At 55.8% G+C, this 68,360-nt stretch overlaps 1 long non-coding RNA gene across 1 annotated transcript; it reads right to left on the reverse strand.

Annotated features, from left to right (window-relative positions):
• Positions 1-35,407: 35,407 nt before the first annotated feature.
• LOC116792570 lies at positions 35,408-54,037 on the reverse strand. The gene is made up of 3 exons (XR_004359189.1): positions 53,933-54,037; positions 41,566-41,648; positions 35,408-35,603 (listed from the first exon to the last, which is right to left on the reverse strand). It is a non-coding gene; the product is annotated as an uncharacterized LOC116792570 (long non-coding RNA).
• Positions 54,038-68,360: the final 14,323 nt, after the last annotated feature.

Genomic DNA, 68,360 nt, shown 5'->3' on the forward strand with positions numbered 1-68,360 from the left:
ATGGATTCCGCAGACGTGCCTGCTGCCTTCTGTGCTTCCCTCTTAGGGAAATTAGGGAGCGTTTAGAGGAGGCAGAGGATGCACTCCCGGGTTAAGGCAGAGGATGAAGGCTCAGAGGGAGTGATGGGCAGGGCTTTGGCCTCTGCTCCCGGGTGATTCTGCCGGGGAGGGACCCGTGGGGTCCTGGGGAGCCCGTTTCATCTGCCCGTGACATTTGAAGTCCCCCGGAGGCAGCTGGTGGATGAAAGCAGGAGATGAAGGAGCCGGCTTTTCTTGGCACCATTAATCATTTATTAGCTAATCAAGAACGCTCGCAGGAGATGAGGAGAGAGAGAGAGGAGCTCGTTTCTAATAGGAATTAGTTAGCTTACGGTTATTTTTTTCCCCTTGCTCTGATTTCCCAAGGAAATGAGGCTTGCAGAGGACTGCAGTAACCCCTCCCTGCTTCCCAGGACCCCTTTGCAGCCTGGTCAGGCTGACCCAGAAAACCTTCCAGTGCCTGAAATCCGCAGCAAGGAGCCACACCGAGGGCTGCTGGCCTGCTCCAGGGGAAATTCCTGCCTTGGCTAACCCGGAATCCTGCCCTGGGCAGCACCAGGGACCTGCAGGAAGCCCCGGGGACCTCTGTGTCACCCCACAGATGAGCAGAGTGTATGGACAGCGACCTCAAAGGCTGCTGGCCGTGGCAAAGCTGTGGTGCCACCGCTGCCGGCAGCCGGGCTGTGCCAGGTGGGATTGACTCCTGCGTGGTTCTGATCCCGCTGTGCCCAGCAGGGATCCCGGGAGTGGCAGCTGGAGAGGCAGGAGCTGCGGCTCGGGGGGAGTGATGGCACTGCCAGGGCTGCCAGGGAGAGCACAGCTATGAGCCAAGGCAGAACTGCAGCTGCTGGTGCTGCCGACACGGCTGTGCCCGGGATCTGTGCTGGCACAGCCTGGAGCTGCTCCCAGGGCAGGGATCCTCCCCGTGCCTCACCTCGGGGTTCTCTCAGGGCCCCGTGGGGCTCTCTGGGTGATGTACACAACAAAAAGAGTCTGGGAGTGCGTCAGAGAATCAACCACGGAATCGTTCAGGTTGGAAAAGCCCTCGGAGATCGTGGAGTCCAACCATTCCCTCAGCACTGCTCCTGCCACTCCCTGGCAGCAGGGTGGAGCCAGCTGGGGATCGGCCTCTTCTCCCAGGCAACGAGTGACAGGACAAGAGGACACAGATTTAAGCTGCACCAGGGGAGGTTTAGGTTGGACATCAGGAAGAATTTCTTCACAGAAGGGGTGATTAGATATAAGAACCGGAGGTGATGGGCTCCCTGTCCCTGGAGGTGTCCAAGGAATGACTGGATGTGGCACTCGGTGCTCTGGGCTGGGTGACAAGACTGGGGTCAGGCACAGGGTGGACTCGATGGTCTGGGAGGGCTTTTCCAACCTCAGTGATCCTGTGATCCTGTCAGTCATGTCCCCAAGTGCCACACCTATAATGTGGATGTGGAGATTGTCCTGGTCATCCACCTTTGTAATCTCTGGGAATCCACATCTCATCTTGGAGTGGTGCTGACACAGGAAGACTCAGCATTCTGCACCTCCCTCAAGGTCAAAGCCAGGGCTCCAGCAGCCAAATCCATGGGCACAACTCCCACTGGGGGCTCTTTGCCACTGTGTCAGCACCATTCCTTTGTGCCCTACAGACAAACATGTCACGGCTGGGAAGAGACAGGGAGAAATGGGAGAGGTTTGTGGACAGAAGCCGAGGAGCCAGACAGGGGCAGGAGAACTGATTGTCTGCAGGAGCTGGAGAACCAGGAAGAGTCAGTGTGGGGGCCACAGCTGGTCCTGGCTCTGGTTACATCCCAGCCTGCACCCTGGAAGGGGAACAGATCTGAATCCGCTTGACACACTCCACACTCCCACGTGCATCCCTCCAGCATCTCTGTCCTGGGGAGGGAAGGACAGGAGGGAGAGGGGAGTTCAGGGCTGGACCACAGCCCACAGAAAGGCTTCCTGGGATGAGATGCTGCTGGCAGGCAGGGGCAGGATCTGTGCCTGCTCCAGAGTGTGGGGCTGCCCTGAGCCTGCACCAGCCCCTGGTGCTGGGACAGACTTCCCGAGTTGTGGTTCTCTGTAAACACCCCTGGAAGCACCTGGAAAAGCAATGTGGGCATCCAGCTGGGAGCCACACACAAGGCTCTGCAGTGTGGCAGGGCATCAGCCTCCACTGGGCTTTCCTGTGAGTTCAGGGGTTGCCTCCAGCCCCCACAGCCCGGCCCCTCACACGGGAGCAGCCAAATCTTCAGTGGATTTTGTTGAACTTTCAGCTCCTGGAGTCATGTTGGAGGAAAATCAACACTTCCTTAGGAGAGAGTCAGATTTCAACACCCCCCCAGCTTAAAAATGTGAACTCTACTCTCTCAAACTAAATAAAAATAAAACCAAATATATGACATTTTAAAACCTTGTGACATTTTCGTGCGTGACTCGTGATTTTTGAAGGTTTGGAGCCGGTAACACCACAATCAGTTTGGCTGCTTCCTTGGGTGATTGCTTCCAGGGAGGTTTTAATTCTCCTATAAATACTTCAGCTTTACAACAGCAGTCCCGGTCAGATATGCAATAATACCCAGTTCTGCATTTCAGGTAAGGCTTTAAACTAAATTAAATCTCCTCAGTATGGCTAATCAGAGATTAGCTTTGATCACAGTTTGTTAGCCCAGGCCAATCCCATTGAAATCCTCTGGCAGACCCAATATCAGGAGTGCTTTGTCCTGCTCTTAGAACACGGAGCTCCCCCCCCAGGGCAAGGCACAGGAGGTTTTTTCTCTCCTATTTTTAGGTATTTCTTCACATGCAGTGAAAGGTGCAGTTGTTGTCTCCTGGAAGGTCTCTCTGGTGCGGCTGATGTCTCCTGCTGCCCTGGGATGGTGGGTGGTGGGTGTCCTGTGCATGTGGCTGGTGGGCATTAGATCCACCCTCTGCTAGCTCCCAGCCTTTCCTCTGAGCCTTCATCCCTTTTTGTGTGTCCAATGACAGCTTGAAAATCCATACTGGAAATGGGAAGAGGTAATTGAGACTGATAGTGGGGTGTTGGCCAGAGCTTGGCTATAAAGCACCAAGAATAATGGCATCAGGGTGCTTGAGTTCAGCTTTAGTAGCTGTTATTTTACAGAATTACAGAATGGTCTGGGTTCAAAGGGACCTTAAAGACCATCTCGTTCCACCCCCTGCCATGGGCAGGGACACCTTCCACTGGACCAGGCTGCTCCAAGGCCCATCCAACCCGGCCTGGAACATTCCAGGAATGGGGCATCACAGCGTGGCACTTGTAAGGAGCTGAACCAACCCCTTCTCCTGGTCAGGAATGTCCTCCATCGTTGCTCCTCCGGATTATTTATAGCCCAGCGCGTGTGTGAGAGCACGAGTGCTGACACGGAGCTGCCTCAGCACCCAGCTGGATTCTTGCTGGAAACATCAATTTGCCTGTTGCTATTGATTTTGGGGGCTGAGCGGTGGGGAAGAGCCCTCTGAGCCGAGCAGGAGGATTAAGCAATCATTCCTCCAGCAGGTGACATAACTCCCCCGGCATCAGTTTGCCCTAATGGGCCTGCTATTACTCAAGTGCTAATTGATTGGGCATGGAGAGGAGAGCAGAGAAATGCACTTGCGAGGTGATTTTTATGGCCAGGCTCATAACAGAGGTAATTTGCTGAAAAACGTTCGGTCCCTCTCCGGTTACGAAGCATCATCTGTGCTCCTGCACTCCCTCCCTGCCCTGCACTCCCTCCCTGCCCTGCACTCCCTCCCTGCCCTGCACTCCCTCCCTGCCGCTCTCCAATCAGCCAACCCCGCCCTGCTGGGCCGGCTGAGGTGACATCCCCGAGGAGCCACTGGGATGGGGCAATTCTTCCTTCCCTGTGTTGTGCTAAGGAATGCACAGGGGTCGGGAATGGCACGGAGGGACCCGCTGCTGGGTCTGCCCGGGGAGCCCCAAAGATGCAGGACCTTGTGCTCTGCTTCCCACTCCGGGGAAGGCTTGGGAATACCTCTGGTTGCCATAAAATCACAGAACCACAGCATGGGTTGGGTGGGAAGGGACCCCAAGGACCATCTTGTTCCACCCCCTGCCATGGGCAGGGACACCTCCCACTAGCCCAGGTTGCTCCAAGCCCCGTCCAACCTGGCCTTGGACACTTCCAGGGATCCAGGGGCAGCCACAGCTTCTCTGGGTAACCTGTGCCAGGGCCTCCCCACCCTCCCAGGGAACAATTCCCTCCCAGTATCCCATCTAACCCTGCCCTCTGACAGTTTTTGGGCAGAATGTTAATTTCTGCAGCAGTCAGAGGGAGTTTCATCCCTGAATCATTTGAGCCTGTATCTGCTGTGCACAAATCCACAGGGATGGGGAAATCAAAGCAAACCCCCCTCCACTTCTTTTAAGCCACCTGGAAGTTTAACAGCTCTGGGAAGGTGGTTAAAGCTCTGACTTGCCCTCTCATCCCAAATGCAGCCTCTGGAAAACCCCAGATCTCTCCCTTGTCCCTGCCCAGATGATCCTGAGCTCTGCTGGGCCGGGGCAGTGGGTGCCACCCCTCACGAGGCAGATGCTCCCGGGCAGTCGGGGAGCTTTTCTAACAGATGAGAACTGGTGCCTTTGAAGTCGTCAGCTGCCTGCCTGAAAAATCAAAACCGGAGCTTAGAGCAGCTTGGAATATCACCAGATCTTGGGAGAGATGGCAGAGCCTGCTCCTCGTTATCTCTCCGGAGCCTGATGGGTTTCTGAAGCCGCCAAGGTGAGCCCGTGTGTGCAACAGCACAGAACATCCAGCTGCCCTGGAACTGCGGATGTTTTCCCAGGGCTGGAAGAAAGCCAGACAGTCCTGCAGGAAAAAAAAAATACCCAAAGGCCTGTTCTGGGCTCTGCTGAGCCACATCAGACACACTGTAAAATGTTGGGCAGCTCTTTCGTGGAGACTGGGGGGGAAATGCTGAGGTGTCTCCATCCATCCATTGGCAGGACAGGAGGAAACGGCCTCGAGTTGTGCCAGGGGAGGTTTAGGTTGGATATTAGGGGAAAATTCATCACAAAAAGGGTTGTCCAGCCCTGGCATAGACTGCCTGGGGCAGGGGTGGAGTCTCCATCCCTGCAGGGATTTAAAAGCCATGTGGATGTGGCACTTGGGGACCTGAGTTAGTGGTGGCCTTGGAGTGCTGGGGGACAGTTGGACTCAGCTGGACTTTTCCAACACCACAAGTGGTCCTGTCCCATGGAGCAGGCGGGTTTGGAACAGGCAGTATGGAGACACTGAGAGAAGGAGCTGCTGGTTCAGGATGTGGCTGGAACCTGTAGGGTGTCCCGTGGGAACACTTCCCACCCACCTCAGCCCCGTGGGAGCCGGGCTGGGGCGTTGTGCCGTGGGATGGACGAGGATTTCTGGGGGAGAACAGCCCCGTGTCCCCCAGGGCTCCGACCCTCGGGTGCAGGGGGTGGGGGGTGCGTGTCCCCTGCGGCCCCCCGGCCGATCCCGGGGGCAGGAGGGTGCACGGCCGGGCACAGCCACACGGTGGTAGGAGAGTCCCTCGGCGGAGGGACAGCGGAGGGACCGGGGTGACCGAGCCAGGACCCCTCCGAGCCCCTCGGCCCCACAGGGCAGTCCCCCGGCAGCATCCCCCACTCCAGCCGTTCTCCTGCATCCCCTGATCTGGGGAATAACTCCGGCCATCCCTCCTCCTCCTCCTCCAGGGGCTGGGTGAGAATGCAGGGCAGAGAAACAGCTGGAGAGGTCAGACTCCAGGATCCTGAAGGTCTTTTCCAGCCTAAATCATAGAAACCTAGGATGGTTTGTGTGACAAGGGACCTTAAAGACCATCTAGTTCCAAATTCCCTGCCATGGGCAGGGACACCTTCCACTAGCCCAGGTTGCTCCAAGCCCCGTCCAACCTGGCCTTGGACACTTCCAGGGATCCAGAGGCAGCCACAGCTTCTCTGGGCAACCTGTGCCAGGGCCTGCCCACCCTCCCAGCCAACAATTCCTTCCCAATATCCCATCTAACCCTGCCCTCTGGCAGTGGGAAGCCATTCCCTGTGTCCTGTCCCTCCATCCCTTGTCCCCAGTCCCTCTCCAGCTCTCCTGGAGCCCCTTTAGGCCCTGCAAGGGGCTCTCAGCTCTCTCTGGATCCTTCTCTTCTCCAGGGGAACCCCCCCAGCTCTCCCAGCCTGGCTCCAGAGCAGAGGGGCTCCAGCCCTCAGAAATCTCCATGGCCTCCCCTGGACTCCCTCCAGCAGCTCCATGTCCTTGTGCTGTTGTTCCCCATATCTGGAGGCAGCTCTGCAGGAGGGTCTCACCCGAGAGGGGCAGAATCCCCTCCCTGCCCTGCTGGTGTTGATTCCAGGATTCTCTGCTGTCCCAGAGGGAGCTGAGTCACCAGGTGTTTATTTGTCCAGTCGGGATATTTGCATCCCGTTCTAGCTGCTCTGGGAGTATCTCCAGTCCTCGGGGAGCTGTTTGCTGTGCTGTGACCTTTGTATCTGTGGAAGAGGCTCGGGCCAAGGTCAGCGTTAACAGCAGCGCTGCCTTCCCCGATCGATGCGGGCGCTGTCCCCGCCCGGCTCCCCTCGCCCCGCCGGCACATCGAGGTCCCTCTGTGGGGCCGTGTCACCTCCGGGGTGACGTCAGGGACACACACACTCCAAACGCTCAGCTCAGGGGGTGGAAGTTTCGTTGCTGCCAGCAGAGGAATTTTCCTCACCTGTTGGTTTGTTCCAAAGTAATCCTTTCCTCAAACTGGGCAAACAGTTTGGCTTGGCTGCCCTCCCGTGACTCATCAGTGAAACATTTCAGGGATCAATATCCCGGCGGGTGAAGCCTCCCCAGGGCTGTCAATGAGGCTGCTGCTGACGGGGCCCTCCAGATGGGCTGTGGAGGGTGGGGTGAGCTGGGTGATTCTGACACCCTCCTGCACAGCTCACAACAGGTCGATTGGAGACTTCAGAGTGTGTCAAATCTACTTTTCTCAAGGAAGATTTCCAACTGCAGGAGAAAAAAAATGGAAAGAACCTGGTCTAGTGGGAGGTGTCCCTGCCCGTGGCAGGGGTGTGGAACCAGATGGGCTTTAAGGTCCTTCCAACCCAAACCACAGTTGCAGCTCTACCAAAAATCCACTCAGCACCAGACCTATGTCCCGCTGGCACGGGGGGAACGCGGGTCTCTGCAGAGGTTCACCCCTCACCTGGCCAGAGGCACCCACTCTGTCCTGGCCGTGGGTCTTGCCCCTACCTTGGGCAGGATCCACCTTCCCAGGCTTCTGCAAACATCCCAGATCATTTTCCTGCGTCTGTTCCCCCTGGCCCTGAGCCTCCCCTTGGCCAGGCTGACGGTGTTGCTTCTGCTGTTGGATCCCAGAGGAGAAAAAAAGAAAAAAATCAAAATGTATAGATTTCTGAGCTTGTTTTAACTTGAAAACAAAAGCCATGAGCAGCGTGGTTCCAAAATATCAGTTTCCATTTCCAGGAGCAAGCGCTGGAGCTTTACAACAACCGCACGGACCCGAGAAGACAAGGAGGGAATGGCTTGTAAATAGCTTTTTAGCACAAACTGTGTTTCAGTTTTATGGGTGATGGCTGGAGATCTCTTTGGAGCCGTGTGCTAAGAGGTTATTCTGGATCCAGCTCAGAGGCTGCAGCAGTTTGGCCCATTGAAAAGTACATTTTTCATGTCGGGAAACAATCCCTTGCAGATGGAGGGCTCAGCTGCGGCAGAGGGGACGCGGCCGTTCGGGGAGGGGCTCGGGGAGGCCCTGGGGGGGGGGCTGGGTCCCTTCCCAACATCCCAGCCACGGATCAGCCGGCTGGGGCTGCCTCTGGCCGCCGTCCCTCCCTCCGGACCCGCTGGCAGCCGCCGCTCCCGGCCCACCACAAGTGCAAACCATTAGTGGTTTTCCAGCCTGGAGCACATCACGGGCTCGCTCTCCCACCAGCAGTTTGGCTGGATGGATCCCGCTGCTGCCTTCGGCACCAGATGTTTGTGGAAGGGCCCAGGGACAGATGTGACTCCAGCCTCGACTGAAACCAAAAAAAGTGCCGTTTCCCTCCATAAATCCCAGCTTTCCTTGGATTGATTGGATCTCAGGCAGCTCCTCGCCGGTGGCTTGTTGGCTTTGCTTGATTTTTCCTGCTGTTCAAACACAGATAACAGCACTGGGAGTGGGACGTGCAGCATCCCCACATCACCTGTATCACAGAGATAGAGCGGGAGCAGCAAACGCTGTTTGCTTTGAGTTCCCCTGAACTGAAATTACACATTTAAATAAAAAAAAGAAACCTGGAATTGGTTTTTACAGCCGTGGCTGCTGCAGGTTTGATTCCGGTTGACACCAGAGAAGAGTCGTGGCCGTTATAACCCAAAGCAAAACTCAACCCCCGAAACTGGGCCCTGAGAAAGTGCTGATGATTTTGTATTTTTAAAATTAAAATTACAGAGGGTTTTGGGTTTTTTTTTTTTTCCCAGAGGCAAAACTTTTCCTTTTGGAAAACTCCCATGAGAGAGCTGGAGAGGGACTTTGGGCAAGGGCCTGGAGTGACAGGGTTAGATGCATATTGGGAAGGAATTCTTGGCTGTGAGGGTGATGAGGCCCACCTGCAGAGGTGGGAGAGTGTTTTGGTGTCGATGTGTTGCTCACAGCACCCAGGATTGGGCAGGGAGCAGGCAGGGATTGGGCAGGAATCCAGGGATGCCCGTGGCCATGTCCCTCCCCTGCCCACAGCCACTGGAGCTGCATGAAAGTGCCTCATCTCACCCTTAATCTTCATCTTTTGTTTCAAGCTTTTAATTGTGAAATATTCTGTGTGCGTTTTGCACGCATAATTATGGGGCAGAAGATGGTGATAAAATAGTTTAAATTAATAAGATTATTAAGTAACCTCTGCTGCTGGTAATTCCTCACTCGAGCAGGCGCGCAGTTCACTGTAATTAGTTTTCTGCTTCGCTGGAGCATGTTTAAAGGAGCTGGGAGGGATTTTGGGGGGAGAGAAAGCTGTAAAGCCGAGCTCACAGCAGAGCAGAGGTTTGTCCATGGAAGGTGACAGTCGGGGAAATGTCCTTCCCAGCCCCAGGGCACAGCAGGGTTGGGGGTTCAGTCTGTATGGTGGCACAGGGAGAGGGGATGGCTCTGGGGCATTGACACAGGGCATTTTTTGGTGCCTATGTCCCCATGGGCTCTGCCCAGGGTAGGATCCTCTGGAGAGGCTGCTCATGGCCTCTGCTCACAGCTCCCATGGTCCATCAGCCCATCAGGAACTGCCCCATTTTGAGACAGGATTATTTTTTGGTGGGTGACTGATGGTAGGTGAAGGTGCTGCCACAGGGAGGGGAATGCTTAAAATTTGCTCCCTGAGTAAATAACAAATAACAAGCCAATACCACCAACCTGGGATGGTGGAGATAATCAATGGCTTTGCAGTCAAATCATCTGGTTTGGGCCATCAAACAACGTCCTCCGGCAAGGAAAGCGGGCGAATACGCATCTCTGTCCTCATTTCCATGGTCAGTGACGGGCAGGCAGGGCACTCCTTGGGTTTCCACACGAATTTTTATTAGTTCACGCTCGTGGAGTGCTGGATGGAGCACGGACCCGGTCCCAGGGCAGGCTGAGAGCGGTGCCAGGAGGGCACAGCCCCCTGGGTGGGCACAGCCCCCTGGGCGGGCACAGCCCCGCGCTGGCTGCGCAGAAACCCCGCTGGGAACCCTGCAGTGCCAGTCCCCGGTGCTGGGCTCGGGGAGCTGAAGGCAAACAGCTGTGGCTCTGCTGCAGAAAACCTCCCCATTACCTCTGTCAACAATTTTATTTTTAAAACTCCGCCAAATGAGAGGTGCATCCTTTATCTGCTGCACGGCGGCCGCATATGTAACACCAGCACATAATTAACAGTCAAGATCATTTACATTGTCGCTTAGCTAATTTTCATAATGTTTTCTTTATTATCAGAGGAAGAAATTAACCCAAGAATTTATTTACATACTAGTCTCAAACAGTAACAGCTTGCTAATTGCCTGTTAGGTGATTAATAAGCTTACAGCAGATGCTAATGAATCGAGAGCTCACTGTTTCAAAGGTGCTCTTGCAGCATGCTTGTGTTTTGGCAGCTTAATTAGTGCAATAATTATGTACTTGTTGCTCCTTCTTTCAAGCAAATACTGTCAAATGCTTAAAAGATTAAAGAGAATTATATCGTGGAGAACTCGCTGTGCTCGAGTGTTCTGCCTTCGCTGCTTCCCGGTTCCAAGGCAGGGAGGGATCAGTGCAGGGGTGGGGTGGGTTGGGGGGGTTGGCTGGAGGTGGAAGGAGGGAGCAGAGCCCTCACTGCTCCTCACCCAGCCCCTGCTCCCCCCGGGGAGGAGTTCCATGGGCAGTTTGATGGGGATGGGACTCGGACCCCGGCACTTGGGGACGTGTTTCCGTGGTGGCCTTGGCAGCAGTGGTGGAACAGTTGGACTCAGCTGTCTCAGAGGGCTTTTCCAACCTAAACACTCCTAAACACTCCTGTGATCCAGTGAAAACCTCCCAGGCCAAGGCTGTGGAGCCTCTGCAAGCCTTTCCCCAAGGCAGCTTTTCAAACCACCTTTTGCAGAGGAAGAACAGGAGGTTTCTTGTGCCACCAGGGAGGTCCTGGTGAAGGTCCTTGTCCCATGAAATGCAGGAGCTGGACAAGGGGGCCCTGTTCACTCTCCTGATGCTGAAGCCACTGCAGGACCTGTAAGAGTTGGTGTGTGGGTGATCTTGCTGGTCTTTCTCCAGGAAGTGGCCATCAGGGGAGGGGGGGATTGTGCCCCTGTGCCCTGCTCAGGTGAGACCCCCCTCTGCAGAGCTGCCTCCAGCTCTGGGGTCCAGCATCAGAAGGACATGAATCTGCTGGGGAGAGCCCAGAGGAGGCCATGAAAATGATCCAACTAGACAACTTTTGAGATCCCTTCCAACCCAAGCCATGGTGTGGTTCTATGGAGTCCAGGCTCTGTGGAGGAGAACAGTGACTGTGCTGCACCAGCCACAAGGAGTTTCCACCTTCAGGGAGAACTTGAGTTAAATCTTTCAGGATGGTGTGGAGAGATGTCCCCATTTGCTTTCATGGTTAATTGCCTCTGCCATCTCCACGCATCCAGACCTTTGGAGACCTCTTCACAACTTCCCTCTCATCTCTTCTCCAGGCTGGGAAGTCCTGCTCCATTCTGTTGACTCTTCCAACCATCCCCTTGGGTTTGCCATTGCTTCCTGCACCCAGTGGGAGCCGGGGAAGCTGCCACGCCCGGCTGTCACCTCCTCCTACACCTTTTCCAGTTCCCTGTGAGGTGGGAGGGACCGGAGCAGACACGGAGCTGGAGGTGTGGACAACCCCCCGCCTGCACCGCGGCACCGACGCCTCCCCCTGCCCCTCTCCAGCGTCGCTGGGCAGAAGTCCCTGCACAGAAGTCCCCACAATGGCCCTTGGAGCTCCTTCAGTGGTGAGAGCTCCTCCAAACCCACGGCTGTGTGCGCAAAGCCAGAGGTGAAGTGCCGGGGCTCCGCAGCAGCGGGCTCGGAGCGAGGAGGTGGGAAACGCTGCCACGGAGCCTCTCGCGAGTGTCCTCCCGTGGGCGCCGGGGATGGAGTGGTGTCCCTGTCTCAAGGAGCAGCAGCGGAGGCCGGTGGAGAGCCACTCGACTGCTAAAACACCCGTCCCTGGAGGGAAGAGGCAGCTGGGCTGGAGATCGCTGCAGCAATCTCCGGTTTCCTTGGTGACAGCCGGCATCTCTGCGCGCACAAGAGCTGAGGCTCGGCGGGTGGAGACGAGCCTGTTTGCCGGCTATTACCCCGTATTTCGCGGTGTAGGGTTTCAAAGGTCCTCATTGTCCGCAGTCTGAGGGGCCGGGTGACGGCAGAGCCCCCCCAGCCCCATCCACCCGGGGGTGACGGCATCGCTCGCCGCCTCGGGCTCCCGCCCGCAGCTCCTTCCCCGGTAGCTGTTGCCATCTTGTTTAATTCCCGCCTTATCTGATTGTCACAGTGTGTTTCTCTCTATTAGGCAGCGAGCCAATTTGTTACTTAACCTGTAATTGCACTTTAATATAAGCTATCTCAAAAATGTGTTTTCAGAGCGAGCTTTATAAACACACGATCGGCTCCCAGCATCCAGCGGCCGGATTCTTTGGGAGCAGGCTCCTGGGAGGATTTGGCACCGGGGCTGTTAGTTTTAGTGGCTGATGCTTTATCACGGGCTGACACGCTGTGTGTCGTTAGAGGGCACAGCCCTCAGGAGCTCACTGTATTTAAAACACCACTTCTTCCCAGGAATTCACTCTCAATGTGATTTGTTGCCGATTTGTTGACTTGAACCCTGCGAAAACCCACGAATCATCTGACTTCAGCTGAAATCACATTATTGTGGGAAATGTGGTGCTTTTTGGTTTGTGGAATGCAGGAATAATAGCAAGAATAATGCTCTGGCAGTGGCTGCTGGCAGATTCACTTTTTAATAACTCCAATTTCACAAATTAAATGCTGATAACACGTCTCACTCTCATCCCATGTTCGTTCCCTGCTGTAGTTGTAGGGGAGGGAAGGTATTCAATCTCCATCTCAACTCATTAATTTTAAAAAGTTGGCCAGTATTTGCAAAGTGTTAAACATATAAAAATTAATGTTGACAAATCTTTGAGGAATAGAATGAAACAAAAGAAATCAATTAAGGAAACAGCCTGCGGTTATATTTTATAATCTAAATTGTGCTCAGCCTTGCAATAGAAGTTACCTGCAAACCCTGGTGCCGGATGGAAAACTTAGGAGGGGAAGTCTGGGCTCAGGATGGAAGCAATATTTGCTGAAACCGCCTAAAATTGTGATGAGTGTCGGTGTGTGGCTCCTCCAGGTCTGGTCACCAGCTTGGGCAGTGTCCCGAGGGGGAGCGAGGCCATGGAGAGCAACAGGAAAAACCTTAATGGACTTTATGGGCTTTGCATGAAGTCTGCTACAGGAGGGAATGGCTTCCCACTGCCAGAGGGCAGGGTTAGAGGGGATACTGGGAAGGAATTCCTGGCTGGGAGGGTGCTGAGGCCCTGGCACAGGTTGCCCAGAGAAGCTGTGGCTGCCCCTGGATCCCTAAAAGTGTCCAAGGCCAGGTTGGATGGGGCTTGGAGCGACCTGGGCTGGTGGAAGGTGTCCCTGCCCATGGCAGGGGATGGGACTGGATGAGCTTTAAGGTCCCTTGTTCCCACCTGGGCTGGTTTTGCCCCAGCACAGCAGAGCCCACGCGGTGACTGAACCATCCAAGCCGTGAGGACAGGCTGGAGGGCTCGGGGTGAGGACCACGACCACCCTGACCTCCACCCTTGATTCCTCCTGAGCCCAGCACAGGCAGGGCAGGACCTTGGCACGTGCCTCCATCATTTCCTTTCACTGTTGCTGGCCCGAGACAGTGCCTGGGGCTCTGGGAGCAGGGGCCAGAGAGGGGACAGCACCAGCTCTTCCTCTGCCGTGACCCGTCGGCACGGGATCCCTCAGGAGGCCCACGAGCACCGCAGGGACCGTGTTCCCATGCTATCAATGAGTCACTTCTGCTTAGGACAGAAGTATAAATGAATTTGGATGTCTGTGTGATCCTATCAGTGTTATCTCAGGCTTTGTATTTTAAGGCTTCTGTGGCCTTCAGAGTAAATAAGTGTTTTCCGCGGCTGACGCGCGAACCCAGAGGAGAAGGGTGAGTTGTCTTGCCTGGCTCTGGCACAGTGGGAGAAACCCCGTGGGGTTTTCACCACCAGTTGTCTGAGTGGACTAATGTTTATTAGAGGCAGGAGAGCAATGAAGGGAGGCCCCCAAAGCATCACCCCACGGGGGGGATCCTGCTTGTCCTTTCCCCCCTGCAGCATTCCCAGCCAGTGGAACCGCCCGTGACCTTGTGAGAGCTCCAGCAAGGTGATGTGCTCACTCAGAGCCCCCTCTCCTCCTTGACATTTTCTCCCCCTTTTCCAAAGCAAAATTATTGTATTGACCATTTTTTAATACATATTTTGTTTTGCATGAACATTCAGACAGACCCAAAAAGAGTTTCAGAGGTCTGTGTAGGAAATAAAGCTGAGGAAGGAAGATCTCCAACCCGGGGAAGGGTAAAGGAAAGATCCATCAAAGGATTATCTCCAGCATTCACTTAATTTTATTACTTCAAGTGACTTTATTACCTTCATTTTGCTTTCTGTTGCATTCCAGCACTTATTTAATAAACCCCTCTCTGGTTTTAAATAGCAGTTAAGTTTTTATGGTAATGCTAAACTTAATCAGATGCTCAAATTAGCTTGAAATTAATTATATTGACAGCAATAACCCTTGGTTCCCTCTTCGCGTCCTGTGTACAGATCTCCTTCAAGACTGCATTAAATGCCATTTAGACATGGAAATTAGTGGCAGCCCAGTTCCCTGCTAGCAAGGGCAGGGCTGATGGGGCATGGAGAGGAGACAAACCAGAATTTGCCATAAGAACACCTTTTCCTTTTCCTGACAAAACCTGAGCTTCCCTGCTATCCCCTCTCGGGGTTTCTGGGCAGCCTGAAGGCACCACCTTGCTATGGAGGAAAGCAAAGCATGGAGGAGCAGATGGAGGTCATGGAATCCTGGAATGGTTTGGGTTGGAAGGGACCTTCAAGCTCATCCAGTCCCACCCCCTGCCATGGGCAGGGACACCTTCCACCAGCCCAGGTTGCTCCAAGCCCCGTCCAACCTGGCCTTGGACACTTTTAGGGATCCAGGGGCAGCCACAGCTTCTCTGGGCCACTTGTGCCAAGGCCTCCCCACCCTCCCATGGAGGAATTTCTTCCCAATATCCCATCTAACCCTGCCCTCTGTCAATGTAAAGCTATTGCCCCTTTTCCTGTCACTCCAGGCCCATGTAAAAGGCCAAAGCTGCCTCTCCTTTGCTCTCCAGGGTTTCTCTCGGAGCTACCAGTCCCTACTGCCTCGTGCTCTCCCATCAGAGTGAGACCCTGGCTGCATCCAGACCTTCCAGCAGGGCTGGGATTGATAATTGCTGTGTGTTGGTGGGAAGCCATTTGTTACTGATGCCAGTTTAGAGCTCTGATTAGCTTAGCAAGGCTCAGTGCCCTAAACTCAGCCCTTCCCCACGTTTACCCGTGCCAGGCCGGGGTCGGGCACATGGGCCCCCTGTCCCAGGGGCTGTGACCTTTCCCGAGGCTGTCCTGCATGTCCCAGAGCACACAAGGTGTTCACGTGCATTAATGAGACTGATGTGATAAATCCTGCCAGCAGAGCCAGCCCTCCCACGGCCAGGGGGGGAGTTTGCCTTTAAACAGCCAGGGCAGTTTGGAATATTAAGCCACGGTTCATTGCCAGCGGAATTCCGGCTAGGTGCAACTGCTGCAGTGGGGAGTGAGGACAGCCTGACTCGGAGAGGATCCCTGCTAAATCTGCCCTGGCTTCCCAGGGACCTGGAAAACGCATTACGGTGAAAATCAGCGTGACCTTCTGCGAGCACCGCGCGGAGCCTGGATCGGCCCCGCCAGCGCCGGAGCAGCTCTTGGAACGGCACAGCTCTGCCCCATTGTTTGCATCCTGGCTGGAGGAGGGAAAAGTGATCAAACCAGAGCTAAAAAACCCCCAAATGACCCAAATGGAGCAAGACCCGCAGTGTTTCCTGCCCCTGGCTGTGCTATCACGCGTGGCCCGTGCCATTGCCGTGGTAAAGCTGGGTTTGCTTTTGATTGGCTCCCAGGCCCGATAGGATGGGGGCTGCAGTGCGAGTTGTTTTCCCTTTTGGAATGAATAACTCTTGTGGTGAAGCTGACACGAAGCATAAATTTGTTAAATTACATAAACATTATTGCGACCCATAAAATTCAATGAATCCTCGTCGCCTGTTTACTCATGGCTGGCTTTACTGTTTGCACAATGTAATTTAACGTGTCAATTTGCTCTCAAATAAAAAACATCTGGCCTTTTGACATGCCAAAAACACTGCAGAGATGATCTGAGAACAGAGCTAAAAGCCCAGGCTTTACATAGCAGCTAGCAAGGGGCTCTTAAAAGGAAGCCAATATCATCCAGATCAATTGATGGCCTCTTGGCAAAACCTACTTCTGCAAACCCTGCAAGATTAGTAAATTTTATCCTAATTAAAATTAAGAAAAGCCACGGAAGGCTGGCACGTGCTTTGCAATTACATCTCCTGCCAATATTGACATCCAGTCTATTGGATTTTTAAACAATCTTATTATTTTGTAATCACGAATAACAAGAAGAAAATTATACTTTTATGAGAGATTTTTTTTATTCTGGACGAGCTTCGGAGCCCCAGTAAATTAATTCCCCTCCCTAAGCCCCTTAGCTCGAGATTCTCCTTAAAATCTCAGACTTTGGGAGTCGGGCTCGGACGAACATCCCCGTCCCCACAGCCCCACGCTAAGAAAGGCCGTTAAATCCCGGCTTAATCCCTAATAAGCGGTAATACCTATCGCTCCCCCAGACAGCACACGGGAGATGCTGACCTAAATAAGGGGAGTTTAGCAGCCACATGTGGCAGCAATCCCCCGGCGAGCTCCGCGTGCCACCGCCGGCTGCTCCCGCTGATTGATGGAGACGTTTATGATTTGCATGGGAGACGGTTCGTGTAATTACGGATTACGGAACGAAGCCAATCGGTTGCAAAGATTAGAGAGGCCACGTCCCGCAGGAGCCGCCGGGGAGCTGCACGGCCTCCCTTGCTCCTGCTCGCCTCTCCGGGGGCTGGGAAGTGCAGAGCCCCCAGCCCTCGCTCCCGGGACAGCGCTGGAAGAGGAGCAGCCCAGCGCCGGGCCAGACGTCGGCTTGTGGGGTAATTATAAAACCTCCGGAACAACCAGAGCAGATCCCCGCGATGAAATCAGGGGGTTACGGCGAGTTCAGGCGTTGTTTTAATTAAGGGAGAGACATCTCTTCCTTTGGGGAGCGCTGAACTCACGTTCCAGCCGATAGGAAAGATTTCCCATATTGTCAGCGAGGGTTTAGACACATTTGTGCGTAAATAAATTGGGATTTCTCCTCCCCCGCCAGGATAACACGCAGTGTTTTCTTTGAAAGTCTGTGGGACTGGCGGTGGTTTTACTCTAATCAAGTTCTTGGCATTTGGTACGGGCTTATAATGGGACTCAAGTAGTTGCACATTTTCTGTAATTGGACTCGAGTAATTGCACATTTCTCCAAATGATTAATGAACGGAATTAAAAAGTTTGAAAAAAGTCGCCTGCGACGCTGGGGAAACGGGAACGTCAGCGGGGCTGGGGGAGAGAGGCTGTTACACAAATATTTATGGGCTGGAGGGGGTGACGTGAGAGAGGAGAAATCCCAGGGGGATGGAGGGGCTGTTCCACAGGCGGGTCCCGCCGGGTGTGAAGCTCGGTGGGGATTATCAAATCCAGATATGGGAGAGATAGCACGTGGCAAAGGTGACTCCTGCCAAGTTCCATCTGATCCTTTCTTGCGGGAGATAAAACGAAATAAATAAGTTCCAGGACATGGGTTTCTGTGGGGTTTTCACAGAGTTGTTCCCACGTGATGATTCCTGGTTTTTTTTCCCACCCTGTGAGTGGTGACTCCTCTCCTCTGCACTTCCACTAAAGGATGGTGTTTGATAGGAGCGTTGGGAACACGTGGTGTGGATCACTTGCTTTGGAAGCCATCAGAGGAGGAAGGGAAAAAAGAGCTGTGGGTACCCATCTGTAAAACCTGACTGCAAACATGGCAAGGGAGGCTGAGCCTGCCTGCTCCAGCTTCCAGACTGGGAGCACCTCCACCTCCCATGGCATGGTCTGTGCTGCATGGAAAGATCCCGGGATCCCAGGCATCGCCAGATGTGGGTGGAGCAGGATGGGATGGGGCATGGAGGGATTCACAAGGGGATAAGTGCATCCATCTGCACCCAGAGCTTGGATCCTGCACTCCCTGCACTCATCTGAATCCAGCTCTTGGATCCTGCACCCACCTGTATCCAGCTCTTGGATCCTGCACCCATCTGCACCCACATTTTGTTCCTACACCCATCTGAGCTCCTGCACCCTCAGCCAGGCCTGGGGTGCCCCCATCCCGAGCTGTGGCTCTGTGACCAGCCATGGCTGTGATTTTGGGAAAAATCCTCACCCCAGCACAGACTCAGGTGTGGAAGAGCTGGTTTTGCCCAGCCCCAGGAGCATCCAGGCTGTCAGGGGACCAGCAGAGCACAGGGATGTGCTGCCTGAAGCAACCAAGAAAGCAAAGAAAATTATTTTTCATCCCTAATTTCAACATAATTTCAATTTGAATTCATTTTAGTGCTTCAGTTTGCAAATGAGGATGAAAAACAATTTCCCAACCGATATTCCATGCTTTTCCCTGTGGGTGCAAACCCTGCAGGGATGATGCACACCCTGCACTATGCCTGGAGCAGGACTCAGTCAAGAGACCTTTCTGTTCCTGGGATACAGGCACTGTTGAAAAAAAAATCCAAGATAAAAGGTGATGGCTTAAATTAGGGAAGAAGAGTTTTGAGGGAAAAAACTAGAGTGCTAAAGGCTTGGCTTGGCACCTGCCATGGCCAAGGGGCTCCAGGCCAGGCTGCCTGGCTGGAGACCAGTTTGATGTGCACAGGGAGGAGCAGGAGGTGGGACCTTGCATGCCTTGGACAAAGGGATGTGAGTCTGAGGTCTGAAGCCTCATCCTTGGCTCTCCTACCTGGGGCAGCCGGAGCTGGGACTGATCCTGCAGGAATGGGATCGTGAGAGATGCAGGGTGGGCTGGGGGAGCGAGGGCTGGGTGTCCTGGTTGGAAATGAAGCTGAGCTGTTTCAGGTTGAGTCCTTCCCTTCAGCAATAACCTGCAGCACAAGGAATGGTTTAAACAGCTGATAATGCTGGAGTGTCCCTGCCCTGCACGTGGAGAGCAGGAGCTGCCCATGGTCAGCCCTGGTTGCAGGCTCCTAATTAAATCCGGGGCCCCACAGTTCCCCTCTCACTCCAAACACTGCTCCTTGATGGATGGCCTCTTGCTCCAGCCCGGGGATGCCAAATCCAGGGAGATTAGAGGAGTTGCTCGGGGAGCGGGAGCTGAGCGCCAGGGCTGATGCTGAGCTGATAATGAGCCCTGAGCCCAGACTAAACATGGCAGGGGGCTGCCAGCCCCTTCCCCAGAGGGGCCCTGCGGGGTGTGCTGGCTGCTCTTCCGCAGGGGTTGGTGCTGTGCCCGACACTGCCGGCTCTGCCCGGGCATTCCGGAACGTTGGCACGTGCTGGAGGAGGAGATGGGGCACGGCCAGGCAGGGCTTGGTGGGGGATCTGCCTGGCCAGTACAGACCATCCCAAGCAGCATCCCAGGGCATCCCAGGCATCCCAAACTCCTCTCACAGGGTGATGGTCCCGCCTTGTCCCTGTCCAGTGCTGCCATCCTGTTGGGAATGACATCATTCCCACACTGGCTTTGGCACTGGCCGCTTGGCCGCGGCTGCTGGCCCAGGAACAGAGAGAGGATGGTCTGGGCATGCAGGGATGGCCAGATGGGATCACAGGGTGGGAGGAAAGGTGCAGCTTTCAAGCCCTTTTTGTTCCCCTTCTCTGATACAGCTCAGCATCCCGCCAGATCCTCCTGTGCTGGAGTGGCTCAGGGATGCCAAGGTCCACGTTGGCAGAGCCCAAAGTCTCCAAGCTTTGCATCAAGCCCTGGGAGGTCCCAGAATGGTTTGGGTTGGAAGGGGCCTTAAAGCCCATCCCATTCCACCCCCTGCCATGGGCAGGGACACTTTCCACCAGCCCAGGTTGCTCCAAGCCCCGTCCAACCTGACTGGGCTCCTTGGACCCTCTTCATCCTTCTGTGGGAAGGGTGGGAGAAGCCCTCAATCCCAAACCTGCCCCCCTGCACCCAGAAGATGGGTGTTCTCCAGCATTCCAGGCCAGGAGAAGACACTCTAAGGCCGACAAGAGCCGTGCCCTCTGCTCCCACCACATCCCACAGCCTCCCACCCTGGGCAGCAGGAGCCACTGGTGCAGAGAGGAGCATCGGGGAGGGAAAACTGGGCTGAAATATCTCTCCTGGTCTGAGCCAGCAAAACCAAATAACAGCGAAGCAGCAGCAAAATAGGATTTATAATACCCTCAGCTTTACTCTCCAATTTCAGCTTTGAAGATGAATGTTTGCTGCGCTGTTATTCATTTATACATTATTTTTCCTATCTCCTGAGGGACACTGTGCTTCCCAACACACACACACACACACACACTCACTGCATTTACTTCTCTTTTTAAAAATCATACCAGTTCTGCTCAGCGTTCCTGAGCATTCCTGTGCCCTTGTGTAATGACCCATCCTGAAGTGTGGGCAACAGGGCAGGGAGGGGATTCTGCCCCTCTGCCCCCTCAGGCAAGACCCCCCTGCAGAGCTGCCTCCAGATATGGGGAACAACATGAGAAGGACATGGAGCTGCTGGAGAGAGTCCAGAGGAGGCCACGGAGCTGCTCCCAGGGCTGGAGCCCCTCTGCTCTGGAGCCAGGCTGGGAGAGCTGGGGGGGTTCACCTGGAGAAGAGAAGGATCCAGAGAGAGCTGAGAGCCCCTTGCAGGGCCTAAAGGGGCTCCAGGAGAGCTGGAGAGGGACTGGGGACAAGGGATGGAGGGACAGGACACAGGGAATGGCTTCCCACTGCCAGAGGGCAGGGTTAGATGGGATATTGGGCAGGAATTCTTGGCTGTGAGGGTGGGGAGGCCCTGGCTGCCCTTGGATCCCTGGAAGTGTCCAAGGTTGGACCAGTTTGAACAGGGTTTGGAGCAATCTGGGATAGTGGGAGGTGTCCCTGCCCATGGCAGGGGCTTGGAACGAGATGAGCTTTAAGGTTCTTTCCAACCCAGACCATTCCATGATCCCATGATTCATTCTCTGATCTCAGGAGACGCAATCCCTGCAGTGCAGGTCCCTGCCAGGTGAGTAATTGCTCCGGAGTCCACAAAGCCACAGAGTTATTGTGAAATTTTCCAAGGTGCTTGTGCTCAGGTGGCTGTGGCTCCCCAGGCAAAGGGCTGCCAGGCCCCTGGGCGTGGGGCTGAGGACATGCTCCCCTGGGAACACCCCCTCCCCACGGCACGGGCACTTCTCCCGCGAGGTGCCGTGTGAGCCGACTGTGTCAGATCCGGGGGCGATAAAACGGGTGTAATGTTGTGTTGCAAAAGGAACAATGAATGTAAATGAGTTGGAGAGGGTTTTATTATTAAAGGGAAGATGGATAGTTCAGCTATCTGGTGTGGGAAAAGCCGGTGTCCTTATTAAATGTAATTATCTGCAGCGCTAATAAAAGCCTGCAGATCTCCCCGGGTCAGGCCGCTCTCCGCTCCCCCCGCGCAACCAAACGCTAATAAGGAGCAGCTGGAAGAGCCTGAAGAGGAGTTCAGAGGAGATGCCCATCACACCAAGCACTTGCTAATTGCTGCTCGAGGAGAACACGGAGCCCATCAGGGCGGCTGCTCAACTGGCCGTGCAGGATGAGGAGCTCCGAGCCGTGGCGAGGGGCTGGAACAGCGGCGGCGATGGAGGAGGGAGGTGCTTTTCCCACAGCGCGTATGGGAATCGTCACCCCCCTGCCCTTGTGTCCGGCTCCTGCAGCTTCAGGGAGACGCTCGGCTGCTCCTCCTGCTCCTGCTCCTCCTGCCTTGCCCCGGGATGCTGCTGGTGCAATAACAGCGCCGCTGACCTCAAAGGGATGAGAACAAAAGCCGGGATGCGGAGGGGAGGAGGCATCATCCCAAATGAGATGCTTCGGAGTGCTTTGATCTGCTATTGTTTTAATTAATGCCTCTAATAAGAATGGGAGATTCTGGATAAAGGATCCCTGGATCATCAATTTAATGAGCTTTCCCTTTGGAGGAGCTGTGAGCAAGGCTGCTGGTCCGGCTTGGAAACTTCCCAGCAGCGTCAGCGCGGGCTCGGCCGTCCTGGGAAAGCTGCGGGAGCGGAGAGCAAGCAGGGACAAGGGCTGGGAAAACAAACACCCTTTCCCAGCTTTCCCTAAGGAAGCACAAACCAATGCAGTCTCCTTTGCTTTTAAGGGATGCTTCCAACCTGGTCTCCTGGAGCTTCCACAGGCTGGAGAAAAACCTCCAGGAAACCCAAATGATGCTTTTTGGAGACCAGCACGAAAAGAGGGGCTGGAACAGGGACAGGCAGAGCTCTGCAAAAGCTGAGAAGGCCCCACATGCTCAGCCTCCAGTTCATGATTCCCTGGGACTCCTCCCTGCCAGAAAGGGGGATGTCTGGGGGGATGCCCAGTCACCCCAGTCAGGCGCTGGGGAGAGGGGAGCAGGGACCACCTGGCTGCTTGACTGGAACCAGGAGTCACACTCCTCACTCTCATTATTGCTCCAGTGGAATAATTGCTGTTAAAAGTCTTCTCCTGGTTGCAGAGGTTGCGGCCCTGGGACGGGCAGAGGGACATCCAGTGCCCACATCACCCCCATCCCCTCCACGCTCAGCCCCAGTGCTCCACGAGTGCCAGGGGGTGGCACACACATGCCCAGGATGCAGCTGACCCGGCAGACCCCCACATTCCCGGGCAGTGTTTTCCAATCCGAGCCCGGCTGTTTCCCTGGGTGGTAAATAACAGAGCACGGGAGCTGTGCCACTGATCCTGTGGGAAGGGTGGGCATTTCAGCTGGAGAAGGCTTGCTTTCAGTTTTGCCTGACCAAGGAATAAATAGAGGGAATTTTCCCCCCCACACACACGTGTCTATCTGTAATTTCAGGGTGGGAAGTTGTCATTTTTCTGCTGGCAGCGTTTGCTGTCAATTCTCAGGGATGTCATCAGAGCCACAGGACTCGGGCCAGCTCCCATCAAAGCCCATGGAAATGACTTTCTGCTTCCCACAGCCTCACCAGGGATGGATTTGGCTGTCGTGCAGCTGCTCCAGAACACGGGGTGAATTCAGGGTGCTCCATAAATAATTACCATTAACAGCAAGGCCTGGCACACGTCTCCTCAGGTCCTCGCTGGCTGCCAGAGCCCTTAACCTGCCTTGGCTCTCCAGCAGGATGGCACCCAAGGCACCTGGTGAGTGATCTGAGAGCTGACCACGGGTCTCACAGTGCTGGTGCTGCCCAGGTTGGGATGTCCTCACGAAAGCAGGAACCTTTCTCCCTCCAAAAACTTAGATTCTCGTCGCACAGTTCCTGGGGTCTCTTCTGAAACATCTCTTCCCAGAGACACCCCAATCCCCAACAGCCTCACCCGGCACAGGAAATCCCTTTGGCCACTGAACCTGCTGTCTTGTGGCGGCACAAACCTCTTCCTAACAGTGGCAAAGGTCTAATTTTAGACCCAGGTGGCTTTCTTGGGCTGGTCCCTTTTACACCCAGCTGTGCTTTTTGGGCTGGCAGGGACAGCAGGAGGACGAGATGAAAGGTGGGGGGCTGTGAGTTCCCTCTGTGCTCTGCTGTGTGCTCTGGGGGCTGGAGGGGCTGCAGAGGATGGGAGGAGAGGATGCTGAGCCTCCTTCATCCCCAGCCCCACGGCAGGTCCTGTCGTTGGAAGGGAGCGCTGGGTTGAGCTAATGGTTATAAAAAATTCCTTCTGGCACCTTCCCCCTCTGCAGATGAGGAAGGAAAGCTGATTTTTTTTGCAGTTTCATTTACTGGAGGCTGAAAGATTCCTGTACAGGGCTGGCTCCCTGTCCTCCAGCTAGTTAGAGCGCAATCCTGCCTAAATTGTCTTTTTGATAACTGTTCTGGCTGCAAGAACAGAGGTTCCTGTGGGGAATTCACACAGGGCTGCCTCCCGCTCCCCCATCCTTCATATTGCAATATTGCTCTTTACCCAGCAGAAGATATTCCTAATCGGCTCCACGGAAAGCAATAAAGCCTCTTCAACACTTCATTGGCTCTGACATTTAAGGCGGGCGGTGGGAGCACAGGTGGAGGAAGGGGCTCCCCGACCCCTGTGGGGTGTGGGATGGGGGTGCTGTGGGGAGGTGGGTGCTGGTATCCTGTGGGGCACTGCTGCAGCCTCTGGGGCACCACTCTGGCTTATGGGGTATCGTTCTGTCTGTCTTATGGGGCAGAATTCCAGTGTGGGGCAGAATTCCATCTGATGGGGCATCACTCTGTCCATCTTAAAGGGCACTGCTCCATTGTAAAGGGCATCACTCCATCCATCCATCTTATGGGGCATCACTCCATCTTAGGAGCATTATTTGTCTTATGGGGCATCACTCCAACTTATGGGGCACAATTCCAACTTATGGACCACTCCATCACTTCCTTCCTCTTATGGGGCATCACTCCCTCTTTTGGGCCATCACTCCCTGTGGGACACATCTTCAGGATGTCTCTGCAGCACCCCACAGCACCCCACAGCACCCCAGCACTGCAGGCAGCCCCGCCCCATCCAGGCCCCGCGTGTTTCCCGCGTGGCTGCAACTCCCTGGGTCCCTCCCTCCGTTCGTGACCCCCCTCCCCTTTCCCCCTCCTCGAGCTCCCGTTGGAGGGCTGCAGGCTCTGCCCCGGCTGGAATGGCTCAGTTTTACGAGGCAGTGACTGCAGCCGGAACCGTTGCCTCCGAGCCCTGGGAGGATTGGAGCTGGAGCAGGAGCAGCGTGCTGAGCATCCTGGCACGGCGCCTCTGCTCCTATAAAGCGTCATGTTTCCAAATGGGTAATTACTGCTCTGGGATTTATGCAGTACTTCCTCTAAGTGGTTGTGTGGGCTGCCATTCCTCGATGAATTAAAAAAGAAAAAAGAAAAAAAATAGAAGAGAAAAAGAAGGATACAAAATAAAAGGAGCCTGATGCAGTAGTGGTGAGGCGAGGGCAGAAATGAGCTCAGTGTGCTCTGCCCTTACCTGGCAATAATGGGAAAGTGCTCTTTCAATTGAGCTGTTCCATTCTTTTGCCCTGAGCTATGAGAAGTAGATTGGATGAAAATTATCAGGCTCCCTGTCTAGAATAAATATTCTTGAAATGGAGCAAGTCATAAATAAGCGAGCAGCAATATCCTGGGTTATGAAGATATAATTTCTATCTTTAATAGCTGAGTAGGCCCCGGGGACTGTCTGGAAGTGGCCTGCCTGGCCCCAGTATTGATGAGGGGAAAAATACAAACAAGCAAAAAGGAGCTTTTGTTTCTTTAACCCTGAAATTATTGATACTTGGAGGGAAATAACGAGGTGCTGCGGCCCGAACGTGTGTCTCCATCGCCGCGGAGGGCAGTGAGCTGCTCCAGTGGGATTAGCCAGGCTCAGCCCCTGGTTTATCCCTTGGGAAGGTGGCCCCAGGCTCCCACCAGAGCCCTGCGGCTGCTGGTGGTGCCGTGGCAGCATCCCTGGCATCGGGATGGTGCTGATGGCAGATCTCTGTGTGGGGACACGCGGGACAGGAGGGCACGGGGAGCTGGCAGAGCAACGGGGATGTTCCCCACCTTTGAGCAAGGGATGGGGGAGAGCACCCTGCACCAGAGAGAGTTTAATAGAATATAAGTATTTATTCACAGAGGGAATTCCATAAAATACAGGTGTTTATTTCCAGAGCTGCCACTGGCCCCGCCTTAGGAACCCACAAGGTGGGACGATAATTAATAAGAGTTGACGGGATGAAGCTCCAATTTTGATGGGATTAGTCTTAATGGTTTTATTTTTAAAAGCCATTTAATTACTAATCAGCTCTCCCTTACAAGCTGATACGTGCTGGGGCTGTTTAAAGCAGTCTGTGAGGGGGCTTTGCTGGCGGGCAGCTGGGATGGCTCTCAGAGCTTCTTAAAAATGTCCTGCTTTTCCCGGTCCCTGCTGAGCCATCTGTGCCCATGGCATCGCCCTGTCCCAGGGGCTGGATGGGATGGGTGGACCTGTGCCATAGCCAACAGCCCTGGAAGTGTCCAAGGCCAGGCTGGACGGGGCTTGGAGCAACCTGGGCTGGTGGAAGGTGTCCCTGTCCATGGCAGGGGGTGGCACTGGATGGGCTTTAAGGTCCCTTCCAACCAAACCAATCTGGGATTCTGTGATCCCATTAGGGGGTTTGGGGTCAAATGGATCACTCAAAGGACTGGTGCTCCCAACCCTGGTGCTCCCCACTCCCCCAGCCAAGCCCAGCCCTTTCATTTATAACACCACAGCAGCCGTCCCTTAATCTTTTAATTACACGGAGTGACACGGGTGAAATAACTCCTTTCATTTCTGAGCCACTGACATGATTAAGAACCAAAGTCGACTGTTTTGGGAAGAAAATGGTGTAAATTGCCCATCGTGTGAGATCTGTATCACCTTGCAGGCGAGCGGGGGAGCGGTGAATCCATCACCCGGGCCCTGCCGGGGGACCAGCGCGCCGTTATTAAATTATATGTTTTTTAAAAAAGCCGACACAACGATCTGTTTCGTACCAGTAAATATGTGATTTACATTTAATTCTGAGTAACCTTTCCACGGCCAGCGAGGTGTGAAGGAATTTAATGACACAAAGCCACGTTTATGAAGAGCCCATTCATATTCATTAGGCTCACGCATTAACAACCCTGCCGGTGACACCTCCCCAGCACGGCCCCTATTGCTGCAGTTTGTGGGGGGCTAAGAGGGAGTGAGGGCTGGCATCGAGCCCCCTGCACAGACAAACCCACTGAAAACATCACCCAAAACAGAGAGAAATGAAAGCAGGGCTGGAAATCGGACATTCCCAGGTCTGGCACCACGAAGGGCTGGTTTGCAGAAAGGCTCCTTCTGGTTCAGAGGGATTTGGGATGAGAAATGGAGGCCTGGAGAGGAAGATCTTTATGCCCATGATGTTCAGGAAGGAAGATGTGTTGAGGTCACTGATCACCTTCTTTAAAGCACCCAAAAATCAGGAGGCAAGGGAAAAGCCACCCAGCCCACATCAACATGTTGCAGCTCCATCGTTCTGGAGCACGTGGAACTTGAGGTGCCCTGTATGAGGCTCAGGGAGGTGTGGGTCACTGCCATGGAAGTGGCAGCTGGAATCATAGAATCATAGAACCATTAAGGTGGGAAAAGCCCTCTGGGATCACTGAGTCCAACCATTCTCCCAGCACTGCCAAGGCCACCATTAAACCACGTCCCCGAGGGCCACACCCACACAGCTCTTGAACACTTCCAGGGAAGATGATCCTACCACATCCCCAGACAGCCTGGTCCAGTGCCTGGTCCAATGCCTGACCACCCTTTCAGTGATGAAATTTTCCCTAATATCCAATCCAGTTAACCAGTCCAGCCTTAGGGCAACTTCTCTCATGGGATGAAGGGAGTCTCCTGGGATCCCCCAGCTGGGCCCAGGCTCATCAGTACTTAACACACAAAAAACACACTCCATGAGGAAATTAAAACGTGGTTGGCATCAGAATCTGTCCTGCCAGCCCCTGCCTGATGGCAAAGCAAATGAACCACAACTGGCTGCACTGAGGAACAATCGGGTGTATGAGGGTGCCATAAGCACATAATCAAAGCAGAGGCTCTCTGTGCCCCTGGGCAACCCTGCCACGGGCACCAGGACACGGACACAGCAGCTGGAAGGGACCAGGGGCATCTCCCTGGTGCTCAGAGTGAACAGTGCCAGGAGGAAGCCGGTGCTCATCCTACGCCAGAGAAAATATTTGGCTTTAAAGCCTTCCAAAGCAGCAGGTGATGGCTCGGGAAGTGCAAAGGGAAGCAGCCCCTGTGCTGTGGGGAGCCCTGAGTGCCTCAGTGACCTTGGGAGGGCAGTTTGTTTTTCCAGTTTCTTCTCTTCATCCCAAGAGAGTCTCGTGCTGCCCTCAGTGGGAGCTGGGGTGTGAAACCCTGGAGGTACCAAGGGAGAGGCAGGCAGTGCCTGCCCTTGGCTGAGCCCCCACCCTGCCTGCACCCCCCTGGCAGGGGCACCCTTAGCCCCCATGGTCCTGGGAGTGGTTTTATCCCCTGGCAGTGGTTTTATCCCCCTGGCTCCAGCCCCAACTGCTGTAAAGGGGGGTGGGTGGGTGGCTGTGCCCACCCTGGATATCCCCAATCCCTCCTCACATCATCCCAGCACCATCCCCTCATCCCTCACCCATCCCAGCAGCCCCACAGAGGCTCCTGTCACCCTCCTGTCCTCCTCCCTCCCTTCAAAGCCTCAGCGTTTTCCTGCTACCCCCTGATAAGAAAATAATTCCCCTTCCCTTCTGTCCATCTCCTCGGAGGTGTTTATTGAAGCATTTTTTTTTCTCCTTTAAGCATTTTTTTTTTTTGGCACCCTGATGCTCCCTGGGCACCCCTGGCCCTGTGGGGCTGCCAGCTGTCCCCTTCCTCTCCCTGATGGATGGACCAGAACCCTCTCCAGCAACAGGATCGTGCTTTTCCTGCTGAACGTTGCTTAAAATCCAGCAGAAAGAGTAAAAATGACCCTTTGCAGTGCACAAACACCCCCCAGGGCCCAGCTGCCGGTACAGTGAGGGCAGAGAGAGGTGACCCAGCACCACTGATGGGCGAGTGATCCATATTTACCAACCCTCATCCCGGGAAAAACACCTTTTAGAGCCGATGACATTGTGACATGCCCACTCAGAGCAGGGAGAAGTGTCTTACGGGTTGCCTGTGCTGCAAATGAAACATTAATTAATTTACCAGCAGGAAGGATATAAATAACTAAATCAGATGGTGCGACTTATTCATGAGGTCCTGATGGAAGGCAATTGTTATTCCTGGCTGTGCAGGTTAATGAACACGCTCTCCTTTTCCCAGCATCACATGCTAAAAATACAAGCAGGCCAAGCCTTGCCTTGTGGGTCCCATCCCCCCCATCCCACGGCCCCAGGGGGGTCCCAGCACAGGGAGCCCTCGGGGGCACCCACGCCTGGGGCTGGGGGGGCAGGGGTGGATTTGGGGACTGGAAGGAGAAATGTGCAGGAGTGGAAGGGAAGATGTTCCCAATGGCCAGAAATTCAACCTGGTCTGAACACCCCTTCCCTGGATGGGGTGCAGGGAATCGTGGAGTCATTGAATCATGGGATGGTTTAGGCTGGGAGGGACCTTACAGACCATCTTTTTCCATACCCCTGCCATGGGCAGGGACACCTTCCACTGGCCCAGGTTGCTCCAAGCCCTGTCTAATCTGGCCTTGGATACTTCCAGGGATCCAGGGGCAACCACAGCTTCTCTGGAAATTCCATCCCAGCCCCTCACCACCCTCACAGCCAGGAATTCCTTCCCAATATCCCATCTCTCCCAGCCCTCTGGCAGTAGGAAGCCATTCCCTGTGTCCTGTCCCTCCATCCCTTGTCCCCAGTCCCTCTCCAGCTCTCCTGGAGCCCCTTTATACCCTGGAAGGGGCTCTCAGGTCTCCCCGGATCCTTCTCTTCTCCAGGTGAACCCCCCCAGCTCTCCCAGCCTGGCTCCAGATCTCTCTCACAGGCAGAGTTTATTATTTAGGATTTAACTAAATCAGGGCTCCTGAAGTTTTAGCTTTATGGTGTCCCTCTTTTCTCATGAGGCTGGGGAGACATTGTGCTACCAAGCCTGGTGCAATGTCAGCTGTGAATATGCAGGAATGTGCTCTCTGAGACTCATGGACCTGCTGCAGAGGATGTTTGGTTGTTGGTCAGAACACCCCAGTGAGGTTGTGCTCACGGGGTCCTGGTTAAATCCAGGGACATTCCTGTGCCAAGTGAGGGCCTTGTGGCAGGAGCAGCCCCCTCTCCTGCTCCCTGCTCTGTCCCTCGGAGCCACAGCAGCTCCCACTCTGGCTCTGGCAGATCCTGCCTTGCTTCCCCTCGAGCAGAGATTTTCCACAATGTGCTGCCTTTTCATTTGCCAGTGCTTAAAAGGATTGGAAAGATTAGGAGATTTCAATTTAGCAGCAGGCAGGCAGTATGTCAGGCAGCTTCCTGCTCCAGAACAACATGCCCTCATCAATAACACCAGCCCTCAGCCACGAAAATGCTCGAAGGTGAAAACACGATTTTTTTTTTTAAAAAAAGGAGGAACTAAAGAAAAACAAAGCTCCGGAGCCCCAGCCACCTCTGCTTTCAGTTTCTGAGGGTGTGAAGCTCAAACTGCTGAAATTGAAGCAGATGCTCAGCCTGTGCTCCCTGAGTTTATCAAAAATCCTGGTTTGGTTTGCCCAGCTCGAGGGGCTGCTCGTGGAGAAAGAGGAAAGCTGGAAATTCGAGGTGGTGGGTATGCAGGCAGCTGGAGAGTGGGATTGAGCCACACTGATCCGCATCCCTCGGGATGGGAGAGGGGCCTGAGCATCCCTCAGGATGGGAGAAGGGCTTGAGCATCCCTTGGGGTGGGAGATGCACCCCAGCATCCCCCAGCCTGGGAGTGATGCCTCAGCATCCCTCATCCCAGGAGTGGTACCCCAGCATCCTGCAGCCTGGGAGCATCCATCAGCCTGGGAGAGGTACCTCAGCTTCCCCCAGCCTGGGAGAGATACCTCAGCTTCCCCCAGCCTGGGAGAGGTACCTCAGCTTCCCCCAGCCTGGGAGAGGTACCTCAGCTTCCCCCAGCCTGCTCAGCATCCCCCAGCTCTGCAAGCAGCCCCCCAGCCTCCCCCATCCTGGGAGCTGTACCCCATCCTCCCCCAGCCCGGGACAGTGTCCCAGTGTCCCCCAGCCCACAGCAGTGTCCCAGTGTCCCAGTGTCCCCCAGCCCAGGGCAGTGTCCCAGTGTCCCCCAGCCCAGGGCAGTGGCCCAGCCCTGCAGCTGCACATGCCCTGGCAGTTATTAAAACGTGTAGCTCAGCCAGGGCCCGCGATCAGCTCCGAGATATCATTGTCAGCCGCCGTAGCGTGACTTTTTTTTCCTTCTCTCTTTTCCCTTTGATTGGAATGGAGCCTCCTGGGAGACGTGAACTCATCGCAAATGGCTTCCCAGGGATGGGAGCAAATGAAATGTAACAAATCTCCATTTGCAATTTTGGGGGCACGTGACTGGAATGGGAATGGGGCCGGCGGAGCTGAGCTCTGCCTCGGTGCGTTACCAGCAGTCAGTGGCTGCTGCCTGCTAAAATAAACCCTTTATCACCTTCATCCTTCATTTCCAGTGCAGCTAAATAACACAGCAAAATGGCACAGCCCGGCCCACTCAGCCCAGGACTTTGGCTTCCCAGCAGGGGCGTGAGGGAGAAGATTTTATTCCGGTTTCCCTCAGAGCTCTACAACCCCCTGTTCAAAAAGGACGATTTAGGGGGTTGTTGTGGTGTGGAAAAGCTTTCATGGGGGTGCAGAGCTCCCATGCCTGGTGAGCTCTGTGCATGCCCTGGGCCATGCCATGTCTTGTCATGCCATGCCAGGTGTTGTCATGCCATGCCATGCCATGCTACATCAACCCCTTCCAAGGCCCCCTCAGTTCCAGCTGTTCTCTCACACATCTCTCCCCACCACAGCTCCCTGTGGCTTCACCTGGGACACCACTGGAGTCTCCCTGTGCCCAGATTCCAGCATTTCTCCCTCAGTTAGGCCATTCCCCCCGGTGGGTAGAGCTGAAGCCACCCCTCAGCACAGCCTGGCAGGGGACAGTGCCCATCCCATGGCACAGCCCGTGCTGCTCCATCAGTGCTGATGGGCACGGGGCTGCTCCAGCTGCACCACAGCATTCCAGGATGGGGGGGTTGGTTTGTTTTCTATCCTCCTCGCAGGAGCAGTTGCCTCTGTGGCTCCTCTGGAAGGCTGAGGAGCTCCGACCTCGGGGGGTTAACACCTTGTGGAGTTACAGAGTTTCATGTTCTTGCAGCAGAACAGAGACTTTGCCCCCCAGTTGCTGCCCAGTTGCTGCCCAGTCTCTGCTGGTGATGTTGGTGTTTGACTTCCGGAACACCAAGCTCAGTGTTAAAAGATACAATAGAGAAAAGTAAGTTTTGTTGGATAATGGGAAGAAATTGTTTCCTGTGAGGGTGGGCAGGCCCTGGCACAGGTTTCCCAGAGAAGCTGTGGCTGCCCCTGGATCCCTGGAAGTGTCCAAAGCCAGGTTGGACGGGGCTTGGAGCCACCTGGGATAGCGGGAGGTGTCCCTGCCCATGGCAGGGGTGGGACTGGATGGGCTTTAAGGTCCCTTTCCACCAAAACTATTTGATGATTCTATGAAAAAAAGAAATCCTTTCTGGCCTATAACCTTCAGAAGAACATCCTGGGCGTGCCTGGACCTGGGTCTCCATCCCACCAGAAGAGGGATCTGGCCCACAGGGTGTGCACGTGCTGGGCACAGAGCTCTGGGCTCATCCTGTGCTGCTCTGGGGTTTATTTGTTATGGATTTCACTGGGAATGTTGATGATCAGTGCCATTTGTGTCCTTCTCCCTGTCACCCCACGGAGCTCAGCTGGGTACAGGGGGCCCAGCTTACCCTTGAATCCCACCTCAGCATCTCCAGCCATCAGGTGACCTCTCCTGGTGTGATCCAGGTGTGGGTTTGGGTCCAGACTCGGGTTATTTGCTGTCAGACCCCACAGACCCCCCCACGGACCCCCTGCAGTCCTGGTGCTGTGCAGGTCTGTGCCCACAGATCTGATTTCTTTTTGATTCCTTGTGATTGACAAACCTTCACTGTGTGGGCCTGAGGCTTTGGGTTGGTTTTGGCTTGTTTTATAAATATCCAGGCGGCTTTGGCAGCCGAATGGAAATGCTGAGCCTGACGAGTAACAGATGTAATTTTACAGGAGCATTAACTGATCCACGGGGTTAAGTAGATGTGAACACAAACACAGAAGTCCCTGGGTCTGCGTGCTCTGCCTGGGAAAACCCCATCCTACCCCAATTACTCATGTCCTGCCCTGCTGGTGGTGCCTCTCCATTTGAGCTCTAATTCTTCACACCCACGATGGGGCCACCTTTGCTCTGGGGGCACATTCCCAGGGGACAGCGGGGTCATCCATGAGGGACCCAGCCAGGGAACCACCCCAGGACCCAGCCAGGCTGCAGGTGTGGTGTGGGCAGGAGGTGCAGGCAGGTCCCACCTGGGGATGCTCCCGGGTGTGGGGTCCTGTGGGAGGGAAGGGGTGGAACTATTCTTGTCAGGAGGGCTCTGGGGCAGGCAGGGGAGGCAGGTAGGTGACTCTGGGACATCTGGGGGATCTCCTGGTGGGAGGATATGGAAGTGAAGGGTGGCAGAGAGGGGCTGCAGCCAACCCTCCCTCCAGGGCATTTCTGCCGCTGGGGATGCAGCTTTTCCTGCAGCAACCCTTGCAGAGCAGTGATGGGATGTGTGCTCTGCTGGAGGATGGAGCAGCTCATGGGATCAGGGGGCTGCCCTGGGTTTGGTGTCAGTCCCTTGCACCCGTTGGGAGGCCTTAGGGCCAGGGTCAGCCGTGGGACGAGCTGTGCCAGGCTGTGCCAGGCTGTGCCAGGGAAGGGAGGGTGTTTCTCCACTTCTTTATTTTCCAGGAGGAGAGTTAATTTTAGCAGAACAAACAGAGGAGGAAGGCTGTGCTAATGAGACACAGATGAATCTCGCTGGCTCCCGGGGTGTCCGGGGAGCTGTTTTTCCAGCACTAATAACCCAGCCTACAACAATGAGCGAGGCTGATATTGTTTGTTATTGCTAATAGATGCTGCTGATAACTTTATCTGCAGCTCCGAGAGCTCCTGGCTGGCAGTGCTGGGAAGGTGCCTGGCACTGGCACTCAGAGCATCCCAAATGCTGTGCCAAGGGATCCGTGCTGTTTGGGGCTGCAGGGCTGTGTCCCCCCGGCTGTCCCACCAAAGGATGGGCTCTGTGGCCATCCCTCGGCTGGGAAGGGAGCCTGAGGAAGGCACTTTGTGCTGGTGAAGGTGGCTGAGCACTGGGGGAGGCGCTGGGGAAGGCGCTGGGGGAGGTGGTGGAGCTCCCGCCATCCTCAGAGCACTTGAGGGCCGTGGTTCTGGGCAAATCCATTGGGAATGCTGGGTTAGGGACTGGTCTAGGGGAGGAATTGCCAGCAGACGGAGGAAGGGTGGCCCCACTGAAACAGTCGGTGGCCAGGGAGAGAGTGGGAAGAGCCCAAGTCGAGGTGATGGGGCAGCACAGGGAGGGACTGGTGTTCAGCACCCTTCTGTCAGGCAGGGGTGTCTGGGGGAAAACCAGCTCCTCTGGTGAAGTGCATCTCATTCTGAGGACCTGTTTAGAGCCACACATGCCACAGCATGTGATATGTGCCAGAAACTCCACTGAAAAAAAGCCCTCCAAGGCTCTCAAATGCTGAATAGAATGACAGGATCCCAGGCAGGTCTCTGGGCTCTCTGGATTATCAAGTAGCCCGGTGGCTCCGCTGGGCTTTCTGGGCCCCGGGAATGTTTCCCTGGGGAATTCCAGAAGCAAAACCCCCAAACCACTTGCTTAGAAATCCTTTTCTCTTGAAAACCCTCGCCCTGATTTGTTAAAGAAATGACTCTAAAAGCAGAAGCCACCGCGGGGGCAGCTGGTTCCAACCAGCCCCTCGTCTGCTCCAACCACAGCTCTTTGTGCTGCTGGGGGGGCTCAGCCCCCCCTGAGCAGGGTCCTGGCCCCGGCCACGGCAGCGAACCTGCGGTGGGGACACGGCCACCAGCAGCCACAGCTCCGGGTTCACACACGAGTGTGGAGCAGAAACTGCTCAGAGGAAAGCGAGAAAAGAGCAGAGAGATGCAAATGCAGTGGAAAATGTGACTGTGAGCAGGGCAGCGGGCTCAGCTCTGCCGTCTCACAGCGGGGCAGTTTCGACCGAGGCCTTTTCTGTCTCGCTTTTTCCCCCCAGTATCCGATCCCGTCAGAGGAGCCATTTCACGTGTCTCTGCAGCTCCCGACCAGCCTGGAAGTGGCTGGCTTGCAGGGAGGGAAGTGGCAGCAGGAAAACAAAGCCATAAGAGTCTGAAGGATATTTATTTTCATATCTACAAAGCGAGCCTGCAGAGAGAGGCGCGGGGATGTTTGGTTTCCAGCGCTGGAGCTGGGCTCCGAAATCACTTCCCGACGGGTTTGGGTTGTAGGGGAGGTGTTTGGCTGAATCACAGTTAAGTACAGGAGGTACCAAACACAGCCTCAAATCCATGCTTATTCAGGAAAGATCTTTAAGCATGTAATTAGCTTTAAGCATATGCTTAGGTGCCTTACAAGTGGGGATGCTTTGCTGAATTAGGGCCGTAATTACTGGGCTGCTACTGTGTCTGTGTCCGTGTTTACCCCGTGGGCGCTCCATGGAACACTGCCTGGGCCACTGCGGGAACGTCGGCGGGACAAGCCGGGCACCCTGGCCCCAGGGAGGGCCTTGGTGGAGTGTCTGCAGCCGGCAGGCCCTGGAGGTGTTCGGGAGCTCCTGGAATGAGCAGTGCCAAAGCCCTTTGGGGTTCGGCACCACCGTGACCCCCGAGCTCCGCTCCCAGGGCTCGGGATCAGCTCATCGCTGCAGAACCTCCCCTTCCTCTTGTGCAAAGAGCCAGCGCAGCTGTATCGGCCCTGATAAACATCTGCAAGCCGAGCAGGGCTCTGGAGGGGCCGGTGGCTTCGTCTGAGGGCTGTCCCAGGCTGGGAACCGCTCCGCCGGCATCGCTGGAGCCGGAGCCGGCTGATGTGCTCCTCCCAGCTCCCGGCTTCCCAAAGGGACCAAGAGCACGGGCAGGAAAACGCCACGAAGCCTTCGGAGACACGGGGTGTATTTATAGCCAAGGCTTTCATGTCACTGACACAGGAGGCCAAACCAAACACGCCGAGGCTGCAAGAAAGCAGGAAACGAAACCGGATCGTCGCTCGCCAGAGCCCTCGGATGAGTGTGAGAGGCAAACGTGAGCACGGCAGCTGTGCCCCTGTGGGTGGCAGAGCCGGGCGCCAGCCCCGTCCTCAGGGTGGGAATCCTGCTCCCAGTCCAGCCCTGGCAGTGAGGGGTTAATGGGAGAAGATTTTCCCATTCTCACTGGTCTCCTGGGACGGGTGGTTTGAGGTTTTGCAAAGCAAATATAACCTCCACTTGGAAACCACGCCGGCTTTCGAGGGGCTCTGTGAGGAGCACAGGATCCCAGAATCCCAGAGTCACTGAGGTTGGAAAAGACCTCCAGGATCATCGAGTCCACCCTGTGCCTGATGCCCACCTTGTCCCCCAGCCCAGAGCACTGAGTGCCATGTCCAGTCCTTCCTTGGACACCTCCAGGGCTGGGGACTCCAAACCTCCCTGGGCAGCCCCTCCCAAGGCCTGACAGCCCTTTCCAGGAAGAAATTCTTCCTGAATTTCAGAGCAGGGCTCTGCCAGGCTCCTTCCTGGAGCTGCTGGGCTGCTGCTTTGTGCTGAGCCTCTCCCTGCTCTGCTCCCCTCTTGCTGTGTGAGACACCTTGGCCATGTTCCTGTGCCCTCGAGGATGGACACAGCCTGGGAAACCCAGGATAGTGGGAGGTGTCCCTGCCCATGGCAGGGGTTGGAACAAGATGAGCTTTAAGGTCCCTTCCAACCCAAATCATCCCAGGATTCTGTGATTCTGTGAATTACAGGGCCAACTCTGGGTGGCTTTGGCCTGTGCCCGACCTCAGGGGAGATTGGTCCATGCCATGGCCACTTCTTCAAAGCACACACCCAGCAGCACCATCCAGGGAGCTGCTGCACCCCCAGGGATGCTGAAGCCTCCTGCCAGGACCCAGCCCTTGATCTCTGACCTTGAAGAAACTCTGCTAAGCTGTTCTCACTTCCTCCAGAATTGTTAACCTGGGTTAAGAGGATATTTTCCACGTATGGCAGATTGCAACAGCGAGGCTGGGACCAGAACAGGCGCTGATTAAAGAACAAGCCCCACGTTTAAGGCAGTGTAATGATTTCCACCGAACTTAATGGCTGCGAAACAGAAACAAGTTATCGCTGGCACATCAAAGGGCTGGAAAAATGTAGTCAACGGTACCTTTGAGCTATTATGCATATCAAGTGGCAAGATAGCATCGTGAATAATAAGGGATTTGCAGCGAGGTTGCACAAACAGCAGTGAAGCAACTGCTCACCACGCACCTCCTCCCGGGCTACATCAAAAGCCCGAGAGAAGGGCGACTCATTTCTAAATTGCTGCACATCCAGAGGCAATCGGAGGCAGAGGCCTCCAGACGCTCAGGAGGAGGCTGGGACATGACACAGCTCAGGGGCCAAAGCGAGGGGTTGGCATGCAAGGCCGAGCGCTGAAGGGATCAGTTTTGGGTGTCACCAGGTCTGGCCTAACCCCAGACGAACTCCTCGTGCCCCTGGGAGGCCAAAGCTTCCTTCACCTGGCGGTTGCTCCATCTTCTTTCTAAGCTTCCTTCTTCACCAGGTTTTTATTTGTTCCCAGTAAATAACAGGGAGCTCACCAGGGGCAGCTCCCTTTATCCCTTTCCTTTTGGGCTGGCTTTCCTGTTACCTTGCCACTGCATTGGAAAGGCCTTTTCTCTCCCTGCTCTCTGGGCCACCAGGTATTTCATACACTCTGAGCATTGTCCATGTGAAAGTCCCTCAAATAAATATTAAGGGGGTTAAAATTCCCTGTCCCAGCTCTCCTCACCCCATCCCTGGAGGTGTTCAAGGCCGGGTTGGACGGGGCTTGGAGCAACCCGGGCTGGTGGAAGATGTCCCTGCCCATGGCAGGGGGTGGAATGAGATGATATTTAAGGTCCCTTCCAACCCAAACCATTCTGTGCTTCTGTGACTCCTTGGATGGGCTGTTCCCTCTGGTCCCTTTAGAGCAGGGTGAGCAGCTGACCTGCTCGAGCTTTCTGTCCTGTCAGCCCTAATGAGACTGAAATGCCACTGGATTACAATGGATTTTTGGTGTTCCCCTCCTGAAGGCATCCAGGAGCACGTGGGGCCGTGGGCACATCGCTCCTGAAGCCACCACGAGGAGAGGACAGAGCAGGCCCGTGTGGCTGCCACTGCCACCACACACAGAGGAAGGTGCATCCCCCAAAGTCTGCTGGAGCCCTGACACATCCCCCTGCATCCCCCTGGCCCGGTGTCCTGTGGGAGGAGATGAGCCAGGGGCTGGGATTGGTGTGAGCCCGGCACACCTCAGCACCAGACGGCTGCTTAGTAAGGCTTTCCCAGCCCTCAGCAATTACAAGGCGAAGAAAGAAACCCACTTGACTTGCAAATAGCGCTGGTTGGGTAACCAGTGAGTCTCCCGACCCACAGCAGTAGCCCCGGGGCCCGCGGGGCCGCCTCAGTCTGACACGGTTAAATTTTCGCAGCGAGTGCTGATGACAGAGGATTACAAGAAGGAACAGTCCATCCTAAATAAGTGGTTTCACTTGAGAGCTGCAACCCAGTTTGCTAATTCCTCTGGTATTTCTGGCAGCGGCGCTCTCTGCACGCCTCCCGTGCTAACGCCTGCCCGCAGCACCTTCCTCCGCCGGCGCATCCCTCGGGGTTATCCTGGTTCTGGGAGGGATGGAACCGGCCCATTACTCACCAGCCACCCGCCGGTGTTCCTGGAGAAGTGGGAAGGATGGCGTGGGATGGGCAGACGGGGCCGGGCCGGGAGGGCGGTGCTGTGTGGGATGGGGGGTGGCCGAGCCCTGCTCCGGGGGAGGGGACACGGTGCCACCCAGTCACACCACAGGTGGTTTTAAATAGGTTTTTCACGGGTTCGTTCTCATCTGGTGCCTGTTTGTCTCGTGTCCCAGGACGTGTTGGGAACCCTGAGCAGAGAAGGTCCGAGCAGGAAAATAAAGTCACTCCTGGAGCTCTGGTTGCTGCCAGCTCTGGTTGCTGCCAGCCCTTGGATGTTGATCTGGCTTTGCCGTGGCCAACGGGGTCTCCCTCACCATGAGCACCAGGAATTCAGATGGACACAGGGATGGAGATTTGAAGATCCCATGTCCCCCCACCCCGAGATGGTGATGTCCCCCATCCCAACGTGCCCGTATCACCCACCCCAAGGTGCCCACGTCTCCCACCCCGACATGGCCCTGTCCCCCACTGCAGCTCTGCTCCATCCTGCTGAACAGGGCTGGGGTGATGCCACCTCCCTGCCCTGAGCACCCGAATCCCTGGGCCCTGGGACTTAACTTCCTCTCTAACGACTCCAACAGTTGAATTTGCAATTATTTCCATATGGAATTAGTTCTCCAGTTCCACTTGCAGGAGCCAGGGCCTGGCTCCACATGTGCCCAAGATGGCAAATCCTCTGCCCGCACCGAAAATAAGACAAACATGCAGATTAAATGGAGCATTAGAGGAAGATCAAGATGGTGTTAATATTCAATTAGGAACGATCAGGGTGAGACTAAGGCTGACTCTTCTATTATTGCTTTGTTTGCAGGTGGCCTCTTCCTGCTGCTGGGGCCGGCTTGGGAGCAAGGACTGTCCCCGTGTCCTCAAGAGGATCACACGCTGGTCCTGAGCCCCCAGATGAGGGAGTGCCATCAACTAGAGAAACTGGGAAAGAATTGCAACTTCTGGTGCTGAACCGGCCCGTTCTGAGCGAGTCTGGAAGGGGGAGCAGCCGCTCCGGTGGCAGAGGAACAAGTCCCATGTGGCAGGGAGGATCCAGCCCCTCTTTGCCATTCCCATCCCCACAGCGACGGAGCACAAAGGCAGGATTGGGGCAGCAGAATAGCTGGGCTTGTTTGTGCTTCCAGGCTGTGCATGAATAAAACATCTGGGGAGCACAGGCCGCCTTTGTCCGGCTGCTCTGGGTTTTGGAGGGCGAGATTTTAATGGGACCAAAAGAAATGAGTGATTGTTCCGTGTGTCTGTGCCCAGCTGAGGGGCTTCCTCTGGGCACAGACCCCGAAATCCTCCCAAACAAGAGCAAAGTCCCCTCAGGGAGGTGGCTCTGATGGCCCTGCTGATGCTGCTCAGCCTCGGGTGCCTGTCCCACCTACTGAGCTGCTTCTGAGAAAAGTCTTCATCAGAAATGAGTCACAGCCAGAATAATTGAAACTTTTGATGTTTCAGAGGATAAAGGGCTCAGAGCAGCTCACGCAGAGCTCTGCCTGCACCCTGAGCAGCTTCCTGAGGCTCTGATCTGGAGGCTGCCAGCCTGGAATGGTTTGGGTTGGAAGGGACCTTAAAGCTCATCTCATTCCAGCCCTACCACGGGCAGGGACACCTTCCACAAGACCAGATTGCCCCAGGCCCCATCCAACCTGGCCTGGAACACTTCCAGGGATGGAGCACACTCTGCTTCCAGGTGTTTTTGGGTACCAGCCCTGGGAGGTACCAGAGGAGCCCACACTGGGGCCATCCCAGCTCCCCATTGGGTCAAAATGGGAAAAATTCCTGAAGAGAAAGGGATTTGCTGGAAAATGTCTTGTCCCAGGGGAGCAGCAGCAGGCACAGGAGTGGAAAAGCTGCTCTGGCCTTGGCTGGTTCCCCCAGTCCAGAAATATCTGGGAAAACTCATCCCCCATTGAGTCACGCTGCAGGCAACAGGGGAAACAGCACTTAAGATAACAACAACAATAATGATAATGATGATAATAATGAATAATAATAACAATAATAATGAATAATAATAATAATAATAAGCCAGTTCACTGGCAGCCTAGTGGAGCAGAGTCTGCCCGCTGGAGTTATTCATCCCCTCCCAGTGCCCCATTCCCTGTGTCTGTCCCCACAGGACCGTGTCCCTGCGGATGTGACACCTGTGCCATCCCTGTGGGGTGCAGAGCCACTCTCAGCAGGGTGACAGGTGCTTTGAAACAGTTTATTGTGAATAATGGACCCTCTAAAATATTCCCAGAAAAGCGACTGGGGTGCGTTTCACATTCGTGTCATTTTCCTTTCTCACAGCTGAAACCTCTCCACGGCTGTTTGGCTCAAGGAGAAGCTGTTGAGGTGAAAAAAATGATTAAAAGGTCTGATTTTTTCCCCCCCCCGTCAAACAGCAACAACTTCGATGGCACCGAATTAGTGACAAAATGTTCCTTCCAAGCGGGAGGTTTATCATTGGAGACGAGGATTTGTTTGTAATTCCCGGCCAAGAGTGATTTCAGTGGCTCTGACGAGGACACTGAGACTGTGTCCCCCCATCAGCTCCGGTCCCGTGGAGCACAGGGAGCACAGGGAGCACACGGAGCACATCCCTGTCCCCCCAGTGCCGGCTGGAGGGGAATGAGCCGCCTGCAGCCGGGGTGAGCCTATATAGGGCTGTATTTGGGGGGAGGAGTGTTTTTGGGAAGGAGGAGAGCTCCCAGCCATGGCAGGGGTGAGCTGTGGAAAACTGGGTGCTGGTTAATCCCGCCGGAGACACTCGGGAGAGCAGCAAAGCAGGAGGAGTGGCATGTGATGGCTGATTGCTCGCTGCAGGCGTGTTGGCTCCGCATGTGTAAAAACAATAATTAAACGTAAGATGTGGGAGGATTATTAAAGGTTTTATGGCATCTAATCCTTTTTGAAACCTTTCTGTAGGCTGGAATCTGAGGCTGGAGCAATAAAAATGCAAACTACACCCAGATGAATTCCGGGCACCATTATTTTCCCTCCCCAGCCCTTGCCCTCGGTGTTTACGGGGCTGTGGGAGCCGGATGGGAGGCAGGAGCTGGGATGGGCATTGCCTTGTGCTGGTGATGGTGGGATACTGTGGGATACCAGTGGAATACAAGGCTGAGGCCCTGAGGCTCACAGGATTGGGAACCACATCCAGCTGGATGCAGGATCCACATCGGCACAGGGTCACGTGTGCACGTTAACACATAGACACACAGCTCCAACATACAGACATATATACCTTAATTCCATCTTCCAGAGATGCCCCTCGGGTGCTGCTCCCATCCCTCTGTCTGGGGACCGAACTGAGCAATCCCAGTGTCCCTGACATGGACGAAAATAAATAAATAACCGAATGAATGCAGGCGCCTTTCGCATTTCAAAGCTGGGAGATTTTTTTTTCCCCTTCTTTTTCTCTTTTTTTTTTTTTTCTCCCCTCCTTCGGAATGGCTTATCTCCATGAAATTAGTAATTGGCATTTCTTTCTGAAGCCGAGGAAAGCGCCAGCAGCCGGTAACACCCACGCGACACTCCATTCTCCGCGAGAGGCCCCGCAGCCAAAGCAGCGAGGCTAATAAAAATAATAACAAGGAATTAAAGGGGAGGGGGGAGGGAAAAAAAAAAAAAAAAAGAGGCAGAAAGTGCTGAAATCAGATTTTACTTTCCCTTTTGCCTCCCTGGTGTTTTTCGGGCGTGTGAAGCTGCGTCGGGCCGGGCAGCCGAGGGCGGCGGGCGGGTTTCGGGCACCCTTCGGAGGAGCGGGTGAGTCAGGGCGCTGGGTGCTCCCTCCCGGCCCCGACCAGCCCTTCTCCAGCCCTGGGTGCAGACGCGGATTTACAAAACCCCGTTTCATCTGCGAAGCGCCCTCGGGGCATCCTCCTCCTCCCCCGGAGCTCCCGGCCCCGTCTGGCACGTCGGGGCGGCAACCCCGAGCCAAAACAGGTTTTGGCTGCTGATTTCCAGCTGCTCATTAGCGCTGGGTTCTTCTGGTTGGCTTCATTAGGGTTTGGGTTTTTTTTTTTCTCCATGTGTGCCAGCTCATCCTGCCCTGGTGCTGGTGCTGGGAGAGCCAAACCAGTGCCTAAAGGGGCTCCAGGAGAGCTGGAGAGGGACCTCGAACAAGTGACAGTACAAGGGGGAATGGCTTCCTACTGCCAGAGGGCAGGGTTACCCAGGGTATTGGGAAGGAATTGTTCCCTGTGAGGCCCTGGCACAGGTTGCCCAGAGAAGCTGTGGCTGCCCCTGGATCCCTGGAAGTGTCCAAGGCCAGGTTGGACAGGGCTTGGAGCAACCTGGGTTGGTGGGAGGTGTCCCTGCCCATGGCAGAGGGTGGTGCCTTCTCATCTTAACTGTTCCATGATTCTATGAAGCCAGCCTCCTGGGGTTATCCTAAGTTATCCCAGGTGGGTCTGGGGTCAGGAGCATCCGGAGAGACCTCCGGGCTGCTCCAGCATCCAGTGCCTTGTCTGGGGGAGCTGAGAATGGAGGAGCGGGGCCGTTCCCGGGTAGGGTGTGCCCGGTGCCTCACCGAGGGTTGCGGCAGATCCCTATCGTACATCCCAACCTCCCGAAAACCAACCCGGCCTGCCAGCGCCGGGCGAGCTTTGCGCGTCCCGGGATCCAGCGGCACTTCCCTGCTAATCCCCTTTGAGCTGCTGATGCCGACCGCGCCCTGGGCCGATGGTTATCACTGTGGGAGATCCTGGGCGCAGCCCCACGCCCCGGCCGTGCCGCAGCTTCCCCGTGTGCCTCCCGTCCCTATTGCAGTGTCCAAGGCTGCTGCAATCCCCGACGGAGGGGCGGGATGTCAGCCCTGTCCCGCTCGGCTGCTCCAGTCCAGCGGCAGAGACACTGGGGCACACTGGGGGGTTAGAGGAGGGGGCTGGAGGCTGCACCCCTCCTGATCCCGCTCCTCCGCGGGGTCCCGGCCCTGGCTCTGCTCCCCGGAGCGGTGATTCACTCGCGCTGCTCCCAGCGCAGCTCCCTGAGCGGGTTAATTACCTTAATAAATAGAAATTCCAGTGTGAATTAGAGCACGCTGCGGTTTCCAGCCCGGGCTTTAACCAGCGCCCCATTTACTGCTGGAACCCGCTGCTGACACTACGGGGGGTGGGTGGGGCTGAGCCTGGGCACGGGGGAACATCCTTGGGAAGGAGCCACAGACTCGCTGTGCCCTGCCCATGATGCACACCCCCTTCCCATCCCCCCCATCCTTCTCCATCCCTCCCATTCTTCCCTATCCCTCCCCATCCCTCTCCATCCTTCCCATCCCTCTCATCCCTCCTCATTCCTCCCATCCCTCCCACCCTGACATCCCTCCCATCCTCCCCCTCTCTCCCAGCCATACTGGGTGATGCAGGCACCCAACTCCCAGTGCAAAGCATGGAACACCCATGGAAAAGTCATTAGGAATTTGGGTTTCATCCAGCTGAGTCCTGGGCCACGTGCACCCCCAGCAGAGGCTCGGCAGCATCCCAGCATCGTCCCAGTCCCCTCCACCATCCCGGCTCCCCACAGGAGCCAGGCCCCGGCGAGCCACTGTAATTTCTATATTTTTTTTTATCTCTCTTTTCTCAGCAAAACCAAAAGCGCAGAAATTGTGACGAATCGATCCCGGGCCCTGGAGTTTGGACGGGTCCCATTTGCCGCGGTGTCGGTGCCCGGTGCCCGCGCCGGCACCTCCATCATCCCATTACACGGTGACACGGGGCCGGCACCGCCGGGGAGACACAAATTACCTCATAAATCACCTCCGGGATGGAGAGCGGACAGAGCTATTAGGCTGCTCCAGAGTGGGATAGAAACAGCCAGGGATGGAGCCGGGCTGGAAAGGCTGGAGAGGGCGGATCTGCACCCGGAGCTCTGTTGTTGCACTGGGCTTGGCTGTGCCTGGATGGTCCATGGGCTCTGCCTGGACATTCCATGGGCTGTGCCTGGATGGTCCATGGGCTGTGTCTGGATGCTCCGTGGGCTGTGCCTGGACATTCTATGGGCTGTGCCTGGATGCTCCATGGACTGTGCCTGGGCATTCCATGGGCTGTGCCTGGATGCTCCATGGACTGTGCCTGGGCATTCCATGGGCTGTGCCTGGATGCTCCATGGACTGTGCCTGGGTTGTCCCTGAGCTGTGCCTGGACACTCCATGGGCTGTGCCTGGACGCTCCATGGACTGTGCCTAGGTTGTCCCTGAGCTGTGCCTGGACACTCCATGGGCTGTGCCTGGATGCTCCACGGGTTCTGCACCGGCTCCATAACATTTATCTCCTCAAAGGCTCTGGAAGCCAATCCCTGGGCACGTGGGCTGGGAGGAGGTTAACGGGGCTGGGGGAGTTTTTATCTGCCTCTCCCTTTCCCTGAATCCTCCTTGCAAGTTCTCATGGCTTTAACGAGGAATTCCGAGGGCTCAGGAATGAGCCTGCTCCAAACCATCAGGTCTTTGCAGCCGTCCCTGCACAGCCCTGCTTTCCTTGTGGGATTATAATTAGCAACTACAATGCCATAATTATGCACCACTTAACTTCTTGGCTTTAATATCTGTGTGAGGCGGCTTGAAAGCAAGTGAGCAGGATCCCGGTGCTCCGTCGGGGCGGGGGGAATGGGGAGGGAAGGAGGCATTTCCAAGGGGTGTCATCCTGGCGTGCAGCTCCAGCTGCCCTCTCCCAGAGCCATCCCTATTGTTCTCGGTGAGAACGGAGCGGGGCCGCGGCCGGAGGAGCCCTCAGGCCCCGCCGGGGCGATGGGCAGAGGAACAAAAGAGGGCTGCAGGAAGGAAATGCTTCAGAACCTTCTAAAGGCTCCTCTCAGCAGCAGAAAGGCTTTTGATTTTTATCACTTTTGTTCTTTCAAATAACCCACCCTTAACCTTTTTGTGTTTCCCTTGCTGGGACAGCGAGATAGTGCTGGGGCTGCTCAGAACTCTTGGCTCCAGGGTGCTGGTGGGGAAGCCTTGCATCTCTTTTTGGTGTCCCTCGCCTTATGTCCCATCTGTCTCTTCACCTAGAGCAGAGTCATCTCCGCTGCACCATCCACATTTTTGGAGGCCCTGCCAGCCCAGGGTCCCCCCCATGGTCCCCTGCCCTCCTCTGCCCCTGGGATAACTTGATTTTGGGTGGGTGCTCCTCTGAGTCCACCACGGCCATCGCCTCTCATGTCATTTAACTCATCAAAAGCTGCCCCGCAACTCATTATTCTGGATGAATTAAATTGTTTGTAATTGATAAATTATGCAAAAGTGCCTGCCAATTCCGAAATGTAGAGCTGATATCAACCCACCCAGGGGGACTCATTCTAATTTTATCTCAGCCCTGCATTGTGCCTTGCCTGCTTGATGTATGTTGTATTGATTTAACAAGGCTCCTGGGAATTAGGCTGATTTTCTAATTTTACCCTCTGGATGAAATGAATCAGATTTGAATACAATGAGGGCATTGTCTGCAGGGGGAGCATGGAGGGCGAGCCAAGTGTCCCCTGGCCCCATGGTGGACTCTGCTCACCGAGGGGATTCGTGGGGCCTGTGCTCATCCTGGGATCGTCCCAGTCCATCTCCCAAGGACTAAACCCCCCCTGGTCTCCCCTGGGTTGTTGCCCCCTCGCTGATGCCCTTCTGGATGTGTGGCCCCCCGTGGCAGATGCTCCCTGGGCTTTTCCTGCTCACCATCCCCCCAGAGCAGGAAATGTGAGATTTCTCCTCAAAGTAGAATCCTGGAATCCTGGAATGGTTTGGGTGGGAAGGGACCTTAAAGCCCATCCAGTCCCACCCCCTACCATGGGCAGGGACACCTCCCACTAGCCCAGGTTGCTCCAAGCCCCGTCCAACCTGGCCTTGGACACTTCCAGGGATCCAGGGGCAGCCACAGCTTCTCTGGGCAACCTGTGCCAGGGCCTCCCCACCTTCCCAGGGAACAATTTCTTCCCAATATCCCACCTAACCCCCCTTCTTTCAGTTTAAGTAGCCCTGGTTTTCTAGCAGGCTGGAACCTCTGTGGTGCTCTGAGGATGACACTGGCCTGAGCAGTAATGTCAGCATTAAAAAGAAGCTCAGGAGAAGATTAAAGCTGTATTTTTTCCACGCTTATTCCACTCTACATGCTAATAGTCTATAAAGGGGATAATGGAAGAACCTGATCCATGGATCAGGTACATCTTTGCAATCTCCATCTTAGAAATTCTCATTACAGCGAATTCAAGGGTGTTCCCAGTTCCCTGGATCCTCCCCAGGGCAGAGGGATGAGACTCAGCCCATTATCATCTCCCACTGGGAAGGCTTTCAAAAAGCAGCATCTGATGCCCAGCACAGCTGTGCTCTGCCAAGAATTCCCTGACCCGCCCTTTCCCCCCTCCACTTATCAGATAACTGGGACAATTAGGAGATCGTGACCATAAATAATGTAGATTATGCAAGAAAGAACAGTGGTTGGGATAACACATCCTGATGTGTCGGATTCAAAAGGCTGGGAGAGACCTTTGGCTTCTGGACGTGGCTCAAAACGCTGGGTTTGGAGGAGGTGGGTGGTTTGGAGGATGAAGCACCAGCCAAGGGCACAGGCTCTGGGGGCTTTGCTTTGTCCCTGGCTTCCTGCTGGGATTGTGGTTGAATCTCTTCAGGGCTTGGTTTTTGTAGATATTTCCCAGAACCGGTGGAAAAACCCCCGGATATCTGGGTGTGGGGTCTGTGTTCAGGCCTTGCTGCAGCCCAGACTGTGGGACCATTCCCAGACCTTCTCACTCTGTGGCCCCTGTGGTGGTTTGGGCTGGAGAAGCTGATTCCTGGCAGGCTGGATGGGAATGCTGCTCCCAGGCAGTGCTGGGGGGGAGCTGGGAGGTCCCGTCATTGAAATACAGAATTTTTTAGGGCTGGAAAAACCCTCCAAGACCATCAAGTCCAACTGTCCCCCAGCACTGGCAAGGCCACCACTCACCCATGTCCCCACATGCTTTTCAATCCACCTAGGGATAGGAACTCCCCCACTGCCCTGGGCAGCTGTGCCAGGGCTGGACAGCCCTTTCCAGGAAGGAATTTTCCCTGTTATCCAGTGTAAATCTTTTCTGGTACAACTCGAGGCCATTCCCTCTTACCCCATCCCTGCTGGGAAGAGCAGAGCCCAAGCTCACAGAGCTGGGCAAGGTCCCAGTCTTGCTCCTATTGCTGAGCATTCCTGGGCAGGTTTTATCCCTGGGATATTGGGTGCAGCCTGGAAACCTCTCTGGGATTCCTGGCTGGGAGCTGCCACCCAAGAGGAGCACTGGGAATTCTAGAATCCTGGAATGGTTTAGGTTGGAAGGGATGTTTAGGGGTCATTTAGTCCGAGCCCTGCCATGGGCAGGGACACCTTCCACTATCCCAGGTTGCTCCAAGCCCTGTCCAACCTTTTCCAGGGATGTGCCATCTACCAGCTGAGGAGTGTCCGGAGTTCTGAGTCGGGATGGCATCTGCACACTGGAGACAATGTCAGGGAGTGCCAGCAGGGACCAGCCTGGCAGTGGGAGGAGGAGGATCTCTGAGGTTCACCCACCCCTTCCCCTGCCCAGCCCAGGGGACAACCAGGGCCCCGTCCCCCTCTCGGGGCAGTCAGGGCTGTCCTGCACTGTCCCTCTCCCAGGACAGGGAAGGGAAGGGGAGAGCTGGGCAGATTTTTCTGGTTGGGATGATAAACACGGAGGAGCCAGCGAGCACATTGTCTTGCAGGAATTCTGCATAACTTGTCTGTGCATATGGCACAGCGGCCCCGAGGCAGCCCAAATCAAATTAAAATTAATATTTTTTTTTAACTCCTGTTTTAAATTAATATGCATGTTTTGCTTACAGCCAGGACCAGCTCTTCTCCCTCTCCTCCCTCCTGCCCTCCAAACCTTCGGGGCTTGTAACTGGCCTGTTGTTCATTATGTATTTCCAGAATATGGGAATATGCTAAAGCAAAAATACATATTCCAGTGGTGATTTGGCTGTTGGGAAAGGGGTTGGCAGCAGGAGGAAGACAGGTTTGATGCCTGGGTGGGGAAGTCCCCGAGGAGCTCCTGTTGGAGCTTCAGGAGGGTTTAATTCAGGGGGGATGGTGATTCCCCCTCCCCATGGGAACATTTGCTGAGTCAGGGACGGGTCCCAGGGATGTGGAGGGCACGGAGCTCCCCGTGCCCTGTGCTTCCCAGAACAGCTCTGTGCTGGAAAACCCTCTGCCCCCAGATCTGGAAGCCCTTCTCCCTCCACATGAGACCTCTGCTAAAGACCATGGATGGAGCAAGTGATGCTCTTACATCCCTGCAGGCCGGCCCAGCTCTTCCCGACACAGCTCTCAACGTGCCATTAGGGAAACAAAAGTGCTTCTCCCACTTGATAGCCGGCCTTTTATTTTTGGAACCGATCCTTGCAATCACAGGCACACGGTCCCAGCAATCAGGGAGAAAAGCACTTTTCTTCTGCAGGCCCAATTACCCATCCTATAATTGACATAATTATTATCTTTCGCTTTCCTAATAATATTTATTGAACACCACAAATCCTCCCTGGCAGTGGAGCTGCTCAGGGAGCTCAGCAATTTTCCAGCCCTAACAGGGTCCTTGCTGGAAGGAGAGATCAATATGGTGAAATGTATGGAAGGAATTGTTCCCTGGGAGGGTGGGGAGGCCCTGGCACAGGTTGCCCAGAGAAGCTGTGGCTGCCCGTGGATCCCTGGAAGTGTCCAAGGCCAGGTTGGACGGGGCTTGGAGCAACCTGGGCTGGGGGGAGGTGTCCCTGCCCATGGCAGGGGGTGGAATGAACTGAGCTTTAATATTGCTTCCAACCCAGTTATTCCAGGATTCTGTGGGGCCGTGGGGCTGGATTGGTGTGCTGGATGAGGGAGGCTCCCTCCTCCTTGCAGAGCCTGCCGGGGTGGCCCGTCACTCATGGCCAGGCACAATCCCCTGGTGCTTTGGGGCTTTTGTTTTTATTCCACGGTAAATAAAACTCTCTGTGATCCTGCTTGAAAGATGTCTGGGAGAAATTTCCGTGTGGTGGGAGGGGGGGAAGGGAGCGGTGATTTATTCCCTCCTCTCCTGGTATAAAAGACACCGCGCTGGGTCTGCTGAGCTGGGAGTGTTTGTGTAAATCTGTCTGCTCCAAACACCTCCCAGAGCTGACTGACGGCCCCCTGGAATTCAGCACACAGCTCCAAATTTAAATCTTGCGTCCTGCTGGGAGCTGGGTACAGGATCTCCCGTGCCAGGGCTGGAGTTTGGGGGTGTCTTTAACACAGTGGGGGCACTGCTGGCCCCTGGGTGTCTTCTCTGGTGTTCCCACGGGATGGAGGCACTGCCTGGCACAAGGGGTGTCTGGTGGAGCCTGGGGGTGCTCAGTGAGGGGCTCGTGGCCATGGGGCAGCCTGGGGGGTGGTGACCTTCTCCTCAGGGGGTGATTATGAGGCCAGTGGGTTCAGTGGACTCTGGGACATCCCAACGCCCTCCCGTGACCTCAGGAGAAGCCCAAGGGCTGGTGACCCTCCCCTCAGGCTGCCATGTCCCCCCAGGTAGGAGTGATTAAGGTGCCTGTGGGTTCAGGGTATCGCAGATCTCTGGGACATCCTTGGTGTCCTCTACACAAGCTCCCTACTTCCAGCTGCCTTCCCACATCCCAGGGGCTGGTTTGGGGGCAGAGCAAGGCTGGTTGGCAGCCTGAGCTTGGGGCAGGATGCTCAGCCCATCCCTCAGGGGCACGGGGTGCCACCGAGATACCCATCCCAAAATCCACCCTCTCCCACCCCTGGATCAGCTGAGCGGGCACCGGCTCCCGGGACTTGCCCGGCTCCCATCCCATTCCCTTCTCTCCTTTCCCGTTCATCTCCCGCTGAATCCGTCTGCCACAGAGCCCATATGTTTGCCTGGAGACGACGAGGTTTATTTTTTTTCCCCCCGAACTATAAATAGACGTTTCAGCACAACTCCTTGCTGCCAGTTATCCGTCTGCACATCAACATTAACATAATTACCGCCGTGAATCCCTAATCCCGGCAGCGGCAGCAGCTCGTGCAGGTTCGAGCAGCGGATCCGCTTCCTAAACGGGGGTAATTTGGGTCTTTAGTGAAGTGACAAATCTGCGGGCGAATCGCAGCGGCGGGTTGGGAACTTCCCCGAGTTCTGAGCCCTGATTGCTCCGGAGCAGAGCGGTGACAAGCGAGATGGGAACAATGAATTACATCAGCCCCGGCTCCCAGAGGAGGGGATGGATCACAGCCGGGCTCGCGCTGTCAGGAGAGCCCGGCATCAAATCAATCTATCAATCCTTCATCTTCCTTGGTTTGTTTGCAAAAGTCCCTGAAGGACGGGGCTGTAATTGGGCCGGGACCGGCAGGGGGATTTCTCTGCCGTGTTTTCCAGTTGCCAGCTCTGGCAGCGTTCTGGGGAGCTGGTTTGGAGCCTGGCATGTCCTGGGGGTGATGCCTGACCACTCACCTGTCCCCAGGACACGCTGCCCAGCGCTGTGCTCACACCAGTGTTTGCAGGGCTTGAGCCCATCCCCACATCACCTTCCTGAGGCAGGAGCCACCAGCAAAGCACTGCTGCAAACCCACAGCAAGCCCTCACCTCTCCCTGCCAAATCATGGAATAATGAAGGTTGGAAAAGCCCTCTAAGACCATCGAGCTCAACCATCCCCCCAGCACTGCCACGCTCAGCCCTAAACCCTGTCCCCAAAAGCCACATCCACGTGTTTTTTTTGGAATGTGGTATTTCCAAGAGATGCATGTCCCCTTTTTCCCAGGGCAGGGGATGTGTTTGCTGTTTGCAGGGGCTGTCAGGGGAGAGCTGCCCCTCTGCAGCCCCTCTGATGCCCCTGGGGCAGGAGGCACTGACCTCCTCAGGACAGGAGGCTCCGTGCCTTGGCTTTTCGGAGCCAGGGCTCCCACCAGCTTCCAGCTCTCCTCAGGGAAAAGAGTTCCCCCAAACCCTGAGTGCCTGTGTGTTCCTTTCCCAGCCTGTGAGTGATCCAGGCCCTGGTTAGATGGTTTCAGTGGTTGGATGACTCACGACCTCATCACATTGTGGCAAGGCTGCTGCAGAGCTCCCAGTGCAAATTATGGGCTGGCTCCCCGTGGCTGAGTGCCCGGGGACTCCAGATAGGGCAGGCAGGGTGTTTGTGTGCTCAACAGCTTTGGCTTCGGTGGGAGGGGTTGGCTTTGGGGTTGCTTTGTTTTGCCCGAGGAGGAAAGAAAGGATGGAGCCTTAAAAACCGCCTGGGCTGTGCTGCTGGGGATGCTCCAGTGCCTGGGTGGGATATCCCTGGGCTCTGCATCCCTCCCAACAGCACCCGAGCAGGGGATGTGCATCCCCACTGCACCGAGCCAGCTGTGCTGCCTGCAGTTCCTCTGGGATGTGGGAATGGCAATTAAAGTGGGAGCCGTCCCCACTCACCCCAAAATCTGGTCTCTGGGCGAGCTGACGTAGCTCAGGCAGTGTTTGCAGCACGTTCCCCACCGTGGGGTGGGTGGGCTGCCGGGAAGAAACCTGCTCAAATCATCATCACTTTGATTCCCAACAAAGGAAAGGAGCCGACTGAGTTAAATGCCTTCCCTCTGATGTGCTGTTTAGTTATTTTGCTTTCAAGAAAAAATAAATCCCCCCTCGGCGTGTTTACAGAGCTGATTTGGTGCTGCAAACACGAGCTGAAATTGGAGGGCAAGGCACTGCTGGAAGAAAAGGGTAGACTACCTTGGAGCTGCCCCGAGGTGGGGCAGGAGGGGCCCTGGGAGCTGGAGCCCTTGCTGTGGGAAGGAAACACGAGGCTGGGTTTGGAGAGCTGCTCCCCCAGCTCCTCCTCTGCCTTCCTGGGCTTTCCCCTCCCTGCCCCCTCAGCACCATGACCCTGGAGCTGTTCTCCCCGGGGTGATTCCCCCCATTTGCATCCTCTCCAGCTGCTTCCTCGGGCCCCAGCACTGCTGCTCTGGGTGGGGGGCTGGGATGGGGACCCCCCTCCACCCTCTGCCCCCCCCGGCCAGCCCCCCCCCTGCCTGGCTGCCTGCACGAGGTTTCACATTTGCATTTTGTTTGCATCTGATTTTGGTTGCATTTGGGTTTTGTTTGCATCTCCTGCTCCTGCCTCGCTGGTTCTGGGGGGGGAGCAGGGATCGAGCCCCCTGTCAGCAACCACCCCACATGCAGATGTGCCAGATGTTCCTCCCCAGTGTGGGACGTGGGGCTTGTGACAGTGACAGCAAAGGGAGCCCAGGAAGTGGGTCTGAAAGCAGCAGTGCTGGGCTGGAGGCATCCCTGGCTGGGATGGAATATCCTGGCCCAGACAGGGGAATCTCAGAAACAGCACCTGCTCCTCCTGCCCCAAAATCTCCAAGATGTGAGAGAGCTGGGGGGGTTCCCCTGGAGAAGAGAAGGATCCAGGGAGAGCTGAGAGCCCCTTCCAGGGCCTAAAGGGGCTCCAGGACAGCTGGAGAGGGACTGGGGACAAGGGATGGCACAAGGAATGGCTTCCCACTGCCAGAGGGTAGGGTTAGATGGGATATTGGGAAGGAATTCTTGGCTATGATGATGGGGAGGCCCTGGCCCAGGTTGCCCAGAGAAGCTGTGGCTGCCCCTGGATCCCTGGAAGTGTCCAAGACCAGATCGGACAGGGCTTGGAGCCACCTGGGCTGGTGGAAGGTGTCCCTGCCCTTGGCAGGGGGTGGGACGGGATGGGCTTTTAAGTTCCCTTCCAACCCAAACCATTCTGGGATTCCATGAGATCCAAAGGAACTTCCTGTCTGGGGGCTCAGCAGACCCTCGTTTCCAGGACCTCCTTGCAGCCCCTGCTGGGGCTGTTGGAATTGAACTGCCCAAATTTCCCTCTGTGCCTCCCCGTCCTTCACACCCATTCCCACCAGGGAGCAGAGCCATGGGGAGCCATGGGGTGGGGAGGCAGGGCTGTAGGCAGGGATTATAATCACAGAGAACTACAGGGGGTGAGGGTTATTTTCCCTCCCCAGGGCTCGTGTGGCTGCGCCAGCATCTCTGACAGCACAACCCTCTGCCTGGTGTCATCATTATGGAAACGAGCTGTAAATCTTCCCTTGATGTTATGTAGATCCGGGATGCTTCGCCTCACGGGAACAGCCAGCGTTAGGAAATAGGGTGTTGAACATAGAGATTAACATACTGCGAGCACTAATTTGGGGAAGGATCTGCCCGGGCCAGGGGGCCGCGGCCGCTGTGGCCGTGCCGGGCTCTGGGCCACGCCTGCCGCCTTCCCGCAGCTCCCGGGCTGGATCCTCTCCCCACGCCGTCACCTGGGGGCTTTTTTTCCCTTCATTTCCTCTGGCAGGGCCGCGGAGCAGCGGGGGGAAGGCTCCTGCCAGGCCAGGGATGCTGTTGCACAGCGAAAGTTGCAGTTTGGGTATTTTCGGCGCAGTTCTGCTGACCCGCAGACACCTTTGTTGGCCGCAGCTCCCAGACCTGTCATCTCCCCACCTGCTCCCATTTAATCCTGCCCATCCCGACCGGCTCTGCGTGTCGGTCCTGGCGCTGGGAGTGTTCCCACTCACCCCCTCGCTCTCCTCCAGCAGCCCTTTAATCTCGGGGAATATTTTTTTTTTCCCTCTGACATCTCTGCCTCTCTTGTGAAATGCAAATTAATTAGATTCTAATTACTCACTGTGTGCTGTTGCTGTTTCCCTCTCGTGTTAGGTTAGTCGAACATCTTTGTTGTCAGCTGTGTGTTGTATGTATTCAGCCCATTAAAAGTGATCCTTGTTCAGCGGGAGACAGGCAGAGCAAAGAGACAGTTCCCCCCTCCCGCTGGGCTTTGTCAGGAGCAGCTTTGTCAGCACTTCCCGGCAGCACCGCCAAGGAAAACTCGGCTTTTTTATTGTTCCCTTTTTCTCCTGTTTTTTGTAACCCGGTGAGTTAACGAAACATTTAGTGAGCTCCCTCAGGGCCTCGCTGGGCTCTGCTCCACGCTGGGTTTGTGCTGCCCACGGGCTCCTGTGCACTGGGAAAGCCACACTGGGACCCCTGACTGAGACCTGGAACTCCTGCCTGGGACCTGGGATCCCTCCATGGGAACCCTGAGATCTGGAAGCCCTGCCTGGGACCTGGGACCCCTCTACCCTGTACCCAGCCCCATCCCAGGTCCCACATCTGCCTGGTGCGGGCTCACAGGCAGAGGTGGGACCCTCGGTGGGACCCTCAGTCCAGGGGTGCTCATCCCTGGGGCCTGTGAAAGGTCTCACCCTGGGAAGCAAACACCAACCTGCATCCTCTCTCCTGGCTGTGTCCCATCTCCTGTCCCCTTCCCCTCTCTCCTGACAGACCCACAGGACCAGCTGTGTTTCCTGTCATCCCTCTGCTCTCCCTGAACCACTTTTGCCCCATGGAAACAGGCATCTATGGATACTCTGGAGGCTGCAGACACAGCAGCTCCCCCAGCAAGTGTTCTCTTCATGCCACCACAATGGAAAACACCTGTGGGAAAGCTCATGGAGGGGAGGGCAGCACCACACACACCCCATCCAGCAAGAGCCACCCGAGAAACGCGGCTACTGCTCTTCATCCTGTGCTCAGGAATTTCCAGCAGATTCACACCTGGACAGTCCGATAACAGAGACCATAACAACACCAGGAATTCCACACACAGCGTGTGGCACAGCCATGAACCGGGGAATGATGTCGGATAGAAATGCTCCTCATTCCCCATGGAGCTCCGTGGGGTCCAGGGGCTCACGGCTGCTGTGGCTGGGATGTGGGAAGAGGTTTCTCTGGATTCATCCCACCCACAACTCCGGGCTCAGCACCTGCACCAGGGAGATGGATGTGAACTGCAGCTCCCTTGGGTGCCTGTCTGATGTGTTAACAATCCAGCAAAATGTGTGGCAAACAGGAGAGCTCAGCCCACGCCCAGCATTGGAATAAGACATAAAATTCCTATAAATTGAGTGTGTAAGTGGGGAAGAGGAGGGGGAAATGACACAGGGAAGTGGGAGCATTGGCAGCACTTCTCTGGTAGCCAAGACTGGGGTGGCCTCTGCTGCCACCTCCATCCCTGCTCACCCACACCATTCCAAGGATGCTGGTGGTTGGGGGTGATGGGGATATTTGGGGGTGATGGGGGTGTTTGGGGGTGATGGGGGTGTTTGGGAGTGATGGGGATATTTGGGGGTGATGAGGGTGTTTGGGGGTGATGGGGGTGTTTGGGGGTGACACCAGTGTGGGCACAGCTTGCTGGCAGTGTCAGCAGCCACCACAGTCCTTGGGGTGAGGTGGGAGCCATCCCGGTCAGTGAAGGCTCTGTGGGAAGCTGGGATGGGGACATAGGAGCAGGATTTGGCCCCCAAGCCAGGGATCACACTGCTGCCCCATGGAGCAGCCAGCACCCCTCCTGCCCCACTCCTGGCACACCTTATTTCCCTGTTCCCACAGGACTGGGCTCCTTCCCACTGGAATGTGGCACTGGGCAGGGAAGGACCAGGCTGGGACCGTTCCCTGCTCCCTGTTCCAGCAGCACCTCCCTGTCCTCGGCGGTGGGAACCAGCCCTTGGCTCGGGGATGCTGATGGAGATTTGCATCGGTCCATCATTAGGCTGTAACTCTCATTTAAGGCAATAAAGGTGCTTAATTTCACAGGGAAAACTTAATGGAGCACTCAGTTCCCATGTGCTGCTTCCCTGACATTTTACAGTCTTTGAAAGTGTAACTTCATAACCAGGGGGTCAGAATCCTGAACCCCTGGGTCCTCCTGACCCCCCAGCAAACAAAATAAAGCTGCTTGGAAAATAATAAAAAAAAAAATTAAAAAAAAAAGAGCAGGTGTTGTGGAAAAGTCAGAAGATGCAAATCCTTCCTTCTCATTAATTATTGTATTTATTCCACGATTCCACCTGTCCGTGTGACGTCTCTCCCTCACGGAGACTTCTCACAGCAGATTAAAGTGCACTTTTATCATTATTCTGAAAGGCATTTCATGAGGGAACATTAGTTCTCCTACATTATTCCCGCGTGTTATAAAAAGTGTCTTTTTAAAATATTAGACAGCAATCGAGGTTAATTTAAACCACATCAAACACGCTCGGCTGGTTTGCTGCAGTGTTCCCCCCAACGCTTGCTCCCGGCTGCAGCGGCCGCGGGCTCTGCTCCCAGTGGAGAGGCAGGAGGAGGATGGTGATCCAGGCTCTGCTCTGCAAACTCCACACAGAGGACACAGGCAGGTCTGGAGCATCGCAACAAGCTTCACCCGAGTGCCCGGAGCCCGGGGCTGCATCCCCTGGAGAGGTGATGGAACTCGTCCAGGTGTCTCCTCTGAGCATCACAACACCTCCAGACCCCACTGGAGCCAAGGCCAAGGCAGGGCCAAGGGGGGTATTGGGACAGGGCCAGGGGTCCATCATCATCCCTGGGAAAGCTGAATCCCTTTCCTGCCATGACTTCCATCACTGCTGCTGCTCCTGCAGCCCAGGCTGTGTCCCCCTGAGGGAGATGCTTGAACTTTGCTGGTGGAACAAGTTGCCCAGAGAAGCTGTGGCTGCCCCATCCCTGGAGTGTCCAAGGCCAGGTTGGATGAAGCTTGGAGCAACTTGGGCTAGTGGAAGGTGTCCCTGCCCATGGCAGGGGGTGGGACTGGATGGGCTTTAAGGTCCCTTCCAACCTCCACCACCCTGTGATTCTGTGACTCTGTGACTCATTTTCATCCAAAGTCATTCCTCCAGGAGCCAAAAGTTTATAGAGCTTTTAAATATAAACTGTTCCACCCTTATCACCTCAGTGAACAAGGACTTTGCAGATCCTGTGGTCATTCCGAGCCGCAGCGTTTTATCACGTCGGGCAGAGCAATCTCCCCTTCCCGCCGCCCGAGGGGCCGGATCCGGCAGCGCCTCACTTGGCATTCCAGCCACATCCTCCTCGAGGAGGACCTATCAGCCAGATACCTGAAAACACATTTTCAACTCCAGTGAGCAATTGACTTTCAAAGCTTGTGATGCTTGTCAGCCGTGTCTCCGAGGGCAACAAACAAACTCCGGAGAGCGGCGAGCCGGCTGCTGCCGGAGGAGGAGAGCAGGGAGGGAGGGGATGCTGCTTGTGTTTTAACACTGCTTGTATTTATGGGCTGTGCAGCACTCAGAGGAGAAAAAAAAAACTTGCAGAAACTTTGTTCTGCTTTGCTTGGTGGTGTCTTGTTATAGGAGCATCTTCCTGGCTCTGCAGCTACCTGGGAGATGTATCCATATCCATATCCATACCCATATCCATACCCATATCCATATCCAAGACCTGAGAGTTCCAGGGCCTACAGGGGCTCCAAGAGAGCTGGAGAGGGACTTGGGACAAAGGATGGAGGGACAGAGGGCAGGGACAGATGGGATATTGGGAAGGAATTCCTGGCTGGGAGGGTGGGGAGGCCCTGGCACAGGTTGCCCAGAGAAGCTGTGGCTGCCCCTGGATCCCTGGGAGTGTCCAAGGCCAGGTTGGACGGGGCTTGGAGCAACCTGGGCTGGGGAGAGGTGTCCCTGCCCAGAGCAGGAGGTGGAACTGGATGACAATCAAGCTCCTTTCCCACCCAAACCATTCCAGGATTCCACAATCAGGCAGCTCAACTCGCAGCTCATCCCTCCCATCCTTCCGAGGTGTGGGGAGCACAGTTTTCAAGGCAACGCTTTCATCTGGTAAATAACTCGTTATTAATTTGCATGAGGGCCAAACTCCTGAGCTGTGTCTGCTCCCAAGCTCTGCACGGAGCAGACAGGGCCGGGGGAACTCGGAGCAGCCTGTAACCAGTCGGCCCTGTTTGGGAATGCTGGGACTATCCAGGCTGCTTATTTAAAGCCTTAAAAAGCAACCGACTTCCTTGAAGTCATTAAAGTCTAACCTTTAAACTCCAGGAGTCTAATGGTTCAAGCCAAGCATAATGCTGAGGCACATCTGTGATAAATCTGCTTTTAATCTCCACAAAGTGCTTTTCATGGATTCCAACGTGAACGTATGAGGTGTTAGATGAACACACTGAGTGCTAGTAAAATACACCCGATTGTAATCTATTACCTTTTACACAAAGCAGCATTTAGTTTTATTAACTATTGAAATATACTGAAAACTGTTAAAAAAGCACCGTGTAAATCTCTAAGATTCATGCTGCTTGATTTTATAGAGGCCTAATTCCTTGCAAAAGTAGCAGGAGAGTAGTTCGGCCAATGACTTAATCGTTTGTAGCTGATTAACAGCAACCTCCCACCTAATTCCAGGGAAGGGCTGGATAATGAGGGGCCAGGTGCTGTGCAGGGACGGAGGGGGCACTGTGAGAGCTGGTACCTGGCCCTGACACCCCATTGCACCCCAAAGCTCCTCTCTGCAGGGGTGGAGGGGTCGAGGTGCAGCTTCACCAGTGGGTGTTTAAAACTGGGATGTCCCTGGCCTCAGGTGTGTGCTGGGGAAGGATCATGGAATGGTTCAGGTGGGAAGCTACCTTAAAAAGCTCACCCAGTTCCACCCCCTGCCATGGGCAGGGACACTTTCCACTAGCCCAGGTTGCTCCAACCTGGCCTTGGACACTTCCAGGGATCCAGGGGCAGCCACAGCTTCTCTGGGCAACCTGTGCCAGGACCTCCCCACCCTCACAGGGAAGGATTCCTTCCCAATATCCCATCTGTCCCTGCCCTCTGAAGCCATTCCCTCGTGTCCCATCACTAGGACACAAGTTCCTCGGGTGCAGCAGTGGAGGATCCCACCGTGCAGCCCTGGCTGGGGGTCAGGGGGTTGGGGCTGCCTCCTGCCCACCCCTGTGCCCCGGGAAGGGCCTTCCCAGCCCGTGGCTGCCCACGTGCGCCCCGGGAGTTTCCAGGGGCAGCAGCAGGATGTGGGGTGAGTCAGCTCCAGCCGTGGCGGGTCGGATGGGGGGGTCTGGGCTTCCCCTCCCGCCGCTGCCCCGGCAGGTGATGAGGAAAACCCAACCCACACATGAGCTGTGGGACGCGCCCGGGGCCACCTCCCAGCCCAGCACTGCGTGGGGGGAGCTGGAGCCGCTCCAGGGGCTCCCAGCCCAGCTCAGGGGGTGTGGGGCTCAGCTGGGGGGCACGGGGGGGGGGGGGGGTCCTGCTCCAAACTGGGCGAGGGGAGGCTGAGGATGTTTGGTGTTTGAACCTCACCCTGAGCTCAGGGTCACCCTCCTGCTTGAGCCATCAACCCCCAAAAAGGCACAGCAAGGGGGACTTGTGTCCTAGAGACACGGGTGCAGCCCAGCAGAGCAGCCCCCCTGCCTGGCACACGCGGGGACAGGCTGGATCCCCCGGGACACAGGGATGTGGCCATGGCTCAGCAGGTCCCTGTGAGCCTTGGCTGCAAAGCCAGTGTGGGGCCGTGGGTTTCATCTGCCCCCTCGTGTGCCAGTGTCTGAGCTGAGCCTGTGGGAGAGGCTCTGGGACTGCCAGAGCCACCACGGGATTTGTGCCCCTCAGCCACCCCATTGCTGCCCATCCATGATTTCCCAGCAAATCCTGGCAGCTGCCCACCTCTGGCTGCACCACGGGGATCCCAATCCAGGGCTGATCCAGGGCTGGGCCTGGGGCTGAGCTTTGATGGGTTTGATCCAGGGCTTATTCTGGTGCTGAGCCAGGATGGAGCTGACTGGGGGCTGGTCCTGGTGCTGAGCTGGGATGGGGCTGAGCTAAAACTGGTTCCAGTGCTGAGCCAGGGCTGGCCAGGGCCTCCTCAGCACGCAGGGAGGTTTGGACTCTGGGGCTGAGCTCCTCTCCATCTCCAGCTCTTCATCTGCACTTCTACAGCCAGCGGGGCTAATTGTCAGGAAAACACGCATTTGAGGGGAAAAAAATCCTGTAAGCCACAGCAAACCATAAACATGGGAATAATTAAAAGATATGCAAGGCCAGAAAGTTAGCACAACAGTAGGTGATTTAAATATGTGTACGGGGAGCTCTCACAGTGCTTCCTGGCCAGCTGCTCCCCGAGGGCTCCGGAGCAGGGCAGGGAACGTTTGTTGGGGTGCCAGCAGCACGGAGCAGGGCAGGCAATGTTTGTTGGGGTGCCAGCAGCAGGGAGCAGGGCAGGGAATGTTTGCTGGGGTGCCAGCAGCATGAGCAGGAGCTGCACAGCCGGGCACGGAGGTGGCAGGAGGCAGCTCCACACGGATCTGCCGGGGCACGGCTTTATTTTAATAAAAAGCTAAATTGAAAAAGGTTGTTGGAAAGGCTGTTCCAGATCTAGAGGGAAATAACTCCGGTCCAGGGCTGAGGAAGCCAAAATGTGTTTTGGTTCTTTCCACTTTTGGAAGAACTGTCGGTAGTTGTTGGGTTTTTTTTTCTCTTGCTCTTTCTCTTTCCTCCCCCTCATATGATTATTCAATTTGCCATGAAAGCTGGGACCAAACCAAAATCTCCGTGCCAAAACCTCCGCACTTGGAGAACATTTGGACCCCGAGCTGGAGCTTAAATTACATCTTGCACATGGCCCCAGCCACACTGGATTAAAATCCAAGATATACACGAGTTCCTGGTTGTTGAAACCCGGCTCTGAAGGAGCTGCTTTCTGCCCGGGGAGTTCTCTGTCTTCCCAAACCCAGGGAAAAAAATACTCTGGTGCTCTGGGACAAGTTTCCCACGTAGGGACCCCCGTGGGTGCTGCAGTGCCGGGGTCACAGCTGCCCTTTGGGGGCTGTTGCACTGTTTGTGCCCCAGTGTGGAGTTGGGGGTCCCTTATTGCTGGGTCGGGCAACTGCTCCCTCTCCTTCCTGGGAAGGAAACCCCTTTGGCAGCTCAGCCCCGGGTGGGTGGGATGGGGAGGGAGCAGCTCCTGCCAGCACCAGGAAGATGGGGAGATAAGGGCTGGCACTGCTCGGCTGCACCGCGGGGGAGCTCAAAGACCTGGAGCAGCCACAGCCCAAAGGCTGGACAAGGTGACAACGGGCTGAGAACACCCCTGGCCTCGGGGAGAGGTGTCTGCCACAGCCTCCATGTGGCCAGGCCAATTCCCAATGGGATCAGCCTTTCCCAGCAGCGGGATGGTCCTGTCCAGCCCCACCACCTCCCTCTCCAACTCCACCATTTCCCTCCCCACCCGGGGGCCTCCTTTTCCATGGGATCCCTGTGAGACCCAAGCCATGGCCACCAGAAGTTCTTGCTCTGGACACTCTCCTTTCACACTTTCCAAATCCCCTTCTTCACCCTCCATTCCCACGTCTCTTCCCACTCCTTTGCATCCAACGCAGCCCACAGACTCATCCTCCTCCCGTGGAGCCCATGCCGGGGGAGCTCTCGGCCTCATTTTAGCCCGTACAAGGTGTTCCAGCGATTATTGCCCCTAAATAACGTGGTTTAACAATTAACAGCTTGTTTAAAGAGCATTTGCATTTCCCCCGCTGCCGAGCAGGAGGCTTTAATCTCCGCACACAAACAGCGTCGTGTCGGGACAAGCTGCGGGATCTCCTCGCCCTGCTCCGCTGTCCCTCGCCGGGGTTTTGCCGTGGATTATCCCACGGTGCTGCCGAGCCCGGGCCGGGCCGGGCCGGTGTCGCGGGGCTCGGCAGGAGGGGCCGCGCGGTGCCGGCCCTGCCGCTTCCACCGACCTCGGGCTCCTTTGAACGCGCTCCTTTCAATTATCCCTAATTCCCGGCGGTGCGTTAGAAGCCAGACGGCTTTGAAGCTGGGAGGGGATCTGCGCCTTTTCCAGGTGGGAGCAGCGCAGCCGCCCCGGCCACATGAAAAAATGAGATTTCTGCAGCTATTAGAGAAGTGTCTTTTAATGATTTAATGAAACAGCCGCGCAGAACGTGTTCTCTCAGATGTTCAAACCCCAGTGCAACAAACGACCAGATTCCGCCGATGCATCATCGGGGAAGGATTTTCCGAGGCAACCTGGGATGTCCATAATGATGGAGCTGAAAGGGACCCGAGAAGGTTCATCACTGCTCCAATTCTCACTCGGAGCTCACTCTGCTCCATCCTTTAGCCTGTGTAGAGACAAGGGAGCATCTGAAAGCGGAACAGCAGGGCCATAATCCCATTTATTTTGGGGATGTCTGGTGCCCTTTCGCAGGCACTGCTGATAAATGCTGGGTCAGGCCGCATTGTTCTCTCTGAAGCCAAGAAACAGAAGCATTAATCATCCACCCAGGCATTTATCGTGGTTCGGGGGCATTCATTTGATGGTCTGTCATTTCCCTTTGGTTTGGGTGTTGTGGAGTTGTATTCAAAACACCCTCAATTAGATGTAACTGATGATATGGAGCTGTTTGAGGGACCGGTGGTGCCTCAGAGCAGGAGGTTCAGGAGACCGACACAGCCCTCGGAGCAGCCGCCTCTGACACCAGGGAGGAGCAGGGGGCAACCAGGCTTCCCTTGGAATCACAGAATCCCACAGTGGTTTGGGTTGGAAGGGAGCTTTAAAGGTCTTCTAGTCCAGCCCCCTGCCATGGGCAGGGACATCTCCCTGCTTGTGGCTTCCCCATCCCTGGAAGTGTTCCAGGCCCGGTTGGATGGGGCTGGAGGCAACCTGGGCTAGTGGGAGGTGTCCTTGCCCAGGGCAGGGGGTGGAACGAGATGAGCTTTAAGGTCTCTTCCAACCCAAACCGTGCTGGGATTCTATAACACAGAGCTCCATCCCTCTCCATGCATCCCGGCAGGGAGCCAGGCAGGCCACAGTGCCCAGATCAAAGGTGCCCAGAGGGGAGGGAGAGCTGTGGCCAGTTCCCTGTGCAGGGCAGCACTGGCAGCTTGGGGACGAGCGTGTCCCAGCCTGTGCCTGCCGTGGGCTGGCCCCGGGCACTGGGCGAGCTGTGGCCCGGTCATTAGGGGTGGGTTTGGCTCCTGGCTCAGCCACGGGCTCGTTGCACAACCCGTGTGGAGCAGGTGAGGTCCTGCCCCGCTGGTTTGGCTCCCGAGAGCTGCTCCGAGCGAGGAGCACCCCGTAATGACCCGGCTGATCTGTGGCTGCCCGGGGAGAACCAGCCCAGTGGGCAGATCAGAGGAGCTGCCTGCAAACAGCTCTGTCATCCCCTCAGCGCTGGCTGAGACACCCTTATCTCTCCCAGACTGGGGCAGCTCCTGAGCACAGGCTGCCCGGGGTGCCCACGGTGCCAAGGGCACAGCAGAGCAGCAAACACCCATTAGGTGCTGGGTGGTGCCTCCTGAAGCGACAGTGACCACAGCAAAGCCTGGCTGGAGCATCGGGCTGAGGGGCAGCACAGGGCAGGGCAGGAGCTGTGTGGGAACAGCCCAGGTTGGGGCATCGCTGTGCCAAGGAGAGAAGCTCTTGTGGGGAGAAAAGTGAGGACCTCCCCTGCCCACCACGGCCAGAGAGCTGGAGAGGGGCTTGGCATAAGGGATGGAGGGACAGGACAAGGGGGAATGGCTTCTTATTGCCAGAGGGCAGGGTTAGGTGGGATATTGGGAAGGAATTCTTGGCTGTGAGGGTGGGGAGGCCCTGGCACAGGTTGTCCAGAGAAGCTGTGGCTGCCCCTGGATCCCTGGAAGCGTCCAAGGCCAGGTTGGATGAGGCTTGGAGCAACCTGGGCTGGTGGAAGGTGTCCCTGCCCAGGTCAGGGTGGGAATGAGATGAGCTTTAAGGTCCCTTCCCTCCCAAACCATTCCATGTTTCTATGATTTTACCGCTCTGGAAAGCCCTGTCTCCTAAAGACCTGTTCCAAAACAACCCAGGGAAAGGCAGCTGCTGCCCTTTCAGAGGAGGATGATTTACTCCATCCCTGGGATGATTCACTGGGAGCTGGTCTGGGCTGTTTGGTCAGGGCCGTTTTGCAGGCTGGGCTCAGCTCCTGGGGCAGCCTCACCTCGGGGGCCCCACGCTCAGCAGCTCCCAGTTCCTGCCCTCTCAGCTCACCCACTGAGTCTGGGGGCCTTTTGGGGTGCAGGGCTGCACCCTGGCAGTCACTCCCATGGCTTTTCCCCTGGGAATTGAAGCACGCCCAGCCTGGGGTGAGCTGTGCCCCACACTGAGCCCTGGAGCCGCCCGAGCCCCTCCCGTGGGTGCAGAGCAGGCAGGTGGTAGAGCCAAAGCCCCCCATGGGACACTCCTGGCAGCTGCCCCGTGTGGGGCCGGCAGGGCTGCTCCAGCCCCGCTCCGGGAGCGCCGAGCCAGGGCCGGGTTCATTAGGGATGCCACAGTAATGCCTCTGTTCTTCCCAGAGCCTGCAGCGCTCGCCCCGGCTCCAGGCAGTGCCCCGGCTGTCTCCAAAGAGTGTGAAGCCCTTCTAAAACTTTCCGGCTGGCTGACAAAGTCCTCGGTGATGCGGCGGCCCCAAGTATTTGCTTGATCTTCTGTTGCCACACATTCTTCCGAGAACACCCCGCGCAGCAACGCGCGCACGTCACTCCCCTCCCGAGAGCTGGCGGCCGCGCTGCCGCTATAAACCAGGGCTGACAAGTGTCAGACCTCCTGCCAAATCCGCGCTGACTGGCATTCTCATGAGTGTTGGTCAAACAGTAAAATCCATTCATTTGTCTAAAAACAAACCCACAGCATTCTCCTTGTCTCGGGCTGGGACAAAGCCTCTGCCTGTCTGCTCCCAGCGTCCTTCCGATGGGGGCGGGGGGCATCGCCCCCTCCCAGCCCCACAGCTGGCACTGGGGGGGGGTGGCACGGCCCCCCTGGGTGTTCGTTGGTGGGGGAGGTTTAAGCAGGAGCCCTGGCAAAGCAGGACATCCAAAGCTTGGGAGGTACCGCAGCGGGAGGCGGCGAGGTTGATGTTCTAGCACAAGGTTTGATCCCCTCTGTCCTCCAGCACTGCAGACCAGGACAGCGTTCCCAGCCCCAGGACAGTGTCACCATCCCCGGGACCCACCTCTGTCCCCATGGACTCCACAGGGCTTCGTTCTCCCCGGCCATGGCACACGGATCAGTTGGATTGGTGCTGCTGGGAGTGACATGAGCTCCTTGTGTGTGATTGAAGCTGCTGAGGAGGGAGACGGTTCCCTTCCAGCCCGGCACCAGACTGAGCAGCAGAAGTGTCTCTCCCTGGAGTGGGGCCTTCAGGAAGCTGTGGGTGTTTATTCCTTTTTTGCAGACGTTGGATCTGTGCTGGGAGGAAAGCGGGAAACAGGGGGTGAGGGTTGTACAAACCCGGCAGCTCCCGGGAGCAGCTCGTGCTCAGCATTCGGCCACTGAGAGATGCTTTGAAGGCCTCTGGGATCCCAGGGGCGGGAACAGCCCTTAGTCCTGCAGCCCGGGTGGCTTTGGGGACCAACCCTCTGCAGACAAACACTGTGTTTTACTGGGCATGAGGAGGGACCTCTTCATCTTCCCTCTCCTCCATTTTCTCTTGCTTTGATGCAGCTCCTCGCAGGGATCCCGAACCCCACACTGCTCCTGCCATCACACAGGCACACAGGGAGCTTGGCTGTGGAAAAGCAGGTACCTGCCTGAATTTTTGATGTCAGAGCTGCCAGGAGAGTGGCGAGGTGGCTTCGGAATCAAAATTGTCCCTTACACGGAGTCCTGCTCTTCTGCAGCCATCGGTTCCACCCAGCCTGGGAGGCTCTGAGGATGCTGCCCCTCACTGTGGCTGCACGAGGACCAAAGGCTCCCAGTGCCTTTTGGGGGATTCCTGGGCTTCTGGACAGCTTGGAAGTTATCACTCCTCAGTGCTGACAAGCTGTTTTAGCCCCAAAGCACGTGATTTAGGGTCGGGCTATAAACCATGGTTAATGGGCCAAGGAACGGGGTGCAGGGACAGAGGGTGCTGCCACTGTGCTGGCAGCCATGCCCTGCCTACCAGGGGATGGAAAGAGCCCCATTCCCGTGGGAGGCAGCACGGGCAAGAGGTAGGAGAGTGATTATTCCCCCCAAAGGGAGCCCACAAAGAGCCCAGCAGATCCCGGGAGCAGCGCTGAGCTCCGGCTGGGCCCTGGCCCGAGGCGCTCTCGTGTATCAGTGGTGAATGTCTTCCTGTTTAAAAGCTCTCAAAATCACAGGGGCAGCTTGTTTTGACATTTGATTAGCCACAGAGAACAACTTGAGAGTGCTTGAGTGAGTGAGTGAGTGAGCAAACTCCGCAGCGGGGCTGGTGCTGAATGCTCCGGCCTGCTGGCGATAGCGGGCAGGGGAGGGTGGGCACCGCTCCAGGGGAAGATAAGTGGGCTGCCGGGAGAGGCGAAGGCGAGGAGAGGAAGTGGTGAGTGAAGTCAGCTGAAAACAGTTTTTTTTTTTTTTTGCTCGCTCTGACTCATAAATTTCATTAATACCTCGGCAGCATCTCCCCGGCCCCGCACGGAGCCGAGCGCTGGAGGGGGATCCAGCCGCGCGGGATGGAAACCCACCATCAGCGAGGGCTCGGGCCGGGATAACCCCCTGTCCCGTGCGCTGGTGGCCTTTGCAGGCCCGGAACTGCTCCTCTCGTGGATGGCAGAGTGATGCTGTTGCAGGAGCCCCGGGTGTGGGAGCAGCTGGCAGGCCGGGGAGCGATGCCGGCAGAGTTTGGGGATCATCCCCGCTCCCAGCCGCCCTCCCGCAGTCATGAACTCCCAGGGCTTTGTTTTCTTTCTCTCCCCAGACCGACAACATGTTGTGTCAGGTTGGTCGTGACACTGCAGGGCTGTTTTCCTTTCCCTCGCTATCATCGCTATCAAGTAGGAGTTAACAGCTCTTGTTTATACAATGACTATCTGGCCAGAGGCTGATTTAATACCTCCCACTTCTTTTAAGTGCAAATAGACTCTAATGTGTGTATTAGGCTACTTGAACGGCTGTTCTGGTGAAATACTCGCTTTCCAAATAACTTATCTACAGTTAATGCCGAGCAGAGGAGAAGAGCAAACTTCTTAAGAATTTAGCAATAAGAGAAAGAAAACAATCCGTTTAATATTCCGCTCTTCCCTTGGCTAAGCCTTTGGCCATACTGAGCTCGCTGGGATTTCACAGGCAGGATCCCGAGATGGTTTATGGGTCAAGCCCTGATTCAGCTCCTCCCGAGCATCCCGAGCCTGAGCCCAACCGCTCTTACAGCGGGCGATGCCCCATCTGGGGACACGGAGATGCCACCGTCCCGCATCCAGCCCCGCGTGGGTACCGGCCGCGACATCCCACGTTTCTCGCCGACCCCGAGCCACTGGAGCGTGGCAACCGGCGAGGTGGGAGCGGTAGCCACGCTGCACAGGCAACCGTCTGCAGCCACGCTTGGCAGGAGAGACAAAGAGTAACATCATCCCTGAGCGAAACTGCGGAGTTTCTGCTGAGTCACAGTCATCAGGGAATGGGGAGAGCAATTACAGCCGAAAACTGGGAAGGCATCCCAAACAAATTGGTTATAATTAACAAGTAGAAGAATAACACCAGTAATACCATTAGCAGGCCCAAAAGCCATTTGCAATATAATATCTATAATTAGACAGTGCACAGCAAAAGCCTGGGCTGAGCTGTTTGCCCCGGGAAGGGAGGGCAGGTGAGACTGTGGAGCAGAGGGATCACGGACCGGGATCCGGGGGCAGGGAGCACCTGAGAGAATCCAGGAGCATCCGTGAGGATCTGGGAGGATCTGAGAGTGACCTGGCTCGGGCCACGGGGACCGGGGAGGTTGGCAAGGGGACAGCCCAACCTGCTCTGCTCTCCCACCTCCCTCTGGGGTGCAGCCTGGCACTTATTATCCCTGAACATTCCCATCCCTGCAGGTGTCCGAGGCCAGGCTGGACGGGGCTTGGAGCACCCTGGTGTAGTGGAAGGTGTCCCTGCCCATGGCAGGGGTGGAACGAGAGGAGCTTCAAGGCCCCTTCCAGCCCAAATTGGAGCTGCAGGGTTTGGACCCGAGCTGTGATCCTGGGCGTGACCCCTCCTCCAGTTCCTCCTGTTGGTCCCAACTTCTTGGCTAAAACTTTTCACATCCAGCCCTTTGGAGCTGCCTCTGCTGCCAGGAGCATCCCTGGACTCTCCCTCCCTCCAGCACCATGTGCACCCATGGGTGCCCCTCACCCACCTCCTCCCGCCCCCTCATCCCAAATTCAGAGAGACGAGGGAGAAAAGTGTTGCTTTTGATGCTGGGCCCCTCAGTGGGTGCTGGGAGGGGTTCTGGGGGTCCTGAGCCGGTTTGCTGCCCCCCTGGGCCCCCCTGTCCTGCTGCAGCAGCCGGCGGCGCTGGGCTG

Source organism: Chiroxiphia lanceolata, chromosome 12, assembly GCF_009829145.1.
Source record: "Chiroxiphia lanceolata isolate bChiLan1 chromosome 12, bChiLan1.pri, whole genome shotgun sequence".
Lineage (NCBI taxonomy): Eukaryota > Metazoa > Chordata > Aves > Passeriformes > Pipridae > Chiroxiphia > Chiroxiphia lanceolata.